Raw genomic sequence first — 72,089 nt, 5'->3', positions numbered from 1 at the left:
CCTAGTGACATCAGGGCTATAGCCTCCACAGGCACATCGTGGATGGTAGGATCGGACACTGAAAATACTGTTTCTAGCATCGGGGCGCCATAGATGTCCCTGGGTGAAAATCTTAAACTCGATGGTACCAAAGGATGGCTACAACGTCAAGACTGAGTGGATATATGAGCACACGAGGGCTGAATATCAGGAGGCCACGTCTCTTACTGTGTCGCGGTCGGTTGGAAAGGGGTGTGGCCTTACTCGCCCGAGGGTAGGGGCATTACTAGGCTGAGTTTAACCAGCTCATGAATGGGTCCGCTATCGACGTGCCGGATAGATATTGGCAGACTATTGGCCAGGCGGATAGTGAGGTTTCTTATGTTCATTTGGACTGCGTGCCTGGGAAAGGGGCAGTGTCATTTGGAGTGTACTAAACCCCAGTGATTATCCAGAGTGAGAACCATACTAATATTTGATGCTCTAGTGAGGAGTTGCATTGATATGTGGATGATGATTGGCATGTATGAGTTGCATTTCACATCGTATGGTCTTGATACGACCGATAGCATTCATATCTTGCACCGCATAGCCTTGGTACGGTTGATTGCATTCATGTACTCATCAGCATGATTCTGCATTACTCTGACATTGTATTCTGAGCACGCTCATATTGCACACACACTTCACCACCCTCTAAGCTTTCTATAAGCATATGCACGATTGATGCGTGTAGGTGACGTCATGACGCAGCTGTAGCCTCGCCGCAGTAGGAGCGTGCAGTCGGGCTTTAGGAGTTTCCATTATTATCTTGTATTTTCCTTCATACGCATTGTACTCAAAGTTTTTTATTATAGTGAATTTTGTGATGGTGTTCTTGTGGTTATTGTTCATGGGTTATGCTTATGGTTATGCTTATACTGAATCAAAATTATGTTTGAAATCCTCCTTGTAGGATCCCAAGATCGAAACTTGGTGTATGGGTGCCGAGAGCCAAGAATGGGGTATTATGTAAGCTATCAGTGCCGGATTCGGAGATCGGGAATTTTGTGAGTCCAGTTTCTGAGTTTGGGGTATGATAGAAGTTGCTATCAGAGCATAACTTGGGAATAACCGAGAACAACATCACATATCTAGTATGAGTTTAGGTCAATTAGGTTTCGAGTGCGTAACCTTCCGATTTAGTCCCCTAACGTGCCTTCAAGAGTTTTCAAGAATTGATAGGTGCCTTTGTTCTTTTCTATAGGACATGCCACCCAGGAGAGCGACCTGAGCGACTCCCGCTCCACCACCTGAGACTCCCGCTTTACCACCTACGACTCCCACTCCAACCCCAGAGATCCCTGCTCCCGAGCCTGAGGATGTCGTTCCTCCACTTGAGACCGATGCGGATCCGACCGTACCTGTGAGTGCCTCCCAGTTGCAGCAGATATTGTAGGTTGTGATGGTTGCGCTTTAAGGACAGGGCGGGCGCCCTATTGTTTCACCAGCCCAGGCAGAGCAGGAGCGCGTAAGTGCACTTCTTCGACAGTTCAGACAGCTCTATCCTCCACGTTTCTGGGGCAAGCCAGACCGACTGCAGCCGAGAGATGGCACTCCGATGTGGAGAAGATTTTTGATACTATGGCATGTATAACCCAGCAGCGAGTCCGATTGGCTGTATTTCTTCTCCAGGGTGAGGCCGAGCACCGGTGGACCTCTATTACCCGTGTTGCAGGGCCCGACTTCTTCTGGACATGGGATGATTTTATACACCGATTCGAGCAGCAGTATTTCCCCGACCACATTCGTCGTCAGAGAGCATTAGACTTCGAGACTCTGGTGTGGGGGGACATATCCGTGGCATAGTATGTGGCCCGTTTTGTGGCACTATTGAGATTCGTGCCATATTTGGTTGATAATGAGGGGCGAAAGGCCCGCTGTTCCGAGAACGGCTTACGTTACGGTCTTCGAGGCTGTGTTATTGGGCATGAGCTCCCAACCTTTCAGGCGGTAGTACGAAGGGCTCAGATTTATAAGACTGAGTGAGCCGATACATAGAGCGATCGAGATCAGAGGAGAGGTCAGAAGAGGTAGGCCCCCTCCAGTAACTCCCAGCAGCATTAACGACCATAGAGATACAGGATCCACCCATCCGCTAGAGCACCAGTAGTACCAGCAGCACCATCGACACCTCTAGGGCCACCCTGAAAAGGCCAAGCTATATGTCCTAGAGGGGGGGTGAATAGGACAATGCCAAATAAAAACTTATAACAGCGGAATAATAAAGAAAATGATAGCCAAATTAAATAATAATGAAGGAAAGAAAAACAACCTCAAAATTCAGATCTTGAGAGGTTGATACAAACGTTAATCTAAGGACAACCTTACACCAAAAACAGAGTTTATGGTAGGACAACCTTATTTCTAGAAAGGTCTTTGTATCAAGTCTCAAATCGAAGAGGAATACAAAAACAAATATGAACTGAATTGAAATAACTTGTAATTAAAGATGTATTGTTCTAGGGACAGCCATACACCATAAAAATGGCAGGGTAACCTTGCTGGAACAACTTTCAAAATGAAATTGAAAAACAAGCTTATAAAGGAATAGCAGAAAGTAAATTCTAAGCTATTACAACATTCTCACAAAGCTTGAAATAATTACAACATTCACCACCATACATACATCCCACAAAAAGAATAAAAACAATTAAAAGAATAAATCAATCAACCACAACTCAAAGGATTTATAGTGGTTCGCCTGTGTGTTCACCAACTGTTATCCAACAGCCACACAAAAAGCTACTCCACTCCTAATATCCTCACACAGGGGATATTAGTGTTCACTAAAGATAGGTTTTCCCAGGTTCACCCAAAACCCTTACAATTGTGTCTTTGTATGTGGGCTTACACAATTAAAAAACCCCCACTTCTGAGTTTTCCTGGCTTTCCTCAGATAACCAATATAACAAGATTTTTCTGGCAAATCTTGAAAGAAACCAAAATAATAGAAAGGAATTTACAATATGTAAAATACCTGAATATCTTCTTGTAGCAGCACGGTAGAACCAAATCAAAGTAGATGATTGAATGTCCAAGTTCAATGTCCAAGGACTCGATTACAATGGTTCTAGTTCTAATTGATTTTAAATTAAACCAAACAGGGCTTGCCTTAATTTATTTTGATTCCAAAGAAAGGGACTAACAATTCCTCTTTTCAAATCAGATTGAATAGCCGAAACAAAATCAATTAAAATAAAGCTAAGGAAAGAAGATATTAAATAAGCACACTTAGCTTAGATGGAGCACAAAATTATCTCTCGAAGTTCGACGAAGATTGGCTTGAATACTATAATTAAATCGATGATTTCTTCGAGATTCGTGCTCTATTTATAAGTGAAAAGATCGGGTCTTGACTGGTCTAAAGTGCTCTACGACTAGTCGAAGCTCTAATGATATTTGAAAAATCCGGCGGGATATGCTTTGACCGTTCTACGATCGTCGTAGCCCTCCTACGATCGTCGTAGGTCACCTACGATCGGTCGTAGGTTTCCTTCGACCGGTCGTAGGTCCTGAATATCTTCGGACTTCGAGTCGTAGATTCTACGACTAGTCGAAGATGCGGTCGACACTGTTCCTACGATCGGTCGAACGGATTCCAGGACTAGTCGAAGGCTAAGAGATTTATCCGTAATTTGTAACAAACTTACGATCGATCCAGGAATTTCTTAGATCGGTCGAAGCAAGTCTAGGACTAGTCGAAGCAGACCTAAGACTAGTCGAAGAACAGACCAATCACATGTAAAATAACATTCGGTTTATGTATCCAAAATGACCTACTTCTAAGGTCATCCTATGGTCAAACAAACCTCAATCATGAAGTATGGACATTGAAACAAGAGACCATGAAGAATGAGCCTTGAAGTCTTGATGTAGACTAAACCTTGAAGTAGCTCAATCATGAAAGTGGCTTGAGTTTCAGCTTGAGTCTTGAGTTCAGCTTGACTTTCAACTTGAGTCTTGAGTTCAGCTTGAGTCTTGCCTTGTACTTTCTTTTTCTTTTCAGCTTGAGTCTTGTGAGCAGTTCTTGTGATCAGTTCTTTCATTCAAGATCTTGAGTCTTGTACTTGAGAGCTTTGCTTGATGTGAGCTTAGCTTGTTCATGTATGTTGATCCTTGAGAGAGCTTCACTTAAGCAGGTTATATATAACATAACAGTGATTTTGGCATCACAAATTTGACAACAAACAGGGATATAAAGTATAGCACTTACACACCCCAGTAGCCATTTTTAGGGACCTGTTTTGGATGTGGTGGGACATGGCACCGCGTGTATGAGTGCCCCCTCCCTCATCTATAGCAGCTGAGAGGGCCACAGCAGCCTCCATTGCACTAGCAATGACCCTATCAGCAGTGACCGTAGAAGCAGCGACCCCATCAATAGTGACCACAACCACCTCACCCATCGAGGCCCCAAAGGGGACAGGCACCTCCCCAGCCAGCTCAAGCTAGGTTCTACGTGGCTCAACAGGACTCGCAGTCCTCTGGAGGAGTCATTGAGGGTATACTTCCAGTCTCTGCATGCATCACCTGATTATTATTTAATTTCGGTGCTTCACACTCATTCATGTTTGAGATTTTTACTAATCGTCTGGATTACCGACAGAGTCTGCTCGTGAGGGGTTGACCATATCGACGCCCTTGGGGAAGACTACGGTGTTGGGCCATTTCTGTTCACCTTGCCCTGTTCTAGTCAGTGATATCTTTTTGCCTGCTGATTTATTTATGCGGCCGATGTCGGATTTCGACATCATCCTAGGCATGGACTGGCTTGCCGAGTACCACACCGTGTTGGACTACTCCGTGAGGATCATCAGGTTCTGTATACCCGGCTTGCCTCAATTCCAATTCATTGCCGAGCCCAAAGGAGAGTCGTTGTCTTGTCTCATGTCTTGCACAGTTGAGGAGCCCGTTGCCTTGTGTATCGACCAGTTGCCGGTAGTTTATGATTTTCCCGATGTATTCCAGGAGATTATGGGATTTCCGTCGCGTCACTATATTGAGTTCTAGATTGATCTCGTGCCCCGGTACCACGGCTATTTCAAAGGCCCCGTATTGTATAGCACTGATGGAGTTGAGGGAGATATAGAGTCAGTTGGACAAGTTACGTGAGTTGAGATTTATTCGTCTGAGTAGTTTACCTTGGGGAGCGCTGATACTCTTCGTCAGGAAGAATAATGGCTCGTTAAGGCTCTGTGTGGATTATCGCGAGCTCAACCGGGTCACGATCAAGAACAAGTACTCGCTCCCGAGGATAAATAACTTATTTGATCAGCTACAGGGTGCGCAGTTCTTTTCGAAGATTGACCTGTGTTCCGGTTATCATCAGATTCGGGTCCGAGAGGAGGACATCCCAAAGACTGCCTTCAGGACCCGTTATGGTCATTTTGAGTTTCAGGTCATGTCCTTCGGACTGACCAGTGCACCCGCGATCTTCATGCAGTTGATGAACGAGGTCTTCCGTTCGTATCTTGATCAGTTTGTTGTAGTATTCATCGATGACATTCTAATATATTCGAGGACCCGTGAGGAGCATATGCAGCATCTAACGATCGCATTGTAGACCTTCCGTGCCCACCAGCTATATGCGAAGCTGGAGAAGTACGAGTTTTAGCAGGATGAGGTGAAGTTCCTCAGTCACGTGGTGACAAGGGAGGGTATCGCAATGGACCCCTCGAAGGTTGAGGCAGTGCGTCTGTGGGGCCAGCCCACGACTGCATCTGAGATCCATAGTTTCCTTAGTTTAGCGGGATACTATCGGCGTTTCATTGAGGGCTTCTCCTGTATTGCAGCCCCATTGACCAGGTTAACTCGGAAGGGCGCAGAGTTTGTTTGGAGTGACGCTTGTGAGCGAGCATTTATGGAGCAGAAGGACCGCCTCACGTCCGCTCCTGTCCTCACTCTTCCCTCTGGGAGTGATGGATTTGTTGTATTTACTAATGCCTTGCGTATTGGCTTGAGTGCTGTCCTGATGCATCACGGCAGGCCTGTAACCTTCGTGTCTCGTCAGCTCAAGGTCTATGAGCTGAACTACCCCACGCATGATTTGGAGCTGGCAGCAGTCGTCTTCGCACTGAAGGTGTGGAGACACTATCTCTATGGGATCAGGTTTGAGCTCTTCTCCGACCACAAGAGCTTGAAGTATCTATTCTCTCAGTCCGAGCTGAACATGAGGCAGAGACGCAAGATGGAGCTTCTAAAGGACCATGATTTTGACCTCCAGTACCACCCAGGTAAGGCAAACGTGGTGGTAGATGCCCTCAGCCATCAGCCACGAGGCCTGGTGGCACACATGATGATTCAAGAGTGGAGGATACTCGAGGATATAGTAAAGTATGACTTCGATTTTAGTCTGTAGTCTTCTGTCGTTCAGTTATCGAGCCTGTCGATTTAACCCTCTCTTATCACAAGGGTGATCGAGGCTCAGCAGACAGACGAGTTGTTACAGGATTACTGAACAGAGGTAGCATCTGAAAGTTAGATAGATTGGCAAATTGGATTTGATGGTGGACTTCGCTTCAGAGGTAGATTGTGTGTCCTAGATATTCCTGAGTTACGCAGAGATCTTATGACCGAGACAAATCGATCGTGGTTTTCTATCCACCCTGGCTCGACGAAGATGTATCGTGATATGAGGAGACAGTATTTTTAGGAGGGGATGAAGCGCCAGATCGCTAGTTTTGTGGTCGAGTGTGACACATGCCAGCATGTCAAGGCTGATCATCAGTGACCCCCTAGTTTATTGTAGTCGTTGAGCATCCCTACATGGAAGTGAGAGCACGTATCGACAAATTTTATTATGGGCTTGCCGAGGACTCAGCGCGGTCATGACACCATCTGGGTTGTCGTGGACCGTCTGACGAAGTCAGCACATTTTCTTGCGTTTCATGAGACTTGGCATGCGGACCGGCTCGCCAAGCTGTTTGTTGACCAGATCGTGAGACTGCGTGGTGTTCCTATCTCTATCGTTTCAGACCAAGACCCAAAGTTCACGTCTTAGTTTTGTGGAAGCTTTCAGAGAGCAATGGGTACTGATTTGCAGCTCAGCACCGCATATCATTCGCAGACCGATGGCCAAACTAAAAGGGTCAACCAGATCCTTGAGGATATGCTTCGGGCCTGCACGATTGACTTCTCGGGTAGCTGGGATGAGTATTTATGATTAGCTGAGTTCACATACAACAACAGCTATCAGACGACCATTGGCATGACTCCTTTTGAGGCATTGTATGATAGACCGTGCAAATCTCTAAGTTGTTGGACCAAGGTCGGAGAGTGGCATCTCCTAGGTCCCGAGCTTATGCAGCAGACGTCAGAGGCTATCGATATCATCAGGCAGAGGATGCGCACAGCTTAGAGCTGGCAGAAGACTTTTGCTGATCGACAGCATCGTCCCTTGGAGTTCGATGTTGGGGACAGAGTGTATCTCAAGGTCTTGCCCATGAAGGGCGTAGTTCGATTTGGAGCAAAGGGCAAGCTTGCCCCGAGATTTACATGACCTTTTGATATCACTAGGCACGTTGGTGCCGTGGCCTATCGGCTTACCTTGTCATCTCAGTTGTCTGGCGTCCACAACATTTTTCATGTCTCTATGCTGAAGAAGTGTGGGTCAGACATCGTTCTTGTTATTGATTGGCAGCGGTTGGAGGTTCATGAGGATGCTTCTTACATTGAGCAGCCAGTTCATATCCATGATCGGAAGGAGCAGGTCCTCCGGACCAAGGTCATTCCTTTGGTGAGGTTCGTGAGGTCACCATTCTGTTGATGAGGCATCTTGGGAGCGCGAGGCTGAGATTCGAGAGTGTTATCCTCATCTCATTGATGATTGATTATATGTTGTATCTTGTATGTTATCTCCGATTTTATATGACGATGCTTTATTTCCTCTTTCTTTACAAGTTATGTCTAGTTGCGATGATTGTGTAAATTTCGAGGATGAAATTTTTATTTAGAGGGGAGAGTTGTAAGGCCCATATCATAGTCCGTACTGTTCCGTAGGCTTTCGCAGTCCTTCCAGTCGAATTTCGGTAACCCTCGACCTGTATCTGATGTTTGTGCGCGATTCTAAGCCGAGTCTTGCATACCGAAGTCGGCTCGATCTGAAACTTATACCCTAGCGACCGCACCATCGCCGTGGTTCCAATGCCATGACTCGCGCACCGATCTGATACCCAAGCTAGAAGTTATGGGCCCGCGTTCATTTCGAGGAAAACGCCGTGCGTGCGAATTTCGAAAGAATCTCTATGACCTATCCCATCAATCAATCAATCAATCCCATCAATCAAGTACACATCATACCTCAAGTCAAGTACAAGCAACCCATACCCTACCCTTACCTCTCTCTTACACAAGCTACCCCAAAGTCAACCCTTACATCACTTCATCCATCACTCCACCCATCACCCATCACCCATCACTCCACCTCTTATCATCCCATCACTTCTCTCTCTCCCTCATTTCTCAAAAAAATCTCCCAAGCAACAAAAAAATTCCAACGTCCAAGCTCTCTCTCTCCCAAAGCCAAGTGTAGCCCACTTTCCCTCTCTCTCATCTCCCATCTCAACCATCCATTCATCATCTACCTCCATCAAAATTGAAGGCAAGGAGATCGGCATTTCATCGCACCAAGTAGACCAAACGGTGGGTGTTCTATAGGTCTAGATTTCATGTTTTGATTATAGGCCAAGTGGGGCCTACCGATTGATGGTATGGATCTCACTTTGGACCCTAGATGTGGTCGATGGCCCACCTTGATTATCATGAACATTCCATGATGGGGCCATTCTCCATAGACCCCATCATGATGTTTATTTTCCTTGCATGAAAAGAGGTCATCTAGACCTTCCATTTTGGTGGAGAAGGAATCTCCACTGTTGATTTTTGATTTGGTGGGCCCACATGTATTGGGACCCACTTGATGTATGATTGAAATGCATGAAAGGGAGGGCCCATAGTGTTAGGGTCCCTCCATCACACGTCTCTCTCTCTCTCTCTCTCTCTCTCTCTCTCTCTCTCTCTCACTCCCTCTCATTTTTTCATTTTTAGGATGATGTGGCTGTGTGGCCCACTCGGATGGACCCCACCTTGATGTATGTCTTATCCACACCATCCACCATTTGGTGGCCCACCTAGGCAGCACGCCTGTAGGTGGGGCCCACCTTAGATATGTGTTATATGCAAATCATCCAGCGTCTAGGGACGCTAGACATGGGTTCACAGAGAAGTGTGAACGGACAGTGTGGTGTATTGACGCTTAACCTCCTTGGATGCACGTTGGAGGTTGGGATGAAAACAAAAATATCAGTTTGATTTGAAACTTTGGGTAGACCGCTCATGCAGGCCCCACCTTGATGTATGGATTTAATCCACGCCGTCCATTCCATTCCCCAGCTCATTTTAGATGTTGAGCCAAAATATGAGCCAATCCGATTTTTCTGGCAGGCCATAGCATAGAAAACAGTGATTTCTACCATTTACAGCCATTAGGGCCCACTTTAATGTTTCTATACACCAAAACACATCGCATATTGGGCTCATTTGGTCGATCTTGAGCCGTAGAATCCAATGGCTGGAGTGGATTCTCCTGATGCGGGCCCCACCTACAAAAAACCTTGAGAAAACCATTTTTCAAAAAAAAATCTAAGCAGCAGACGCTACTGCTGCTGGCGTCCAGAGGACGCTGTAGCAATGTCCTGCTGCAGTTGACGTTGGAGGTAGGGGGTCCCAACCATGGACCCCACTGTGATGTGTGAGAACATCAACACCGTGCATTTGGTGTCCCCCCATTTAGTTGTGGGCCACCCCAAAAATCAGCCGTATGCTCAGCTCAGGTGGCCCATACGGCAGGGAACAGTGGGATTGAGCGTCTGCCATTGAAACTCCTGTGGTCCAGGAGTTTTGGATCAATATGAAATTTGTTTTTTCCTCTTCATTCAGGTCCCTGTGACCTTATTAATAGATTAGACAGTAGGTAAACGTTATGGTGGGACCCACTGATGTATGTATTGTAATTCACACCTTCCATTTGTGTGGACCCCCCCATGAGGTATGTACTTTATCTATGCCGTCCATCCCTATGGGACCCACCATGATGCACGTGTTGCATCCAAACCGTCCAACCACTTTGAAAGATAATTTTAAGGCTTGAGACAAAAATAAGACAAATCTATTTATCAAGTGGACCACACTGCACAGTGAGGATTGAACGTCTACCATTGAAATCCTTTGGGAATGCAGAAGTTTTGGATTAGTAGGAAATTTGTTTTTCCTCTTAATTCAGGTCTGTGTGACCTTATGATCAAATTGGATGGGAAATAAATGTTATGGTGGGCCTTGGGGATTTTACTGGTGGAAATCATTATCACCACTTATATTTGGGTGTGGCCCATTTGATATACATGGGGCTCATTGGTGTAGCCCATTTGATGTACATATGGCCCATGTGATGTGGCCCACTTGCCATATGAGGGCCCATTGTGATGTATTCAAGGCCCATGGGTTATGGCCCATTGCAATGTACATAAGGCCCATTGGTGCGGCCCATTGATGCGGCCCACTTGATGAATATAAGGCCCATGTGATGCGGCCCATTTGGTGTATTTAGGGCCCAATGGGATGTATTTAGGTCCATTGTAATGTTTGATTTCACCGTGGTGTATATAATGATGTTTATAACGGGCCGTGCCCTGGGAGCAATGATGGTTTGACGTCCACATTGAAAGGATAATGTTGGTTAAATGTCCGCATTATGACTCTCCCTAGGGCCCATTGATAGGCCCATACTGGTAGTGTGTAGGTTGTCTAGGCCCATCTTCATTATGAACAGAGTCCATCACCTATAACATGTTTAGTATAGTTCCATGATTCATGCTCATACACATCATATGTATGCTTGATATGAGGAGTGACTGATCATAGTATATGCCTTCGGGTAGATTGTTTATGGGCTCCCTGATAGGCGGAGTTGCCCTACATGAGCGCGCAGTACGCGCAGGATTGCTGCATGACTGGTAGTTTGATTCATGCACTTCGCATTTGTATGATATAATTACTACACGCCCTAGCGACATCTAGGTTGTGGCCTCCACAGGCACATCGTGGATAGCAAAATCGGACACTGAAAATACTGTTTCTAGCATCGGGGCCCATAGATATCCCTGTGTGAAAATTTATAAACCCGATGGTACCAGAGGATGACTCCAACATCGAGACTGAGTGAATATATGAGTGCACGAGGGCCGAATACCAAGAGGCCGCATCTCTCACTGTGTCGTGGTCGGTTAGAAAGGGGTGTGGCCTTACTCACCCGAGGGTAGGGGACATTACTAGGATGAGTTTGACCAGCTCGTGAATGGGTCCGCTATCGACATGCCGGATAGGTTTTGACAGACTATTAGTCAGGCGGATAGTGAGATTTCTTACACTCACTTGGACTGTGCGCCTGAGAAAGGGGCAGTGCCATTTAGAGTGTACTAAACCCCGGTGATTATCTACAGTGAGAACCATACTGATATTTAATGATCTAGTGAGGAGCTGCATTGATATGTGGATGATGATTGGCATGCATGAGTTGCATTTCGCATCGTATGGTCTTGATACAGCCTGTAGCATTCATATCTTGCACCACTTAGCCTTGGTACGGCTGATTGCATCCATGTACTCATCAGCATGCTTCCACATTACTCTGACATTGTATTCTGAGCACGCTCATATTGCGCACACACTTACACCACCTTCTAAGCTTTCTATAAGCTTATGCACGATTGATGCGTGCAGGTGACGTCAGGACACAGTCGTAGCCTCGCCGCAATAGGATTGTGCAGTCGAGCTTCAAGAGTTTCCGTTATTATCTTGTATTTCCCTTCATAAGCATTGTACTCAAACTTTTTTATCATAGTAGATTTTGTGATGGTGTTCTTGTGGTTATTGTTCGTGGGTTATGCTTATGATTATGCTTATACTGAATTAAAATCATGTTTGAAATCCTCCTTGTAGGATCATAGGATCGGAACCTTGTACACGGGTGCTGGGAGCCGAGAATGGGGTACTATGGAGGCTGTCAGCGCCAGATTCGGTGATCGAGAATTTTGTGCGCCCGGTTTCTGAGTTTGAGGTGTGACATTTGCTTTCTGCTGTTTAGGATAGTTTATTTTCTGTTGTTTTAGGATTGTTTTCTTATCGTCTGTTTGAGTCTTTTGTGCTAACCCAATTTTCACACTAAGATCATTGGAAATGTCTCAAAATTCCTTCTTTAGGTATTATTTCTCCATCACTTCCCTTTTCCTTTTATTGCCTCTTTTGCATTACATGCTTATTTCTTTTACATTGAGGACAATTTAAATTTTAGGTTGGGGACAGGAGATTAGGCAGGCAAATCAGTTGTTTTCTTAGTCTTTGAGCAAAAATTGCGAAAAATTGAAAGAAAAAAATGTGAAGTATAAGATGCTTAATGTTGATGATATATGTCTCTTGGATTCAGTTACTTGGATATTTCAAAGTAAGTTCGAATTATTAATTCATGATTAGGAGTTTTAAACATTGATCGAGTCATGATGTCATATGTCACATCTAGCTTTCATATTAAAGCTTCAGTCAATATTGAATTGCTAACTTAGTGATTATTTAGCATGAAAGGAACCAACCTAGGGAATTTTTCCATTATGTTCAAAATAATAATAATAATAATAATAATAATACCCATCTAAAAAAAAACAGTTGTCTTCAAAAAGGCCACCTATTAAAGATCTTTTAAAATGTTGACATAGTGTGAAAGCCATCGATGGAAAAATCAAGAGCTAGAGTAAAAGAAAGAATTTAAAGATGAACTGTAAGGCAAGTTTTAGTTTAGGTTTTGGTTGTCATGAATGCTCTTTGGATTATCAATGTTATCATGAAAATGAAGAATTGAACCTTTGACTGTGATAAGTCTAGACTTTATTATACTCCCATGGACTTCAATGTTTGGAATTGTTCTAATTGGTAGATTAATGCTTTGAACTTAATTATGAAGTTACCAAGTGCTAGAATTGTGGGGACGAAGTAATGTTCAACATTGTTGTATTTTAGAATTCTATTATCTGGATTATTTTAAAACCACTTGAGCTTATAGAAATTATCGTGTGGTTCTCGAAATATTTTTCGAATATTATGCTCGGGACTAGCAAAATGCTGGTTGAGGATTTTGTTAAGGGTCAAATATTGCATATTATCCCCCATTTATATCTTGGTTTTATGAACATGATAATGCTTAATGTCCTATTTTACTTATGTTTGTGTTGCAAGGTGAATTTAAGAGCTTGGATTGAAAAAGGTACTAAAAGCATGAATTTGATGCTCAAAGATTACCAAGGTAAAGGATGGATCTTAGGAGATCGAGATTGAGAATTTACATGCCAAAAATCCAAGGAAACCAAGTGATGAAGGAAGAGAATCGAAGACTTGAAGTGAAGAAAAGAAATCCTGAAAATTGTCTTGAAAACAGATTTCAGGACTAGAAAAGTCTAATTCTGGAAAACTGCCAGAATAAACTTCGATTCCATCAATGACTGTTAGATAGTATCGAAGAACATATCGAAGACACTTCGATAGAATCGAGAATTTCAGGATTTCAGGCCAAACTCGTTAACAGTTCTTAACTGATCTTCGATTCAATCGAAGACTACTCAATAGAATCAAAGGACATATCGAAGACACTTCGATAGAATCGAAACTGCATAAATTTAAGGTGGTTTTTAGATTTTTCCAAGTTAGTGGGAAAGGAAGTGTTGCACAACTATAAATAAGAGTCCCCATGGCATCCCTGGGCATCATCTAGGGTTTGGAGGAGCAAAGAACAAGGGTGGAGAGCCGTCGCCAAGCTTTTTCCTTCTCTTTCTCTTTAGTTTTTCATGTTTTCTTTTAGTATTTTAGATTCAATCATGTCTATGGTTGGCTAAACCTCTTAGCTAGGGCTAAGAGATGACGCTTGTAACATGATGGGTTATTCTATTACTTTGATTCATGTTTATGATGAACCTTCATGGATTCTAATTTGATATTTAAGGAATACTTTCAGTTTTTAATGGTTTATTGTGACTCAAATTACAGTAGATCTGCAATAGCTTTGAGTATCTTCTTTTCATGATTTTGAGATTGTGAGATTGGTAAATCCTGTTGTTGGTCATCGTCCCATGGGCATGGTTTGGTGATGAAATCCCTTCCAATTATCATAATTCTCCTTCATTGAGAATTAGGTAAAGGAAAGTTCAAAATTAATCTTAATTGTATATCTTCCAATTGGATAGGATATGACTCCAATTCCAATTGTGTGACTTGAATCAAGTAAGAGGGCTCCCTGATTGCTACAAGTGGATCCTTGGAAACCGTAGTTCTCACCTTTGAATTTCTTAAGTTTCTAATTAAATCTCTCACAATTACTTCCTTTTATTTCAGATTTAGATTCACATATTTTTTTAGTTCTACTTCTATTTACTTTTAGAATACTCATGATATTAGTCCTTGTGGATTCGACCTCAATCTCACCGAGATTATTACTACATCGTGACCCTACACTTGGGGTTGTGAACATAGGACGTGTGACAAGATCGACCATATTTTATCATCAATAGTTTGGCGCCATCTGTGGGAACAACATCAAAGTCGTTTCCATCTCACTAACGTTTTGCAATAGCGAAAGGAAGAAGGAAGACCTTGGTGGCCATCGTCGTGACAACTCCCACACTAGTCGCTCACATCATAGTTGAGCAATCTGCGTATCTCCAAGGTCTGCCTTCACAACACGATGTTGACTCTGCTTTTCCAGCATCTGTTCCTCGATCCTGAAATCGAGGTGGCTAATTGGTCTCTCTGAAGAACCAGATCAAAGCCTTAACCAACAATATGAACTAGTTAATCTAGATACTAGAAAGGCAGAACCCGGCCCCCCAACCATGGACTAGAGGCAGGCGCACCTACCGAGCAATCTTGACCTTTACAGGCTCCTCATAACTCGCATGAGGTCAAGCAATATCCAGAGCAACTAATCCCCACATCAGACGAGCAGCCTGAGGAATCGCCTTTGGAACATCATACCAACCCCATTCCGGTGGTGGCCTCGAGTAGGCCTCGCAACAAAGCTAGTCGACTCATCTCCCTAAAGAATCAAGTTGAGGCCTTAACCGGCAACGCAGATTAAATAATGCGCATATTAGAACGACAACACCCCCTCCTTGACCATGGCGTGACATCAGAAGCAACTTCCGCCCAGTCTCAACCTCTACAATCGCCTCACGACTTGTATGTGGTGAGGGATCGACCGACATGAAACAAGTGCATCCCTGCACAAAACATGAAAGCAACTGAGCTCGCCGAGTCCGATTTGTGCCACACCATGGAGAAGAAGAGACGAGGAAAGGCTCCCAAGGCCATAACAGAAAGTGAAGTCTCGTGGAAAGCGAGTTCAAAGAAATCCAAGGACAGCTCAACGACATTCAACAGACATGTCGAGCCCGGGGTCTGACCTCTATGGAGGTCATGTTGAGGAGGATGAACCAACGTTCATCGACGACATCATAGGGGCTCAACTCCCATCCAAGTTTCAGATGCCCTAGATCGCTCCCTACTCTGGATCCAGAGACTTGGCCGAGCACCTCAAGCACTTTAGAGCATGAATGGAGCTTCATGGCATCTCAGACCCCATGTTGTGCCGAGCATTCTCCTTAACCTTATCGGGAACGGCGCGGAAGTAGTACAGACACCTGAAGCTGAAATCCATCAGTTCTTTCACTCAACTCAGTAAGGCTTCCATCACTTAGTTTATCGGTGGGAAAGACATGAGAAATACATCAACCTACCTCCTTACGATCACTCAGAGGGAGGACGAGATGCTAAAAGACTACACCATTCGTTTCAATGTTGAAGCTATCCGGGTTGATGGTTATTCCGACCATATAGCTCTAGCCATCATGGTGGCCGACCTTTAACAAGGAGAGTTCCTCTTTTCTATTGGTAAGACCCCCCCGACTACCATCACTAACCTACTTAACCGAGCTCAAAAATATTCTAATGTCGATGAGCTCTTTAGTTCACGAAGAGCTACTCAAGAAGGAAACAACTCGGTTAAGGATATGAAGTGAAGGAAAGAAGAGGAACCCTCTGCCGCTAACGCCAAAAGAAAGAAATAGGACGACCAAGATGAAGGCTACAAACCGATATCCGGAAAATCACTTCCATTGGTACACTCGCTTGAACACCAAGCCGAAGCAGGTACTTGAGGAAGCTGAGTTGAGCAAGGAAACTTGACGACTGAGTTGAACCAATCAATCAAGCTTGGCAATAAGGTTCATCAGCCAACCCCGACCTACTCGTCAACCCTAACCTACTCGATGAAAGCGACCTCCCTTCTCAAAGGGAAAAAAATGTTCGGGACACTACTGTTATTTTACTATCTACTATGCTCATGCATTCTACAATAAAAGAACTTCCCTAGGTTGGGGAAAGAGAATTTCTTTTAAATGATTTCTTGACTATCCGAACTACACGATCGACTACAAGGATTTCTCTCAATGAAATTGAAGAAAGTCCTCCGCTGAGTTCTACAATGAAAGAACCTCCTCGGGTCAGGGGATGAGAATTTCTTTCAAAATTCAACTATCTAACATATGTGATCGACTATGAGGTGATTCCCTTAGTGTAAGAGAAGAAAGTCATCCACTATGAATTCTACTATGAAATAACCTCCCCAGGTTAGGGGAGGAGAATTTCTTTTAATTTATGTGATCGACTATGAGGACTATGAGCTCTCAATTTAATGGAAGAAAGTCCTTAATGCTCGGCCTACTACAACGTCTACTATTTGACGATCGACCTATTGATTCTACCGTGCATGATCTATAAATACACGCTTGACTATCGTATCTACTAAGTCATCATACACGGCCACCACACATAAAGGCAACAAAATCGAGGAACATACATGGAACGGGTTGGCCTTCTCATACATTAATTTAAAAGTTACTTCTCGAGCTTATAAAGTATAAAGCTCAGAAGTAGGGGGCTACTGTTATGGGTAAAATGAGGTTAAAACAAATGTATGAGCCGAGTAGCCAGACTCGATGACTATGAATTGCTTAAGGGCTAAAAAATAGCCCTGACCTTTTGTGTCGATCGATGACTTTGGAGGTCAGTCTTGTTCGCCGACCTCAAGAGATGACCTCGACCGTATCGACCTTAGGTACGACCTCGACCTCGAAGGTCAGCCTCTGATATCGACCTCGGCCTCAGGTACCAACTTCAACCTCAGATACTGACCTCAGCTTTAGGTACCAACCTCGACCTCGGATATTGACTACTAGCTCAGACTATAAATACACTTATCTTCTGAGATCTTCACCGAGGATCATGTCGATCGAGGATATTCTTGAAGTTAGAATCTGACTCCAATATGGGCCCCTCAAATTAACTCAGATACACACACCGCCTAGAAAACTTATAAATACACCCCCGCCATGGGTAAAGGTACCTAACAAATATCCCAATTCTACTACGCCTACTGTAAGTTTATACGTCTGACTTAGGCTTTGGAGGGTCCTCGGCCTTAACCGATGCCCCTAGTGTGTTCTCTTGTTTTCCATTAAATTGCAGGTACTCCGGCTAATATGAAGTGAGGCGGGATTAACTAGATTTCAGCATCAACATTAACTATGCCTGTAAGTTTCCAAAGAAGGTGCTAATGGAGTGTATCTAGTTAGGCCCTTAGTAACATGCTATGTAAAAGGTGATTAACACTTTAAAATGGCTTATACACTGAAGAAAATATTGCTTCTTGATTATAACAAATGGAAAGACCTCCGGCGTTGCAACAAGGTCTGTCCTTCCTTCATAATCTCCCTCTCATCCTTCTTATTCTCCGCCTATATTTCCACCCTTCTTTGTTTTATGGTTTTTCCATTTTCATTGATGGTTTTGATCAAAGAATGTGAATGATTTAATGGTTACTATTACAACAACGGGAGGCCTTTTAATAGTGGAATAGGAGGAAGAAAATCTAAAATTGAAATAATGAGTTTGAACAATATATATATATATATATATATATATACACACATACATACATACATACATATATATATATATATATATATATATACACACATACATACATACATACATACATACGTACATACATACTTTTTTTCATTCTAGGTTGGAGTTTTTTAATAGTGAGTGAGATTTTTCTCAAAAGGTTTTTTCTTTTCTATTTTTGTGCTTTTCGGTTGCTAAATATGTCGTTTATCAAACATACTTATTCACTGAATCAATAGAAAATTAGATCAATTATCAGAGGCATATAAATGACTTGTGATCCAAATATGGCCTTAGTTTGTGGAGCTAAAATCGTTTGATCTTTTTCATTTTAATTCTCCAAAAAATGTCCACTAATTTAATAGTTAGATAATCAAATAAGCTTAAGTTTTGGTTCATGATACATCTAAACTGGTACATATAATTTTGGATGGTTTAAATTAGATTATTTGTATGTCATGCATGCAATATTTTTCTACATAATTTCGCCTTCCGATCATCCATCACACTTTGCCAAAGTATCAAAGTTTTTCTCTTTGGAATCTTTTATGGGCATGGTCCATCCATGATGTGTCTATCCTGTAAATGGCTTGGAAAGACCAACCACAGGGCTCACCACAGGGCTCACATGTACAAACTCAAAAGTGGCCACTAAACAAACAAGCCTTGTTATTATATTCCTATGAAGGGTGGGTGTATTTTAATCTACAAAAATGACCAGCTCACGTTAGCAACGCCATGTTAGTCCACTTTCATCTTGTTTTGGGGGAAACCCAAACAACACAAGGAAAAATAAAAAGGGGTTTTTAGTACTTTTTGGCTGGTTAGTACTTAGCATGATATTTATCAAATATACTTGTCCACTGAATCAATAAAATGAGATCAACTAAAGGCATGAGTAACCAAAGCAGAACCATTTGCAATCCAAATGCGGCCTTTAGCTTGTGGAGGTAAAATCGTTGAATATTTTTATTTTTAATTGTATAATAAATCTCCACTAATCTGACAGTCAGATGTCATATAAGCTTAAGTTTTGGTGGTACACAATTTTGGATGATTAGATTATTTGTATTCCATGCATGCAATTTTTAAGTGCTTGCATGTCATCCGTACCACTTTGCCACGGTATTAAAGTTTTTCTCCTAGGGTCCATCCATGATGTGCCATCCTATCAATGGCTTGGAAAGACCAACCACGGCCCATATGTACAAACTCAAAAATGGCTACTAAAGAGGCCTTATTATGTATTGTTATTAAGGAATTTTACAAATTACTACTCATTTATTAGGTATTTACATTCTGGTATCTTTTCATCAGGTTACCCCAACAATTCAAGTAACCGTCATCCAAGTTTTCTTTTTTTTTTTTTTTTAAATGGAGGTGGGTTCCACCACGCGAGTAAAGGTTGATGGCTAGGTAGGGGTCCCATCTAAATGGTTATATGAAATCCACTCTAACCATCATGTGTTTCACCTCGTTTTAGGCTTAGAATAAAAAAATCAGCCACATCCATGATTTAGGTGGACCACGCAACTTAAAATAGTGTACAAGGCAACACTCACCCTCCACATTATTTCCCTTGATGTAGTCCACCTGAATCACGGATAGATCTGATTTTTAAGTCCTGGGCCTAAATTTTAGTTTGGAATCTAATAATTAGAGTGGATTTCATATAATCATCATGGTGGGCCCTATAAAAACAAGGGTAGATCTCTCTCCCAACAAATTCCTTTGGCGTAGGCCACCTGAATCACATGTCAGGCTTTTTTTTACTAGAATTAATGTGGGATTACACATCTACATGTTAGAGTGGATCTCTCATATACATCTTGGTGGGCCCCATAAAAAATCAAGGGTGGGCATGGGTAAAGTTTTTTTTTTTTTTTTTTTCTTAAAGAGATGTGGGAAGCAAACCATTTGGACCATGAGTTATGGTCCACCCCGTGGATAACTTTTAACTTATTGATCGAATCAACATCACTCACTACCAATAAGTTGGCTCAACAATAAAGATCACCTTAGAGCTGGGCATCGGATCGAGTTAGATCGGATTGGGTCCAACTCGATTCGGTCCGAAATCTACATGGGCTGACCCGAACTCAATTTGATCCAGGACCGAGTTCAAGACATTTGACTTGAACTGATTCGATGCACGGTTGGCCTGACCCGAACCGAGTCGGATCAGGTTGGGTACGGTTCAGATCGGATTGGGTCTGTGGGTCAAACTATGAGGTATGTGTTATATCCAAACCATCCATCCATTTGGAGAGTTCGTCTTAAGGCTTGAGCCGAAAAATAAGACAAATCTAAAGATCAGTTGAACCACACTACGAAAAACAGTGGGGGATTAAACGTTTACCATTGAAACCCTTTTGGAGATCACGGAAGTTTCGGATTATTATGAAATTTGTTTTTCCTCTTCATTCATGTATTTTTAACCTTATTAATCGATTAGATTGAAAATAAATGTTATGGTGGGCCCTACAAATTTTTTAATAGTGAAAATCATTATCCTCACTGCTGTTTTCGGTGTGGTCCATTTGAGCTTTAGATATGATTCAATTTTTTTCAAATGCTCTAAAATGATCACGAAAAATGGATAAATAGTATGGATATAATAAATACATCATTGTGGGGCCAATGTAATTTTGATCTCATTTGAGCCGTTCGTACAAATTGGAGCTCAAGGTGCGTCTCCACCCGTCTTTGCACGACACATAACTACACCAGCTGTAAGCTGTTGTGTTGACACGTCATGCATGAAATTGAAATCGGATTGCGTACTGATTACTCAGTATGCTCTTATCGTACTGAGTAAACTCAGTTGGGACCACCGTGAATGTATGTAGTCTATCCACGCTGTCCATCCGTTTTTATACCTCGTTTAAGGGGTTGGGCCCAAAATAGAAGCATATAAAAGGCTCAAGTGTATCGTACCACAAGAAATAGTGAGAGTAATGATTTCCACTGTTGAAACCCTGCTTACGCTCCACAAAGATATTTATTTGTCATCTAATTTGTTCATAAGATCATATTGACATGGATGAAGGGAAAATAAAAATATAAGCTTGATCCAAAACTTCTGTGGCCCCCAAGATTTTTTCAATGGTAGATTTTTAATTCACACTGTTTCCCACAGTGTGGTTCATTTGAGATTTGGATATGCTTCATTTTTGGAATTAAGCCCTAAAATTATCTTATAAAATGGATGGAAGGAGTGGATAAAATATATAAATCATGGTGGACTCCACACAGTTTACTTAGTGCACTTAGCGTAGTGAGTTACTCAGTACGCAACCCGCTTCCCACGAAATTGCATTGCGAGCTCTTATTGTACTGAGTAAACTCTGTTGGGGCCCACCGTGAATGCATGTGGTTTATCCATGCCATCCATTTGTTTTTCCAGATCATTTTAGTGGTTGAACCCAAAATTGATGCATATCCAAAGCTCAAGTGGACCATACCATAGGAAAATGTAGAAATATTGATTTCTACCATTGAAAAATTTATAAGGCCCCAATGATGTTTATTTGTCATCCAACATGTTCATAAGATAAATATATGTGATAAATATCCATAAGAATCACTCCGGATTGGATCGGATCGGTCCGGATTGGATCTATTCGGTTCGGATCGGTCTAGATTGACCACGATCTGAACTCGACCCGATGAGCGGTCGGATCTGACTGATCTAACTCGAACTGCACCGATCTAGGCCTTCGGTTCGGTTCGGATCAAGTCGGATCCATCGGATTAGGTCGATTTGTGCCCAGCTCTAGATCACCTAATGAATATCAACCCCATCTAATTATCTAGTTAGCTTGACCAAAGAAAATAACTTTAACCATTGATAAATTGTATAATACCAGTGAGGTTCAATGAATGAGTAAAAGTGATCAATCTTTGCACGAAGAAATCATCATGGTGATTCTAACCATTGGATAGGATTGGATGCTGCATGCATATGAAAAAGATTGGAATGCATCTTTTGAATGGACTAAAATTTGTGGTCCAACTAAGCAACCTTCTCTTTTTCCAATATACCAATGGAAATTTATTAACGGTTGAGAGATGGTCTATTGCTAATGATTTTTTAAGAGGCCCACCATATTATATATATGAAATCTATTCTAAACATTAGATTTGTAATCCCACTTTTGACCTTGGATAAGAAAAAAATTAGGCTAACCTATGATTTCAGGTGGGCCACACCAACATAAACAGTGAAGAGATAGACATCCAACCTTGGTTTTTTACTTGGTCCATTATGATGATTATATAAAATCCATTCCAACCATTAGATTCTAGACCAAAATTTAAGCATATGGCCCTAAAATTAGACCCATTCGTGATTCAGTGGGCTACACCAAGAGAAATACTGTGAGTGTTGTCCCATATACTGTTTCCAATAATCCACTAGAATCATGGATGGAGCTGATTTTTGGGCCCTAAACCTAGCATTGGGTAACACACATTGTGGGAAGGGTATTTTCATTTTTTTTTTTTTTTTTAAAGACATAGTGGGGCCCACCCAAGCTACGACCCCTCGCTCACAACGCGGTATCCCAACTTGGTTAAAGAAAACAGAAGCTACCAGAATTGAGTAACTTATAAAAAACTTTTTAGAAAAAAATACCAGAATATAAATCCCTAATTAATTAGATAGTAATTTATAAAATTCCCTTGTTATTAGTATAATATATAGGTTAGACCAATATGACCTTGGATGAAGGGTCAATGTACTTTAATCTACAACAATGACCAACTCACGTTAGTAATACCATGTTGGTCCACTTTGATCCTGTTTTGGAAAGCCTAAACAACACTAGAAAAATAAATAAATATGCGAAAGGTTTTTTTTTTTATATATTAGTATACTGTTTCTAAAAGGAGATTATTATTATTATTATTTTTTTTGGTAATTTTGGGCTGGTAATTATGCTGTACATCAAATATATTTATCCACTGAATCAGTAGAAATGAAATTAAGTACTAAAGGCATAAATAGCCAAAGCAAAACAACTTTGCAATCCAAATGCAGCCTTAGCTTGTGGAACTAAAATTGTTGATTATTTTTATTTTTAATTATCTAATAAATCTCCACTAATCCGATAGTTAGATAACCAGATACGATTAAGTTTTGATTCTCAAAACATCTAAACTAGTACATATAATTTTGAACGGTCTAAATTAGATTATTTGTATGCCACTCGGCCAAAGTATTAAATTTTTTTTCTTTGAAATATTTTACGGTCCTATCTATGTCTTGGAAAGACCGGCCATGGGCACCGCATGCATAGAAGACTGCAACCAAACAGGCCATGCTATTCATTTTTATTATGTTCCGATATATAGGTTAGATGAGTTAGACTTTGACAAATCAGGAGGTATGACCATAGGTGTATTTTAATCTACAAGGACGACCGGCTCACGCTAGCAACGCCACGTGAGTCCGCACCGATGAAAAAGAAAAATAAATAAATACAAATATACGATAATAAAAGGTCAAGATTTCAACGTTTCAAAATGGAAGAATCGGAGTTAATTATCAGAAAGGTTAGAATTCAAAGCATATGAGGCTCTCACCCCCACAAGGAAATTTTCAATACGCCAATGCAGAATAGTAAATAGAGCAAATCCAAAGGGTCGGTTCGAATTTCCGTCGTTACTATTGCAGTAACATTTTCATCGTTCCCTCTCTCTCTCTCTCTCTCTCTCTCTATATCTGAACTGTTCGTTTTCGTTTAAAAACGACTCCAAGCCCCACCACATGCGTTACCGACAGTTCCCCATTTCCCCCTTTTTTATGAGAAAGGATTGCTGAATAAATGCTCTTGATGATGGGCCCACCGATAAAGGCGATTTAAATCGATCTGAGTGGAAGAAGGTTTTCTTTTCTTGGAATTTTGTATCTGTGTTTTTTCTTTCCTTTCAAGAAGAGTTGGGATTTGGGAGCGGACTTTGAGATGGGTTGTCGGCGTCCAAAGGCATTTTGAATCTTTCCAGGAATAGAAGAAGGGCTTTGGCATTGTTTGCGATTTTGGAACTGGGTTTTCTATTTTGATGCCGGGGGAGTTGGTGTTTGGATGTTTTTTGCAAGAGGAATTGGTGGTGAAAGACGCTTTGGATTGATATGGGAAGAGAAGGGTCTTGGCTTATTGTGATTTTATATTTGGGGTTTCGATCTTGATGCAAGAAGTGTTGAGATTTGGGTGATTTTGGGAGAGGATTTGAGATGGGTATTTTGAGTGCTTTGTTTGGTTTTTGTGGATTTGGGGTCGGGATCTCTGTTGGACTTATTGCTGGGTATTTTCTCTTCATCTACTTTCAACCCAATGATGTTAAGGTGAGTCTCTCTCTCTCACTTAATTTTTTGCATTTTATTTCAGTATTGTTTTCAGTTGCCTTTTCTTTTTAGATAATCATGTGGATGCTTCTTCAATTGATTTACTTTTCTTTGGTTTAACGGGTTAATTCTCTGAGATTTGGGGCTTGTGTATTCTTTTGTCTTTTGGCGGCTTCTTAATAAAATTTCAGTTACTTCTCAAAAAAAAAAATAAATAAATAAAAAATCTCTGAGATTTGTGATTTCCGAAGATTTGGTTTTAATTTTTTGTGTTCAATTTTAGTTTTTGGGTAATTAGAATACTGCAGAGATAAAATTGAAGATAAAAAATAATCCCTGTTGGGAATAAAGAATTTCAAGTAAGCATTTGGAATTTTCTTGGAGGAAACTCATGTCAGGGTAGTTTGTTGTTTTTACATTCTTAGGATGATTTTTGATGTACCCTGAAATGCAAGTGGAATAGGTATTTTGGCTGAACAAATGGTCATCCATGCATTTTGGGTGGAATGGGAAAGGGAAACTGAATAATGCAAGATAACTTCGCCACCCTTTCCACCCCAAATCAGCATCCTGAACCTTTTGGGACCGACCGGAAATGCTCTTGAATATTATTTTAGTCACATTCAACAGTCTGTGAAGGCATCCATATATGCCCTCATTTGATTTAATGTAATGTACTTTAAAAATAAATAACATGTTATTAGTAACACCTTGATTTGAATTTCTAGAGGATGTTGAAGATTTCTCAGCCAATTTCTTTCCTTCGTTTTTTCCTTTGTGGGATTTTTTTGCTTCTTTATGTTCTTTTCTTTTGGACTGTACAGAAATTGGGTTTTTAGAATGACATTATATGCAAAATGTCAAACAAGGTAGCCTTGGATTTATTGCAGATGCATCAAAACTTTCCATATAATATGTGAGCGGTCATGCTAAATTGTGATCCTTTGGTTTCATTAGTGTTGCCAGATCAATCATTGGATCAAACACCTGGTCGAGTTGTTTGTATTTTGAAGGTGGTAGGGAGTTAAAGAGAATATATTTCAGGTTGACAATTGGGTTTCCAAAGTAATCTCAAGACAGACAACTTGATTGTCTAAACTTAGGGGTCGTTTGGCACCGTGGATTGGAGGGGATTTGAGTGGGTTTCAAATCCCCTGGTTGTTTGGCAGCATAAAGTAACTAGGGGTTTCAAATCCCCTGGTTGTTTGGCAGCATAAAGTAACTGGGGGTTTCAAATCCAAGGGGTGTCCAATCCCCTCTTTGAGGGGGTTTGTAATCCACGGTGAGAGCTTGGATTACACCTAAAATCATTTCAATAGTTGCGGATGTAACATGTGTGTCACTATTCAGTATCATTCTATTGGGCACATGGCCCACTAATGATGATCAGCACCGTCCAAACATGGCCCATGTAAATCAGCACCGTCCAAACATTGTCCATGTAAATCAACAATTAAAAATCGTTGGTTAGTCACTCAAACATGATCTTGTGCTTGTGGCCCATTCGAGACTTGGAATTTCATCATTTTCGGGAAAAACATATATTTCAGTGGGCTTATCACAACCATTGTGTCAAAAATTACATATCTCACTAATTAGAGATATTAAAGTTGATTTAGTAATTAAATTCAAACCCCTATAAATATACCATGGATAGGTACTTTTGGATTAAAGTTGATTCACACTCCAGGGTGCCAAACACACTGGGAGGATTACAAATCCAGGGGGTTTCTAATCCTGGGTGTTCCGAATCCAGGGGGTTCCAAATCCACGGTCCCAAACAGGTCCTTAGGATTTAGTTGTTGAGAGTCTTTGTTGAGGTGGGTGGGATGTAAGAAGAAAGGTATGAGTGGACAGAATAGAGTTTGCGTGGCAATTAAAATTCCAAAGTTGAGTGATTTATAAGGAGCCGTCTGTGTGCACACACGCATGTGGGAGAGAGAGAGAGAGAGAGAGAGAGAGAGAGAGAGAGAGAGAGAGAGAGAGTTGGCCAGGTTATGTTCTCAGTGGCCACACTTGATGAGTGGCTAGGATCTCACACACATGTGGTAAGTTGGGCATGTATGCCACAAATCAACCCTTCAATATCCTTAACTAAACACGTGACAAATCTGTAAGACGACTCTTTTTCTCATGCTTATGCAGCCCACCAAGTACTTGACCCATTTGCAGTCCACTAATAGCCTTTTTAACATCCTACATTAATTGTATGAGTGGGCCTTGCTATATCTTAACAATTTAATGTAGCTTAATGATCCATGTGCGACGACCCCAAAATAGTTGGGATAAGGCTCAGATGATGCCGATGACGTGCATGCCATGTTTGCAATTGCTGGGTGCATGCGTATGGAGAATTTTATGGTGCAGGAACATTATTGATAAAAAAGGCATCCGCAAAAATATTACAGTTTTTCTCTTTGCATTTTTATTTATTTATTTATTTGATTTAAATGATGATAGGGTGTCCCCGCCCCCTTTTGAGGTGAGACTAATCTTTGCGGATGCATGCAATCACCCACAAACCACGTGCGTTGAGTAAAGAACAAGGAAGGGAATTGAATCCGTGTCTTTGCATATTTTATATTGCTTAAATGTCAAATACCTTGAAAATGAACTCTATTTTACATTTTCTCCTTTCCCTTTTTTATTTCTTATCTATGCCAAAGTGTATCTTGTGTGCACACTTCTTCTTGGATGTCGACAAAATGGCAACATTTGCTAATAAGATCATAATGCATGTCATTGTAGCATTACTCATCTTCAGTAATGGAACATGCCTTCTTATCTCTTATCTCTGCCTCAATGCAAGTCTTTTTATGTCTTCCTCTTATCCTCTTTTCAGGTCCTTCAACCTTAATCAATGTTCCCCCTCTTACCTGGAGACATCTCCAAACTTCATTACTCATGACCATTTGTTGTTTATTGTTATTCTCAATCTTATCTCGTACTGGGACTATTTTTAGATTCCCTTGGATGATCTAATTGTTAATTTCCTTTTCCCTATTTGTGTATTTCTTAAATATGCCTAAGTGCAAACTTTTGCACTTTTCTCGGATAGGATCAAGTAGCTATGTGTCACTAAAGAGCGTAGATCACCCCTAAGTGCAAGCGTGAATCCAAAGTGCGTTCAAAGCTAGAGTGGTGCCTAGGTGGATAAGGCTTAGATGACATTGATGACGTGTATGCCATGTTTGCAATTGCTAGGTGAATATTTATGGAGAATCATACAGTGCGAGAACATTATTCATAAAAAAAGCCTTTACAAAAATATTACAGTTTTTCTTTGTGTATTTTATACTTCTTAAATGTCAAATACCTTGAGAATGAACTCTATTTTACATTCTCTCATTGCCCTTTTTTATTTCTTAACTATGCCAAAGTGTATCCTGGGTGCACTTCTTCTTGGATGTGGACAAAATGGCGACATTTGCCAATAAGAGCACAATGTACGTTGTTATAGAATCGCCCATCCTCAGTAATGGAACATGCCTTCATATCTCTTCTCTCCACCTTAAATCTCAATGCTAGTCTAATACGAGGGCATTTTCACACCGGGCTCGAGTTGGGTGGCTTGTGGGATGTAGGGACACACTCGGGGTGGGCGGCCCGCGGAACCCATCGATTTGGGGCCCGTGTGAGGCGAAACCCATGGATTTTGTGGCCCACGAGGAGGGTTCGACCGAGGACCTAACCCATGGATTTGGGGCCTGTACTATGAAATAAAGGGATTAATTCGCCATGCTCTATCAGTTCGAGCTTTTAGAGCAAGTGGTTAATTGTCCTGCATCAAATTGTATTAATGTGTAACGCCCTGAAATTCGGGGGTCGAGCATAACTCAGCTCCCGAGTTCCAAAACATCACTTATGCAACATATTTAATGATGGATGTATGTTGACTGTATTAGTGCATAAAACATGGAATAGATTAAGCCAAAACACAGATATGATTCAGGGATAAGTGAATAAAGCAAGCGGAAGACTTATAGTAAAATATGTGTACAAGTGTAAACCCCTGAATTACATATACAAGCCAGATCGTATGAATGTGTTATTTAACAAAATTATAAGTATCAATTACATCATTTCAGTTCCCAAAAAGAATAATCCTAAAATCCCGCACATCAGACCGAGGCTCGCTAGAACCCGTCTGAAAACTGCATATAAGAGAAGGCAGCCTCATCATCATCCAGCTCCCGCTCTGCCTCAGAAGTCGCATCCACATCTGCAACATCAGAGCCTAAGACAGAGTCTGGTGGATGTTTAACACCGCCCCAGAACGTGGGAGTGAGTGATCAACTCAGTGGAACAATAAGGCACTGGTTAACATGTTATCAGTTTAATCAAACAGTAATGATAAAGTAGGATAATTAAATAAATCCTAAGTACTCTTGTTAATGCAAGGATGTATGCAATATGATGCGTGCCCTCACGCGTACACCCTCAGCGTCTTCATCTTACGTTACGCATGACATCGCCTCAAAGTGCGCCACATCTACAAAGCACATGCAAATGCGGTGCATGGATATGATTACCAAGTTGTTATTAGTCCAATTCATACAGCATGATTGGGAAGCTAAGATACCTTCCTCATATCACCATCCAACAGTGATCCATACTAGGGTCGTCAATCCTAGACATCTCATACGATCATGCGTTTGAGGTCGTAGCAAAGGGCTCGTCACCAATCAATGCATGCCTTTCATGCCCTTACTACCACAATTCGGCTCGTCACCTCCTTGCGGTATCCAGGTATGCTCGAGGTCACTACAAAGGGCTCGTCACCAATCAATGTAGGCCGACAGCACGAATATAGTGTCCCATACCACCATAATCGGCTCACGAGTTTAGTTGCTCACTGGTCACTACGGGGAGGCTCGTCACCCCAGCGTAGGCCGACAGCTCGACCACGGTGTCCCATACCACCATGTCCGGCTCATGAGTCTTAGCGGATCAAGTACCATAGTTAATAGGATTTTACTGGTAAGTTCGGTACCCTAGATTCAAGCAGTAGCGTCCATACATGGTGAACATACATCGGACAATCGGGTTACTTGACGAACTCGACTAGCACGAGCGCACGTTGAATTGAACGACATAGAGTGCGCAAACACTCCGCGTGGCCAAACCACTGCCGACAACTCTAATACGGCTCGGGTTCGTCTAATACGTCCTACGTGGCGAAAGCAATCTCAACCACAAATATAGGGTCAATTACCGATTTCCTGGACTAAGGCATAGTCCCAAACACATTATACTACAACAGATATTCATATAAAATGTAAAACAGTAATGGAACAACAACTTGAATCATGGTACATAAGCGCTAGAGGAAAATCAACTTAACATAAATGTAAGCATAGGAGATGCTTGAATTTAAATAACTTGGAATGTAACTTGCATAAAGGAAATCATGCGCATCAATAGGAGTGTTGAGAATCACTTCTCAATGCCCGCAATAAGTGTAATAAATTACACTTCAGATCATTCATGCATTTCTACAAACACTTAGCATACATGGGACAACTTACATGACGTATGTTGAAATACATGCATTTAGACAATTCCTTTTACCAAGGAGTCGTCATACATGCATTTAGCATACATACATGACAAATAATCATGGCAAACACAGGTGCATATTTTATACGTATACGGTACTTTATAAATACACATAGAATACACAAATCTCAATATAGCACATGCATATCAGGAAAGCAACGTAAACGCAACATTTGGCATGTGAAATCTCATCCATAACAAGAATAAATCATTAACTGGCATTGAAAGCCTTGAAAACTATAACCTATACACTTAAAGTCCGCACCTTAAGCCAGAAAAGAAACACCGACTGATTTAGACGAGTTGTCTTCGTCAACGGCGATAGAATACCCTAAAACAAGGATAGAAGTGAGATACAAGAACTCCAAAACTAATCTAAGCTCTAACACAGATTAGGGTTAGGTTAACTTACCTCAAAAGAACTCAGAACCGTCAGAAGAACGATTCAAAGTGAAGGTTCAAAGATAAAGAAGAACAAGGAAGAATCCAAGATGATTCACCAACTTATCTCTCTCACTTTCTCTCTCTTTTCCACTCTCTTTCCAAGCTAGGGTTAGAGAAAATCGTATGGAAAAGAGAGCTAGGGTTTAAGGACTATAAATAGGCCTATATTTGATGAAAATAACCCCAGGGTCAAGGTATACTTAGGTTATAACCAAAGCACGCCTTTCTCGATCCAACGAAGCACTTCTGGTGGGCCTATAACCACGAAAGGTCGGACTTAAGCTCCTTGACCATGGATCTAGGTCAAGCTGAGATTTCATACCGACCGGCTCTTCAGATCAGCCGTGGCGGACCACACTCAATTCAACGGTCACGGAATCTCGATCAGGTCCACAAGCACTAGGATATGCCTGGGCCAATTATCCTGATCAGAGGGTGAAATTGGGTCAGAATCCAACGGTCAGATAGCTTAAAATCGTCGCGCAAGCGACACGACTCAGATTTCATAAAAAGCTTAATAAATTCCAACCGTTCTCACACTCTTCACTCCAAGCTCAAGCAAATCGACCCAGAACATCACATGAAGTTGATTTTCGAGGTGATAGTCAAGCCCAACTTGGTGACCGCAACAGCCTAAGATCATCGCCATCGGACTTTCGACGCGCGGTCCAGGTCCGATCCAGATCTTCCAAAAATTCCCCAGAACAACTGGATTTAGCGATGGATCCCAGGTTTCAGAGTAACGTAGCGCTCACTAATCTACACGTTTAGAGCCATGCAGATACAATTTAAAGTGATTGATGCGAATTTCACAAGCAATCGAGTAAAGCGCTAATTACCCCAAAAACAACTACTTAAGGAAAGATTAGCACAGAAAATTCCAAGGTCGTTACATAATGCAAGGGCATTTTCACACCAGGCTTGAGTGGGGTGGCCAGTGGGATGTAGGGGCACACTCGGGGTGAGCGGCCCATGCGAGGCGGGTGGCTCGTGTGAGGCAGGCCCAACCCGAGTGAAGCGGGTGGCTCATGTGAAGCAGAACCCATGTGAAGTGGGGCCCACGAGGGGGTTCGGCCGAGGTCCTAACCCATGGGATGTGGGGTCTGGGCTATGAGATAAAGGGATTGATTTGCCATGCTCTCTATCAGTTCAAGCTTTTAAAGCAAGTGGTTAATTGTCTTGCATCAAAGTGGGAGGTCTCGTGTTCGAGACTCCTCACTGGGAGTGATGAATGTAGGGGCATTTTCACACCGGGCTCAAGTGGGGTGGCATGTGGGATGCAGGTGCACACTCGGGGTGGGCGGCCCATGTGAGGCTGGTGGCTCGTGTGAAGCGGAACCCATGTGAAGTGGGGCCCACGAGGGGGGTTTGGCCGAGGTCCTCACCCATGGGATGTGGGGCTTGGTGACGCAGGACAGCCCTAATTATGATGCATGCTCATGGAGATAATTAAACAGCGGAAATAAAATGAATAAATGATCTAAAATTTTAACAGTAATCATCATAACTGAGAAAATCATAAAGGAAACATGCAATGGAGCGGGCCATCACTACAACCATGAATTATGGAATTCAATTACTACTTAGGTTGGATCCGGCGAGGGATGAGACCTCCCGATCTTGCATGGTCACACCCAATCGATCAATGAAGATCACTAGTCCGAAGAACCAAGAAGTTTCTCGGATTAGGGATTTGAGAATTTGGGGATTTAGGGTTTAGATCGGTTCTTAAGATTTTGATCGAAGAAGGATTAGCCAAAACTGGAAAATAGAAGGAAGAAAAGTATTACCTTGAAGAAGTTGGAGGGGCACAAGAAGAAATTAGAAGAAGAAGATCAAGGGGAGAGAAGAAGTACCATTAGAGAGAAGAGAGGAAGGAGGCAACCAAAGGGTTTGCTTTTCATTAATCAATAGTTGAAATTCGAGTTTAGGGCTTTACCCCACTTAAATAAGCAAATAAAGACATAAAATTACTAAAATACCCCTAGGATAAGCAAATAAAGATATAAGATTACTAAAAGACTCCTAACTAAGTCAAAAAACGCGCAAATAACATAAGTATGGGAAAGTTTGGGCGCTCGGTCTTCTTTCTCCAATCTTCCTTCACATGTGTCTTCCCTAAGTGGGGTCTTCTATATGTCCAATCACATGTGAAAGGTCTTCAGCTCCTCAATATTCGCCTATCCACAAGGACGGCACTTGTGGTTGGCGCTTTCTTCGTTGGTATACCTTGAATGCACCTGTGTCCGCATCACTTAGGCTATGAGATGAAGGGATTGATTCACCATGCTCTATTAGTTCGAGCTTTTAGAGCAAGTGGTTAATTGTCTTGCATCATAGTTTTTTTAGGTCTTCCCCTCATCCTCATTTTGGGTCCTTCAACCTTAATCAATTGTTCCCCTTCACCTGTATTTACTTGTCCCAACACATCCTTATGCTTTGTCTCTTAATTGAACACTGTCATACATTGCTTGTCTCTATTGCTATCAGGGCACAACCTTGCACTTATATTATTTCATTTGCATGATGGTTACTTTGTACCAGTTGATTTTGAGAGGAAGTTACACATGAGCTTCCCATTGCTTGACTGAGTGATCACTTGACTTTCAAGTATTCTTAAAGCCTTGTGCTCTTTGCTAAGGCGGTGAGCACTTGTTAATTAGTTGGATGGAACATGATGCTAAGGCTGCTGATTCTTTGGTAACATAAAACTAGTTTGATCCATTAACACACGTTAGTTCCATCCTGCTTGGTATAAATATTACAACTCTCTTGTATTATTTCTTTAGAATCAAGGGTACTTCAACTGTAATGTAATTAAGGGTTGTGCCAAACCACAACGTGGATTGTAATTAGATCCCGAATTAATAAGAACAACCTTTTAATGTAGCATGCCATCATTCTTATGTGGATTCGACAATATCTACGAATGTACTACAAATGTCTAAAAATTATCAAATATTAATATTGATAAAATCACACAAACAAAGAGGCAACTCCATTGGGGACCGAACCTAGAATCTCTATTTCTATTTCTCCAAGTAGTGCCAAAGGTTCTCTTTAAGTTCCTCTTTATAGACATTTTTAGACGATGCCAATGTGCTTAGAGCTCACTATCTTTAAAGGCCTTTCGGCGTTGCTCGTAGTGCCGAAGAGGTGACTTCTGACGAGGACATTCCTCCCTTCATCCCTAAGGAATAATTCAAGATAGTCCACAGGCGCATATCACCTCTATAATCTATCCCTCAAACATAATGTTGGCTTTTGTCCTCCAGGTGTTTGTACGGGACATCAATTTAACTCATTACAATCACACGCCATTTGCAACAACCTTCTGCTTCTTTTTTACCACAGGTGGGTTCGCCATCGCCTACCTCCCAAAGGCGATAATGCCATTTGTCCGTAGGTCCTTGCCTATATTGCCATGACCACAAAGGCGGCAATTGTCGAGCATAGCGCCAAGGTTGGCCCCAAAACCAAGGCTCCCCGCTTTATTAAAACTGCCTCAACAACAAGACAATGAGGTCTGAACTCCCTATATCCTTATAGGCTTCCTGACTTAAGGTCCCTTCCTAGACTGAAACATTTGTTGGGGTTGTTTTTGCCTTGTTCATAGTACGTCCAACTAACTCACAAGGGCTAATGTCACGTAATGCTTCGGGCGCATTGTACCAGGGGACTCGAATCTTCGCAAGTCATTATCCCTCCTGGCAAGAAAACATACATGACAAGCTTGGCTCTCTCCATTGTTGAAGGCACTATCACTCTGAGTGCGGCATGCCGCAACCCCGAAGTAGCACCCTGCCTAATACAACAAAAGTTGGCTGCTTTGACTCAATCGCGCTCAACTCCCATGGTGGATGAGTTCCCGATGCTCCAATCACGAAGCCATTCAACATCCTCTCTTGCAAGTAATTCCTTGAGCATGTGGGTTCTGACACCCAGGTTGAGCAATACTTTGTCTCGGCTACGTTGCGAATGCTAGTCCAGACTCGTCTATCCCACTATACACCCAATAGCTCCTTTATATGCCTGCTCACAATTGCGGTGTGTATGGCGGGGATGAGCTAGTCTGACCAAGGTATCCCGAATCAGTTACGTATCGGCCGTTATGCGATACAGGGCCGAAACGTGTTACCGTTATGATATGGACCGTAATGGCCGTTACGGGCCTAAAGAAAAAAAAAAAAAAAAATCCTTTTTTCCTTTCTTTCCTTCTTCTTCTCGGGTTGCAGCCCTGCTATAGCTGTAGCTCTCATTTTCTCCTTATCTCTCGTTTTCTCTTTCTTTCCCTCTCGTTTTCTTCCTCTCTCTCATTTTCCCTTTCTTTCCCTCTCATTTTTTCTTTTTCCCTCTCATTTCTCTCTCCCTTTCTCAGTCTGGAAAAAATGAATGGGTGCGTGGCTATAAAACAGCCACGCACCTTATTTGTTTAAGTGGTCTGCGACCCACGCCGCTTAGTGCACTTGCACTGTTTTAGTGCATGCGCCCCCCCTTGATTTATGTATTGTATTATATATCCATGCCACCCATCAGTTTTTCCTAATCATTTCAAGGTATGGTCCCTGAAATGAAGCAAATCCAGATCTCAAGTGGACCGCATAGTAGGATTGGATGCCCACTGTGCACTTGCACTGTTTTAGTGCATGTGGCCCACCTTGATTTATGTGTTGTATTATATATCCATGCCACCCATTAGTTTTTCCTAATCATTTCAAGGCATGGTCCCTAAAATGAAGTAGATCCAGATCTCAAGTGGATTGCACAATAGGATTGAATGCCCATTGTGCACTCGCATTGTTTTAGTGCATGCGGCCCACCTTGATCTATGTGTTGTATTAGGTATCCATGCTACCCATCAGTTTTTCCTGATCATTTCAAGGCATGGTCCCTAAAATGATGCAGATCCAGATCTCAAGTGGACCGCACAGTAGGATTGAATGGCCACTGTTAAAAACTTATTATGGCCCACTGTAATGTTTATTTACCATCAAAACTACTGATAAGGTTGCATGGACTTGGATCAAGGAAAACAAAAGTCGCAGCTTAAAAATAAAATAATAATAATAATAATAATAATAATAAAAGTTTTAATTGTGGGAATTCAATCCCTACTGTGTGGTCCACCAAAGATTTGGATTTGCCTCATTTTTTGGACCATGCCCTAAAATGAGTTGGCAAAAAGGATGGACAACATGGATATACAACAAATGCATCAAGGATTCAAGGTGGGTCCTATGTTCAGGGCGTCATTCACTAACGGTCCACCTAAGGTTTAAATCTGCCTGTTTTTTTTTTTTTTTTGGATCATGCTTTAAAGTGAGCTAGCAAAATATATTGACGACACGGATATACAAATACATTAAGGTGGACCCCAATTTCAAGGCCTCACCCACTAGTGGTCCACCTTAGATATGGATCTACCTCATTTTTGGACCATGCCTTAAAATGATTTGATAAAACAGATGGATGTCATTGATATACAATACATACATCGTGGTGGGCCCTATGTACATGGCCGTAAAAATTGTCCATGAGGCATACATTAACTTGAAATTAATAAATTAAATTATGGCACTATTGTTGCCATGTCACAATTCCAAAATTAAATTATTTAAATGATTTTCACCGTTAATTTGCAAAAGCTTGTTTTTCTGAAATAGGATCATTTGATATTTTTCATTTATCACTGTTCAATAAATATCCACCAATCCATTAGTGAGATAAGTGCCAATAGATTGCATGAATTTAACGTTGATTTGGGGCATCAAATGGTCCACCAAATCAGCTCTAAATCGACAACACTATCTACTTGAATATAATTTCAAAATTTTTCTTAAGATTTATTGGGAAAAATTATATTAATTTGTTTGATATATGAATTATATAATTGGACATAAAAGTCCCTAGATTGTATGTTGAAATAAAATGTGCACAAGTTACAAGGTATGTAATACACCAATACCTACAAATATGAGATATTTTGGTATTAGATTCATTCTAATTAATTCATATTGATATTATATAGTTAGATAATTAAATATAAAATATCTATAGCCAATACCAGGTTGTCTGGTTCATAAATTCATCAGACAGTCCGATACAGCTTCTCACCAAAGAGTGGACCGTTACACCACCATAAACATGTTTCAATTTATAAATGAATGCATATTTGGAATGCTTAGAATATTCTGGATTTAATCCATATTTTTTCATATTTTTTTGGCAAAAATAAAAAATAAAAATTGCATTGTTTCGGGCCGTTACGCACCCGTATCGCCGATACACCCCCGTTTCCGTATCAGTATTGGTGGGCACCATTACGCCAACAGATACCGATACGGGATACCTTGAGTCTGACCCATCCCCGTCCGAAGACCCTTTAGCCAAAGTCCTACATGTTTAGGCCAACATGTTAGAGGAATTTAAAGCTTTTCGGGATATACTGCCTTTACTTGGATCATGACTCAACTAATGGATCCTCCTGTGAATAAGGATGCGGTGCTTGCCCATTAGCATGAGGGGATGATGGATGTGACTCACACTTCCCACCAGGACATGCTGCTGTTACAACTGCACAAGACCGATTACCACGGTTCCGCCCAACCTTGGTTCACAAGATAATGCACAGTGATCTAAGACAAATTGTTGGAGACATGTTTCGTCGAGAATGAGAGGGAAGTTCGCTTAACGGATTCCATACCTTGCGAGGTTGAAGGACCAAATTTTCAACTACAAGTGCCTAGATTTTCAAAAGTTTGATAGGATTAGTTCTCTAGAAGAACATTTGATTCATTTTCTCACGGCAATGGGGAACTTCTCGTCCATGCCTCAATATTGTTTGCCATTGTTCTGTTTGTCCATCACTGGGAAGGCCTTTCGATGGTACTTGAGTACATGACTCAAGCAACGGGCTCCATTTAGTCTTGGGAGTAGATGCAGAATGCATTCCTTGCCAGAGTTTCTTCTTGTTTTAGCGAGATGTTAGGTCGGCTGACTTGGCTCTTACTTGACAAAGGCGGAATGAAACGACATACTAGTTCATAGCTCTATGGAGGTCGCTGGGACTCGCTTGTCGCTAGGTCCATTTAGAAGAGGCATAGGTGCAACCATGCCTCACTAGCAGGCACATCAAAGTAGCCTTTGGGTTGGACGATGCCACTATCACAATGTTTTGAGGGCTTGCTGTGAAAACACACATCATTGAGCAAGTGTCATTTAGAGGTGTCCCACCATGCCTAGATGGACAGTGTTGTGATGCAACCAAGACGACTATGTCCAATGATGTAGACAAAGCAAAGAGGGCGGTTAAGGCTGAAGTTAAGGCCGACCCTCGTGGCAATAGAAGTTCTAATACGCCAATCCTTGACAAGATACAGAGGAGAGACAAACCTCAAAGAGTACAAATCCCCCATGGAGGACTTGATCCCCATGATGGAGCAGTTAGTCGTTGAAGGAACTATTGTGCCAATAGAGCTTCATTTGCCTGCTAAGGTCAATAAAACCAATGATCCCAAATATTGTCGTTATCATCGAATTATTGGGCACAAGATAGGATTGTTATATCCTTAAAAACTTAATCTAGAAAGTGGTGGACGATGGAGACATTGTTGTTGACAAAGAAAAAGATAAAAGGAAAAAAGGCTGCCACCAACCCTATATCTTCCAAGCCAGCTTGTGGTGTAGCTATTCCCCCATCCACATCCTTTGTCAAAACCCAGGCGACAAGGCAAGGCCAGCTTGTGATATAGTCGTTTCCCCATCCACAGCCTCTGTCAAAACCCAGGCGACTAGGCAAGGCTCGATGGCATGCGCTTGTGAAGTCAACCAAGTGTTAGTAGCTTCTCAGCCAATTGACAAATTGGGCGTGGATGTTGAAGTGTTTAAGCAAAGTGTAGTGCTCGCACAAACTAAAGATGGTGGCAACCAATGGTTGATGAATTATGAAGTGAATCTCGGTTCTCAGGAAGAATTGTGGTCACATAACTGAGAACCAATATCCCTTCAGTTGAGGTCGATAAGCTTGTCGAACTCTTGAAGGAGTTCAAAAGTACATTGGCCTGGACGTATTTTGAGATGACTGGCTAGGACCCTGTAATAGCGATGCACAAAATGGGCATCTTCAAAGAGAAAGAGCCTGTTAAGCAAGCGTAGAGATGCTTTCATCTGGAGTTGGCCCCGTAGATTGAAGAGGAGGTCAATAAGCTTATTAAGGTTAGATTTGTACGGGAAGTCAAGTACCTCCAAGATCTCCAATATGTGCCTGTGAAGAAGAAAAATGGACAAATACAGGTTTGTGTCAATTTTCGTGACCTTGGTGCATATGCATTTTCATTTTTAGGAATGCTAAGTCGAATTGTGGCAATTAAGTGTTGCATGTTTGTGATTAAGGTCACACGTCTGGTAGTCTAGGCTACACAAATACTTATGAATGGCTTCGTGCCTATTTCTATGGCTAAGGCCTATTGCTATGTCTCTGTGCATATTTTTACGGCTCCGCACCTATCTCTACGGCTAAGGCCTACGTTTGTCGTGACTAAGTGTCTCTATTAATGGTAAAGTGAAGGACCACAAAACTAAGACCTGCCAGCATTGTGGCTAGGTGTCGTGTGGTATGCTCAAACATCCCATGATTAAGTGTCACATTTTACGGCCAAGCACCATTAGACTAACATTTATCCTACTTATGGCCATGCACCATGTCCAATGGGTTAAGAGTGATTAATTTGATGAGGCTAAAAGCATGGCCAAGCGTCATCTATGGCTCGGTCACTATCTTTATTGCTGATGCCCACATTTGTTGTCACTAAGAAATTGCTATTAATGGTCAAGTGATGGACTACAAAACTAAGACCTACCTACACCGTGGCTAGGTGTTGTATGACATGCTCAAACGCCCCATTAAGCGTCACATTTTATGGCCAAGTGCCATTATACTAAGGTCTACCTTGGTACATAGACTAAAATTTATCCCACTCACGGCTAGGCACCCATAACTAGTGTTCGAAGTATCGGTATCGCTACAAGTTTCGCTGGCCAGGGATACAGAAACAATATCGATATCGTCGATAATATCGTTGATAACCGGAAACGCGGGGAAACATGGCAAAAACGGTGGAATTTTCAGCGAAACTTTAGGAGATGTTAAAATGGACATATTTGCATATTTAGAAATTAAAAAAAAAAAAAAATTGTAAAAAGAATGCATATATAACAAGTTTCCATATAATGAGGCCTTAAAAGTATGTGCTATTGTAAGAAATCAGTCCAACCATCCCATCCGGCCTATTTAACCGTCCAACCATCCCATCCGGCCTATTTAACCATCCAACCTTCCATTGGTATTGCAAAATATCAACAAATGGTATTTCACCAAGAAATCATCAACAATTGGAAAGGAAACGAAAGATTGTGGTCTCAATATCGCGCGTATTGCGATATCGATAATATCAAGATATTATCAATGACAAATTGAACACTACATACATCCATGTGCCCATGAAAAAAAAAATTGAAATAAAAATTTACTATTAAAATATCGTCGATACACTTATGATACAAGCATTACCTAGAATTTTCATAGTAAAAAATCTTGGCGATACATCGGCAATATTGATGCATTGGCAATACAAGCGACACCTAGAATTTTCATAGTTGAAAATTTTGGTGATACATTGGCGATATTGATGCATTGGCAATACAAGCGACACCTAGAATTTACATAGTTGAAAATATTGGCGAATACATTAGTGATATTCATACGTTGGCGATGCTTAGCAATACATTGCTAATACCTAGATTTTCTGATACTACTAGCGTTATCGGTATCGCTGAGCTGGAGATAAAGATAATATCAGAGATAATTCGAACACTGCCCATAACTAAGATTATCCCACTCATGGCCAAGCACCGTGTCCAATTGGTGAAGTGCGATTAATTTGATGAGGCTGAAAGCATGACCAAGTGTCATCTCTGCCGTGGAATTTCCCGAGCAGGGTAAAGGTCCGTCTCGATTAGCTAAAATTGCTATGGCTAAGGGCACACACAACAGCCAAGCATTGCCTAGCTAAGGCCTGTTAGTTCACCTAATGCATTATTTGATTAAAGCCTGTCTATTACAATAAAGTAATGGTCAAGTACTGCATATTGTAATGGTATAAGACACCAAAGTATAAAAAAATAAAAAAAAATCATGCCACACATCATGCCATGCATTATGTCATGCATCATGTTGTGCATTATCATCTCATTCATACACAGCACTGGTTACGAAACATACCATTTTATTCCACCCCGTTTCAGTAAAAATGCAGTATAACATATGATTTCTTGACAAATGAAATAGATAAGTCCAACATGGGGGAAGATGAGAGCTGACTTGAGACCTATTTGGACATTCTCCACAATACTTGAGTGAGCTGTCCTTTTAGATCAGCCACTTCTGCTTCACAGAACACCAAGGTTTGAGAGTTATCAGCGATGGCTTCTAAACTGGCCTTAGGTTGACCAATTTTAGCGTTTATCTTGGTGACCTTTTATTGTTCTTGAAGGTTGATATCTTGAGCATCTCTCGCCACATTCTGTGCTGAGTTGGCCTCGACTGTGGCAACCTTCTCTTCAGCTTTGTTGGCTTCTAGCATTTGCTCAAGGTCTTGTACTTTGCGACGGGCAGCAGCATGCAGTTTTGCCTGATCCACGGCATTCCACTTGGAGGGCGATGGTGTACTTGTTGACAGGAAAAGATCCCATGGTGTATGTGGTTTGCTAATGACATAATTTTGATTGACAAGATGAGGGAGGGCATAGACACAACTAGACTTATGGAGGGGTGCTTTAGGATCTAAAGGATTTAAAATTAGTTGGACTAAAACATAGTATATGGAGTGCAATTTTAGTAACAAAAGGAGTGAAAATGAGGAATTAGTTAAGATTGCTGACGAAGAAGTTTCTCAAAATGACCATTTTTGATACCTTCAGTATATAATCCATGAGTGGAGAGATTGAGAAGGATGTTGCCCATAGATCTCAAGCTAGGAGGAAAAAATAGAGACGTGCCTCTTGAGTTTTACATGATTGTTGTGTACCACTCGAACTGAAAAGGGAATTTTATAGGATGGCTATAAGACCAGCCATGCTTTATGGGACAAAATGTTGGGTAGTTAAGAAACAGCATGTTCATAGGATGAGTGTAGCTGAAAGGAGGATGTTGGGGTGGATGAGTGGCAAGATGAGGAAGGATAGAATTGGAAATGAATGCATTCGAGGGAACTTAGGAGTAGCACCAATAGGTAATAAAATGAGGGAAAGTAGACTTTAGATGGTTTGGTCATGTGCAACGGAGACCAAGAACCACGCCGGTCAGAAGTGAGTTGGTACAAGACGAAGAGCTCTAAAAGGGCAAGGGTAAGACCCAAAAGGACGTGTATGGAGGTAGTAAGCAAAGACTTAATGACCTATGATCTAACTGAAGGTACCCTTGATAGAGTGGAATGGCGGAATAGGATCCATGTAGCTAGCCAACTTAATTGGGATAAGGCTTTGATGATGATGGTGGTTGTTTTGTGTACATTTCCGTCGTCTTCTGCATGGTTTTTGTCATCTTATCTCTGGTTTTACCCTCCATTTGGGGACTAGGAAGTACCGTTTCTCATGTGCATGCAATTCCCAAAACATTAGATGTGACACAGATTGTTTCTACAATGGATCTGAACGTAGATCTGGTGTTCAAGATGCCCCAGTGCTAGATCTATTTCATTGATTTGGCACATGGAACGTATCTAACAACAAATCTTACCACAGAACAATTTCGCCAGCAAATCTAAAATGTGGATCGACAGATCTAAATGCGGATCTGGAACACCAAAACATATCAGCAGCAAACCGATCCCAATATTATCTCAGAATGCTTTCGACAATAGACCCAAACGCATCTAAGATACAATACGCTTCAGTAGTAGATAAAAAACACATGTTGTCTCTAACAGTAGATACCCATGAAATCTGGAACACAAAACTCTTCCAATAGCAGATCTGAAGTGTAGTACTTCTTTAGCAACAGATTTGCATATACAGTTCTTGAGTGATGTCTCCTATCAACAAATCTGAAAAACAGATCTGGAATACAAATGTGTCCAATCAACGGATCTCTACACAAAAAATGTTTCTAGGCATTGATGTGAAGGAAGATGCACAAATTTAGAACTCAAGGGCTGAATGGCTGAGCTCTGAAGGCTGGTTTGGTTGCTGGTGAAGATGTAAAGGCTTTCAGTGTGTTTGGTTGAGATTTGTGAGGGTTGGATGGGCTGGATTTTTATGTTGGAAGGTGGACGTAAAAGTTTTCGGGTTACAGTCAAGATTTTGGGCTAGATCTAAAATTTTTGAGTAGGGATTAGGGTTTTTACGATCTGAGTCTAATGATCATACAGTTGATAATATGTGCTTCGAGCCTAGTATGATTTTCTATTTTATTTTATTTTATCTAGGGTTCTAGATCTAGTTGTTTGGGTATGTATGCTGAGGATCTTAGGGCTAGACAAAAGTAGACTTGGGTTTTGTGTAGAAAAGGTGGCAGCTAGGGTTTCTGAGATTGAAGGGGTTGGCCAGTCTTGGGTTGTGTCAAAAAGGTGGCAGCTAGTGTTTATAATAAAGAAAGAGATTTACACTCCAAAAGAGAGGTTATGGTGTGTTGCTTATAATAAAGAAGCCATAATGTAATCTGAGAGAGTCCAAATTACGCTTGAATACTCTTCTCTAGCAACCCTCAAGTGGGGAATTTTGACTTTCCTTTTATTTTAAAACATTTAAAAAAACAACTTCACACTTAATTTCACACTTATTTCTCCCACATGTTTGGCCATGTGGGGCTACACAAGTCATTATGTAGCTCACACATGTGATCAAGTTTGATACACATTTGTGATTGGAGATCTACTTGCTTCAGTCGGCACCGCAAAATTACAGGAAGTATTAAGTTTCCCTGTGAGACTGGCGCTCACACATCTTTATACATGTGTGCAAGTTGAATCAACCACCGTCTTATGCATTCTGCATTCTTGTCATTTGGAATCCGTTTGGAGACACCCTCAAAAAGGGGCATTTGATGCCCAAATGCCGTTTTGTGTCAGGCTCCTTTTTGTGGTGTGATGCGAGGCACTTTTCGCAAACCCTGCTTGGCCCTCCACTCGTCAAAACAGGTGCTAAAAAGCCCACTTGCCTCAGATTAGTTTTCAGAAAATCACCTTGACAAAATTCTGACTTGCCTCAGATTCATTTTCGGAAAATTGACCAACAAAGTTGAAACAGATTTGCTTTTGCAGGAAAACACGTCTTGTGGAAGTTGCCTCCAAATGGACCCTTGAATTGACTGATGCTAGTTTCAAGAACAATTCAATTATGCATGTTAAGGTTTTGTCTACTCTAATCAGATTTTCACTGTTGACTTGATTAGGATCCTACGATTCGGCCACTTGTTGAACTAGACTCCCAAACTTTGCAGCGCATGATGCTTGAAATACCATTATGGGTGAAAAATCCAGACTTTGATCGAGTATGTCTTTTAGTTTTAGTGCTTCTTTGTCTAGTTCATTTTTATTATGCTTTTCATTTGAGAAATTCCATGTTTATATCTGTCTCATACTGTAGTTTCAAATAATCACATCCTTTGTTTTGCTTCTTGAAGATTGATTGGCTAAACAAATTTATTGAAACTATGTGGCCTTATCTGGACAAGGTATGTGGGTTTGGTCCTGTTCTTCCAATTTATTTAAATATGTTCAAATCAGCACTAGCTGTCAACATGGTTTTCATTAATTCTAATGTTTTTCTTATTTAGGCAATCTGCAATACTGCAAAGGAAATTGCCAAGCCAATTGTTGCTGAGAATGTTGCCAAGTATAAACTTGAATCAGTTGAATTTGAAGCCCTAACATTGGGAACCCTGCCGCCAACTTTTCAAGGTTTGTTCGTCTATTTTTTTAAAAAAAATCTTTTTCCCAAGTTTTCTGCTCACTGTTCTTGGATTTAGAAGTTTATTCCAACACAAGTCGATGCTAGTTTCATAATTGAAATGAAAAAGCTCTAATATCAGGCATCATTGTTAAGCCTCTGACATGTAAGCTATTTTTAAAGGAAATAGCAATCTCCAGGCATTAATACTTATTAACCTTTTCCTACCATTTTATGGGTGATAAAGCAAGCAAAGGAGAAGTTTAAGATAGAGTGGGTGTAACTTCTTCTTATGATGATTTTGAAAGGGAATAGTTTTTTTAATTGATTTCTTCTCTATCTTTATATATTTTGTGGGCGTCTTTGACTCGTTTTACATTATCCCTCTCTAGCTGATGTTTATTTTCTGGCTTTCATTGGTGGACTGGCGTCTTCTCCTTAGAGAGTTTTTCAATACATGTTTCATGATAGTTAATACTAATCTTCATTTTGTAGTTGCTGTTGTGCAGTTTATTTTAGATATCTTTCTGGTGATTACTGCATACACATTTTAGTTTCATTTGCTTGACAAAATCCTAGTTTCTATGTTTTAAATGTTCAACCTTGATTGCTTGTGTTGTGTCTGTTTCTCTTTTCTTTATTGCTTTGGTTTTTCACATGTTCACTGAGACTATGCACACTCATCTATTTGATTTAATTCTGTCCAGGGATGAAAGTTTACACCACCGATGAGAAAGAGCTAATCCTGGAGCCATCTTTAAAATGGGCTGCAAATCCAAATGTCATTGTTGCAGTTAAAGCATTTGGACTGAAAGCAACTGTTCAGGTTATTGATTTATTTGATGTCTCATGGAGATCAATTCAATATTTAATCTTTATCATAGCAGATGTTTGGTATTCCTTGATACTAATTGTAATGGCCTAAACTCGCCAACTTGAAGGTTTAGCTGTAGCTGTACATTCTCTTTTGAAGAAGAATATTGCTATGCATTATTATTAGCATTTTAATTACTTGTTGCTAGTAAATTTCAGGTTATTGATTTGCAAGTCTTTGCTGTTCCACGTATTACCCTGAAACCATTGGTCCCAAGCTTTCCTTGCTTTGCAAAAATACTGGTGTCTCTTATGGATAAGGTGTGTGAAAATTGGTAAATCAATTTGATGCTTTTGATATTTAATGTTTAATTCTTGCTGGACCTTTTTATTTTTATTTTTATTTTCAATTTAGCTTTTCCTTTTGATTTGTTGCCTTTGTTGACAGCCACATGTTGATTTTGGACTGAAACTTCTGGGGGCAGATGTTATGGCAATTCCGGGTCTGTACAGCTTTGTTCAGGCATGTTCCTTTCTATTGTTATGTGTCGTGGTATTTCTGTACTGTAATTGCTGGCCTTACAATTCTCTTGCTTCATAGGTACTGATTGTGTATGGAATTTGTTATATGCAATCTTAATCAAATTGTCTAAATTAGATGTTATCGCTTATATCACTTCAAAACGCTGTTGGTTCAGATTTATTTTTCTTAGAGCACGTTTGGTTCCTTTGCTGTTTATTTACCTCTTTAAGACAGTTTGGATGTCCAATTGATAGATTTTGAGGACTAGCAAACAAATAAGGATTTCAAAAGTTCAGTTAGTCCCACTTTTATTTAGAGTAGAATGTAGCTCTCAGACTATCTAGGACATGAGGTGAGGCTAACAATGTTAATTTGTACTGGTTGATGCATCGAATAATCAAGTGTTCTGTTTATACACCATATTTGGATTCTGGCAATTGTGTATAAAATAGAATGTATTCTGTTGCAATGAAAAAGACAGTAAGAGGAGAAGGAGGAAAATATTAGACATCAATAAAGAAAAATAGAAAGAAAGTGGGAAGAAAAAATTATTAGATACTCGGGAAATCCCCTAGGATACAACATTCCATTAGTTGTAGGAGATTCACCTACCTCCTAAAACCTTGGTAACTTCAAAAGAGCACTGATGCAGGACATGAAATTCAAGTATGATGTGCAAGATGTTCAGGCTTTAGAACACACTAGTTTAGAAACAATTACACAACATTCCACATCCCACACAAAAAGTTCAAACACTCAATCAAGGGGAATCGTATGCGGATCCAGGCCTACACTTGCTAGGGCCGGATCAATCAAAATTATAGACCAAACAAGAATCAAAGGAGGGTAAATTCATCTACACATGCATAGAAATAATTCCTTCGATCCAAGGGATTTAGAAATTTCAATTCGGGGAATCCTAAGGTTGAAGAAAATGCATAAAATTGGGGATTAGAGTAATTTAGGGTTAGGATTTTGGGTGAAAGAGGAGTGAAAGATAGGAGAGACGAACCAGAGAAGTATTGCACGTGTGGACAGCAGCAATGGCTCAGACACACGTGTGTGTGATCCCAGCCGCACGTGTGTGGGGCCCACTATTCAAAAAAAGGTCACCTTGGCCCTGGTCGGCCAGGGATGGACTCCAAATTACCAAAATCTCAGTTCGATTTGATGCACAGTTTGTACGTGGTACTCCGCCGAAGTTTCAGCCCTCCTGCAGGGCCAGATTCTGGAAATCTACTGTAGATGGAGAAACGCCTGCAAATATTGATGGATTTGCAGATGGAATGCTTGTACGAGAAGAGAAATATGGATGGAAGAAGTGGGGGCGAATCGGGATAGGTGTGGCTTCACGCCACGGTAGTCAGCCCTTCGAGGAAAGGAGGGTTTCACACCCAATTGAATCTCTACAACTCAGAAATTTAGAGGAGCAGAAAAACAGAACAATTTTATTAATCTTCATTCAATGAAAAAGACTAAAGTGGGTGCCTATTTATAATAAAATCCTATACCCCAAAACTCGTTCCATGTTCGCAACCTATTACTTGGCGACGAAGTAATAAAAAAATAACAACTAATCAAAGCAATATAAACCGTCCATGATATTCGTAATAACAATAATAAGCAAAACCCAAAGTACTAGATTAGAATAGTGGGTCACGATCATGAGAATCCATGGTGGGATTCACATGATTATCGGGTCCACTCCAACTAACCAAAACGCAGCCCCCTAACTAGGAGGCCCTCCTTGGACGTCGTCATCGATCCAGATCGATGGCAGGGCCCTCCTTGCATACGTGTGGATGTGTGGGGGGGGGGGCGGGGGTGGGGAGATGTCCCCATAAATTCTCCCCGGCTGCGAAGGTTTCGCCACTAGCGAAACAAAACTCCTGGACCGCTTCGAGTTGTAAGGATCAAGTCTCTGAAGCTCCTCAGCGAGTCACGTACTGTCTGAAGCTGGGCATGACTTCCACTTGACCAAGAACTTCTGAAACCTGCCGTCTGACGTGGATATTATCTGATGGTCCAGAATATCCTCTATCTCTTCTTTGGGTGTGGGAATGGTAGGTATGAGAGGTAGAGGCTGAGAAGATGGGTCGGGAGAGGGCCATGAATTAAGGAAAAAGTTTGGGGAATCAGGATGGTTAGGTGACAGGCTGGACAATGTATCAGTGGTTCCTTGAAATACAACTAGATCCTCCACATTGAATGTGGAACTAATTCTCATGGAAAGTGGAAGATCTACCACATGCATTGAGACCGTTTCGTTTTATAATTTTGAATGGTCCAGCGCTACGCGCGTGTAATTTACGAATGGCTCCCTAAGGGTACCGCTTTGGCTTGATGCGGACCATCACAGTCCCTTACATTGAAATCCTTGAAACGTTTATGTTGGTCTCCAGAAAGTGTGTAATGTTCATTACTAGTCATGATCTTTTGCCTGATTTCTTGATGCCAAGAATGAATGTGATGCGCAAAAGACTCTGTAGACTCTGACGGCCTATGGGACAGTGACATAGGGACAAGATCAATAGGTTTCCTAGGTTTATAACCAGTAATGACTTCAAAAGGACTTAGACCTATGGACTTATTTTCAAAACTATTAACCGCAAACTCGACTATAGGTAGTATGGTGTCCTACGTCTTGGTGTGCTGTATATCCCTCATATGGGGAAACTCATCTGGTAGGTCATCAGGAAAGATCACGAAACTCATCCACTACCGGAATGGCCTCAGTGGGTAACTCTACATTAGCCTCTGGTGCACTCTCTCTAGCAACAAGGCTGTACATGTCGTACCACTCAAAAAAGTGGTCCATGTTTGCCAACCAATCTTGAAAAACTTTAATGTCCAACTGGTCATCAAACGTGGGGGCATATACTCTAACTCCTTTGAGACGTTGCGCATCGGGGTCATAGTGGTCTTGATGTCCCTCACGGGGTGGGTGCACGGATGCGCGCCCATAGCCGATTCCTTGGCTACCTCTATTCCTTGGTCTATCCTTCTGACTACTTGCCTGAGATTGGGCATCTTCCTCGATGGTGGGGTTTGCTTTGGCGGAGATCTCTAGTTGGGTAATGCCCACATCAAGCTGTTCAAAGCGTTGGTCCATACGGTGTTCCAAGCGCCTACCCAAAGACTCAAACCACTGGGTCAGCTTGTTCATTGACTCTTGCAATTGCTCCATGTTTAGTGTAGGGTGCAAGCCAAAACCACGACCTGTACGTGTGGACATACAACTACTAACTCAATCTAAGGACCTTCTACTACGACTATATGTGCCTAGATAGGACTAAATGCTCATATAGGACTCTATATGGAGAAAACGACACAATACTAAATTTCTAGCAACCTATTTGCCTAAAAAAATCTGTCAACAGAAAATCTAGCAAAGAGATATGCAGATTTTCTGATAGCAGAAAATTCAGCAGCCTATATCAGAAATTATGGACCTCTAAACAACTCTATATGATGATACTTGATGTATAATGTACACAAATAAACTAAACCCTAAAAATGCAATGCATTCCCCTATGAAAAAACTTGGCTCTGATACCAAATTTGATGCAGGACATGAAATTCAAGTATGATGTGCAAAATGTTCAGGCTTTAGAACACACTAGTTTAGAAACAATTACACAAAATTCCACATCCCACACAAAAAGTTCAAACACTCAATCAAGGGGAATCTTATGCGGATCCAGGCCTACACATGTTAGGGCCGGATCAATCAAAATTATAGACCAAACAAGAATCAAAAGAGGGTAAATTCATCCACACATGCACAGAAATAATTCCTTCGATCCAAGGGATTCAGAAATTTCAATTCGGAGAACCCTAAGGTTGAAGAAAAGGCATAAAATTGGAGATTAGAGTAATTTAGGGTTAGGTTTAGGGATTTTGGGTGAAAGAGGAGTGAAAGATAGGAGAGACGAACCAGAGAAGTACCGCACGTATGGACAACAGCAATGGCTCAGACGCACGTGCGTGTGATTCCGGCCGCACGTGTGTGGGGCCCATTATTAAAAAAAGGCCACCTTGGCCCTGGTCAGCCAGGGATGGACTCCAAAACCTCCAAATCTTAGCTTGATCCGATGCGCGGTTTGTGCTTGGTGCTCCGCCGAAGTTTTAGCCCTCTTGCAGGGCCAAATTCTAGAAATCTGTTGTAGATGGATAAACGCCTGCAAATATTGATGGATTTGCAAATGGAATGCTTGTAGGACGAGAAATATAGATGGAAGAAGGTGGGGGTGAATCGGGGTAGGTGTGGCTTCGCACCACGGTAGTCAGCCCTTCGAAGAAGGGAGGGTTTCGCACTCAATTGAATCTCCATAACTCAGAGATTTAGAGGAGTAGAAAAATGCAGCAATTTTATTAATCTTCATTTAATGAAAAAGACTACAAGGAGTGCCTATTTATAATAAAACCATATACCCCAAAACTCGTTCCATGTTCGCAACCTATTACTTGGCGACGAAGTAATAAAAAATAACCACTAATCAAAGCAATCTAAACCGTCCATGATATTCCTAATAATAATAATAAGCAAAACCCAAAGTACTAGATAATTAGAATAGTGGGTCACGATCATGAGAATCCATTGTGGGATTCATATGACTATCGGGTCCACTCCAACGAACCAAAATGCAGCCCCCTAACTAGGAGGTCCTCCTTGGACGTCGTCATCAATCCAGATCGATGGTGGGACCCTCCTCCTTGCATACATGCGTAGGTGGGGCGTGCATGTGTGCGAGATGTCCTCATCAAGCACTACATGCAAGGTGTTTGATCTTGGAACTAAAGCCTTGGCAAAGCATTGACATCATGATCGGGGGAGCAAAAGGGGAGCTGCTTGAAGCATGGGTGAGCATCAATCAAGCAACTGTAGACAACGCATCAACGGGGCTCAATTTGACAAATTAGTGTCATTGAGTGTGTCCATGCACACTTATTCCTTGTGTAGGATTGAGTGTAAGAGTTTGATTGCCAAACTTGATTAAGTTCTTGTGTAGGACCTAAATCAAAGTCCTTATGTAGGCCACCGGACATGGGTGTGTACATGTTAATCCTCGAGGGAGCCTCTGGCGGGAGTAAACATAAGTCCTTGGATTAGGACTAAAATTCGTGGTTAGCCTATAGAAAACTACGCTAGTCTCTGAGGGAGTTGATCCTTATATAGGATTGTAAAGGTTAGAAGTGAACCTTATTTAAAACCTCCGATAGTGAAATACAGTACACTCATGGATTAAGTGTGTCCGCCGGGAGTGGAGTAGGGAAACCAAATCACTATACATGCTTGTATTTGGGATTGTCTTTGACTACTTTTTTAATTATGCTTATGTGATTGTTTAGATGAATTATATGTATGCATTATTAGATGAATGATAGGTGTTGATAGTGAGCACATTGCACATGCACATGTACACACTATCTTATACACACTAGTTGTTTCATAGGAATATGATTTGTAGTCTATGTGATCGGACCCACTAATGGCTTGGAAGCCTTAGTGTTAAATTACTTAGCTTTAATTGAAAATTAGTTTAAGTAGGCAATTGGATTTAATTTGCATAAATTTTATTTGGTTCTAATCACCCCTTCCTTCTTCTCTTGGACATAGCCCTAATTCCATAAATCTTTTATGCTTCTGCACGTATAGTCGTGGCATCCTATTACATGAAATTTCAATTGGTATCAGAGTGGGTTCCTCTTGAAAGGCTTAATCGTTCGGAGTGAGATTCGAAGGAGCCCTGAAATGATGTTTTCCTATAAGGGGAAAGCTAAGGTTACCAAATAACATTAACTTATTTGTAAATCTAGAATGGGCTTTTGGGGACAATAGAGGATTTGATCTTGAGAGTCATATCTTTGCCTATACCCATTCGGTAATCCAAAAAGAACTGTCTACTTTTGGAAGTAGACAAAAAACTTCTCGTGTGCCATGCTTGTGGAGATGTTGGGCACCTTAAATTTGAATACGTTATTTTAAAAAGGGCCCAATCCACCTCAATCTCAAAGCATAGTGGTACATTTTTTATGATTGAGAAATTGGCACACCAATGGAGAAGCATCCCTAAAGGATTGTCGAAAAAGAGAGAGTTTCCAACCCTTCCTAAAATGACCGATCGGATGAAGGTGTTGCTATAACTCTAATTGCTTAGCTTAATGAAAAGGCCAAGTCAATGCTAATCAAGGGCAATGATAATCAGGGTAGGACTAACATAGATAAATCACCCACCGAACATAGATCTCCAATTAAGAAATCATCTAAGGGAGAAAAAACTAGGAAAATCATTCTCCCTCCCGAACATCTTCCGGGTCCTAGGAAATTCACACTCAAGTGGGTTGTGAAGAGGAATAGGTGAGCTTAGAAGGTCTATGAGAGCTTAATTGTTAAATAAGATGATTAGGCCTCATATGTGAGCGTACAGATAAAACTGAGGATTTCAACCTCATTTATGAGCTTATAGTTAAATTTGAGGATTTCGGCCTCATGGTGAGCATGTAGGAAAATCTGATGATTCTAGCCTTATCTTGTGCTTAATAGTTAAACTCAAGTAGCCTCATTATAAAATAAATAAATAAATAAATAAATAAATTTTTTTTTTTTATAGTTTAAGCTTTTAAATTTAATGGATTTTGATATCATATGTTTTTTTAGCTTAAACTATCGTTGGGCATTCCTAATTTGTTTGGTATATCTTTTGAATGACCATAATAAGCATGCTCCATGTTTTAATGTTTATATGCACCCTTCGTTTCCCTGTTAGTATTTGTCTTATAAGAGTTGTTCTTGATCATGTTTTTATTGGAATATCTATGGAACTTACTCTTTGTCAAATACTGCAAAAAGGAGGAGAAAGATCAAGTCCCACCAAAACAATAAATTTTGTTTTACAGGATTTGTTTATTTATGCAAATATTGATGAAGATAGGGGGAGCAATTATGGGGGAGCATTGCTAATGTTACATGTCTCAATTTCTGTATTAAATTTGTAAATCTTTGTAATCTTGGATTTAATATCTTGTATTGTTTTGGTATGTCATTGGTGTGGACCATGACATTGTCTAGGTTAGGTTTTTGTCAGATAATTGACAAAGGGGGAGATTGTTAGTGCACTGATTTGTTCACCTTATTTGTAAATCACGTGAGTCTGTGTGTCATGTAGTTGGTTGAGCTATTGGAAGCTGAAGACCGAAGACACAAGTGGACATAAGCATTAAGGAGTAAAGAACAAGTATACGAGGTGCCTTGGTGACCCCAACCTTGATCCAAAATAACTCTTGAACCTCTAGATCATCCCAACCTTAATAGGTATGCCTTGTTGATCATCCCTTAGCTTTAGGAGCCTAATTGGAACATGATTAGTATGGCTATGCGGGGTACAAAGCTGCTTTGAACTTGTATGCTCAAAACAACTATTTTTGAGTGGTCTTGATCCCATCGACAGACTATAAATATAACTCGATCCAATTGAAAGTCCACTTGACATGATTGAATAATGAGTCTAACAACTAACAAAGATATATCTGGAATTTCTTGATGGGATCGACAAAGGGTTCGATCCCATCAAATGCCATTTCGATCATATCGATAGAACCGTTAACTAGCTGTTGCAAATCGGTTTCTTATAATAACGCATTTGGTTCTTGGGTATTTTAATGAGTTTTGGTGCAATAGAAGCGTAGGCGCTTACATGTTCATATCCCCCATCCTAAGCCTCTAAACTAATAAGTTCTAAGTCATCTTCCTTGAGATTAACACTTGAATGAGAATTCCAACTTCCACCTTGAAGATGAGCTTGAACTCCACCATTTTTTTAGAGTTTTAGACCCAATCATATTGGTATACCCTTTGTCTAAATCCTCTAGAATACTCATATAAGGGAATCCCCTAGGATTACAACATTCCATTAGTTGTAGGAGATTCACCTACTTCCCATTACCTTGGTCATTTTAAAGGAGCACTACATGCAAGGTGTTTGATCTTGGAGCTGTAGCCTTGACAAAGCGTCGTCATCATGATTGGGGGAGCAAAAGGGGAGCTACTTGAAGCATGGGAGAACATCGATCAAGCAACCCAAGACGGCGCATCAACAGGGCTCAATTCGACAAGTTAGGTGTCATTGAGTGAGTCCATTCACACTCCTTCCTTGTGTAAGATTGAGTGTAAGAGTTTGATTGCCAAACTTGATTAGGTTCTTATAATTGTTGTCAAATGTGATCGCATATGCGCATATTGTGGATTGAATCGCATATGCCATGATGGCATATGCGATCTTGGTAAGTATGCCATGGCATACTTTTATATGCGACCAGTATGCAATCGCATGTGCGAGTATGCGATCGCATACTGCATATGTGATGGCATATTTCCCAAGAGCCATAGTGGAAGCATTTTTTTATTTTTTATTTTTTTCAATTTGGAGAACTTTTACCTATAAATAGGCACTCTTATCACCTCCATTATCATTATTCTTTACTCTAAAGCTCTCTCTCTCTCTCTCTCTCTCTCTCTCTCTCTCTTACACCTTTTTCTCTCTTACTCTAATCTCTCTAAAATTATTTCAAGTATGTTTATTTTTCGTATTTTGTGAGTTGTGCTTACTTTTTGTAAATTAAGTTGTAACTTATAAGTTGTTTCAAGTTATCCATTTATCAGTAAAATTTCTTTCTTCGAAGTTTTTAATAATTAATTATCTTTTAATTTAGCTTGTTGATTGTTTTGTTAAAATTTATATAATATAAATAATTAAATATATAACTTAATAAAACACTCAAACTATAATAAAATAATTAAAATAAACCAATCCGATCATGTGTTCTGATTAGACAAGTTTACCTATTTTTTAAGAATTTTTTAATATTTTATTATTAAAAAAAAATTATATGCTATGGCATATGCAATTGTGCGATCGCATATGCGAACAATATATGCTAATCGCATGCAATCACATATGCAATTTGACAACATTGGTTCTTGTATAGGACCTAAATCAAAGTCCTTGTGTAGGCCATTAGACACGGGTGTGTACTTGTTAGTCTTTGAGGGAGCCTCCGGTGGGAGTAAACGTAGGTCCTTGGATTAGGACTGAGGTTTGTGGCGACCCTATAGAAAACCACATAAGTCTCCGAGGGAGCCGGTCCTTGTTTAAGATTGTAAAGGTTAGAGGTGAACCTGATTTACAACATTTGATAGTGAAATCCGGTACACTCATGGGTTGAGTGTGTCTGTCGGGAGTGGAGTAGGGAAACTGAACCACTATACATGGCTATGCTTGGGATTGTCTTTGAGCACTTGTTTAATTATGCTTATGTGATTGTTTAGATGAATTATATGTATGCATTATTAGATGAATGATAGGTGTTGATAGTTAGTACATCACACACACGTACATATAGACTAGCTGCTTCATAGGAATATGATTTATAGTCTATCTGATTGAACCTACTATTGTCTTGGAGGTCTTAGTGTTAAATTGTTTTATTTAACTTTAATTGGAAAATAGTTTTAGTAGGTAATTGGATTTAATTGGCATAAATTTTATTTGATCCTAATCACCTCCACTCCCTCTAGGACATAGCCTTCATTCCTTAGCTACGTCAAGCTTCCGCGCGTAGCCGTGGTATCCTACACCACGAGCCAATGGCCCATGTATTTAATTGTTGTTTTGTGGACACTTGTTTTTTGAAATAAGACCATTGAATGTTTTTCATTCTTCCACTATCCAATAAATATCCTCCGATCTAATAGTCCGATGATGAAATGAGCACAATTTTTTGCCAATAACATTAGTGGGATGAATGCCGATAGATTATAGAAATTCAAGGTCGATTTTTGGCATCAAATGGTCCCCCAAATATAGGAAATATACTAGAGAAGTTTTGTAGCCAATTCAAACCTGTTAGGTTCATAAAATCAACAAACATGTTGAGGCAGAATTCTTACTAAAGAGTGGACTGTTACACTGTCATAAACATGTACAAAACTAGAAAAGAATACATATTTCCAATCCTCTTATTAAATGGGATTTTCCCATACTTTTCTGAAATTTTCCTGAAAAAAGAAAACGTTACGAGGGGTGGTAACGGCTGTTACGCCCCTATAATGGCCGTTACCTGCATGGTATGCCAAATCGGTTACGTATCGGCCGTATCGGCCGATACGTAACGGTAACGGTGCGAACCGTTACCCGTTTCGGGGCCGAAACGGCCGATTCGATTTTTTGTACCCGTATCGGCCGATACGGGACCGATACGGGCGTAACGGCCCGAAACGGGCCGTTACGGGCCAGAAACGGTAACTTTTTTTTTTTTTTTTTTTTTTAAGCTCTGTTTTTGCTGTTTTTTTGAAACCTCTTGCTTCCAAACTGTTTCTAACTCTTTCTACTACTAATTTCGACCAACCTTAGCTAGGTATTTGATAGAAAAACACATTATATTATAGATTTTTTTGAATCAAAGCTCGGTGGGCCATTTTTCAGAAATTCGTTAAAAATAGGTATTTATACTTTTTTTAATATATTTTGCTGTTTTAATCATGTCATATGATGTGTTAATCATAGTAGAACATGTTAATGTGCATTTTACAGATTTAGGGTGCCATTTAATAATTTTTTAATATTTTTTTCTATTTACGCATGAATTTTGGCCCCTTTTTTTAAAATTCGAAAAATCAGTTTTTAATGGTTGTTTTGCTGTTTTAATCATGCCATTTGATGTATTAATCATAGTAGAACATGTTAATGTGCATTTTACAGATTTGGGGTGCCATTTTATATTTTTTTAATATTTTTTTCTATTTACGCATTTATTTTGGCCCTTTTTTTGAAAATTCGAAAAACCATTTTTAAATGATTCTTTTGCTGTTTTAATGATGTCATATGATGTGTTAATCATAGTAGAACATGTTAATGTGCATTTTACAGATTTGGGGTTCCATTTTATATATTTTTTATATTTTTTTCTATTTACGCATTTATTTTGGCCCTTTTTTTGAAAATTCGAAAAATCATGTTTTAATGATTCTTTTGCTGTTTTAATGATGCCATATGATGTGTTAATCATAGTAGAACATGTTAATATGCATTTTACAGATTTGGGGTGCCATTTTATATTTTTTATATATTTTTTTCTATTTACGCATTTATTTCGGCCCTTTTTTTGAAAATTCGAAAAATCATTTTTTAATGATTCTTTTGCTGTTTTAATGATGCCATATGATGTGTTAATCATAGTAGAACATGTTAATGTGCATTTTACATATTTGGGGTGCCATTTTATATTTTTTTTCTATTTACGCAGGAATTTTGGCCCTCAAAAATAATCGCAAACACCTAAATGTAAGATATTTTCATATTACATTCATTCTAATATATCTATCATTGAAAGTAGATAGTTAGAAAATTAAATATATGAATTTTGTAGTTAAATTCAGGTTATCTGGTTCATAAATTCATCAGACAGTCCGATACAACTTCTCACTAAAGAGTGGACCGTTACACCACCATAAACATGTTCCAATTTATAAATGAATGCATATTTGGAATGCTTAGAATATTCTGGATTTAATCCATATTTTTTCATATTTTTTTGGCAAAAAAAAAAAATTTTGCGCCGCTACGGGCCGTTACGCCCCCGTATCTGTATCGGTTTTGGAGGTCACCGTTACGCCAACCGATACCGATACGGGACACCTTGGTTACCTGTAACAGAAACAACGGGCACTGTTACACCCATCCATTACAAAATACCTTGGTTGGAAGTCCAACCCTAGTATGTTTTTTCTCTCTCAAATTCTTTTCTCTGACACAAACAAAAGATGCTTTGTTTATGCTCCATATTTTGATTTGGCAATTGGATCAATCAAATGTTGTTTGATACGATGAAAAAAAAATTGTTAGAGGATAATATGGAAAATATGCGAGATCGATAGAGAAAAATGGAGAAAATTTGTTAGATACTAGAATCAATTTTAATTCAATCTTGACTTGTGCGATTACGTTTCATTTTGTGTTGGACTTTTAGACAATAACATCAATAGAACTAACATTTGAAAATGGAAATACCGCAATCATTCACTTCCAACTTTGTTGTACGTATTATTGCAATCAAGTTATTTCTACATCCAAACACACTAAGGACCTACTGGTTGAAAAAATCAGCCCCTTTTGCATGTCCGTGTGGTCATTTGCATACTGGTGATGCCAGTATTTAAAATTTTGTAGCTTGATGTGATCCAATGTTGCCTAAAGACCAAGTTATGAACAAAGTATTTGGTGCGATTGAAGTGGATTCTTTCTGGCACACATTTTGGCTATCTTACCTTGATAGTTTTGAGTCTGCTTCCTCGGCGGACTCTCTTCTCCTCCTTTTTGTATTTCTTTCTCTTTTAATATATATATATATATATATATATATATATATATATATATATATATATATATATATATATATATATATATAGTGAATTCTCAAAAAAAAAAAAAAAAGAAAAAAAAAAAAAAAACTTAATAGGAACTTTCTTTATGAAACTTATTGTTAATGGTGCTTTTTTCCCTACTACCATTTTGATGCCATTTCTAATCAAATAACCACCCTTTGATTTTATATTGTTAACTTAGTTTATTGAGGACCTTTGTAAAAATTTTGAACTTGCATCTTCTCATCTCCATTCAGCAAAAAAGGGAATATCTTGAAACCTTCTGGTAAATTTTTATTCTAGAAGAGTGACATGTCACTCAGGTAGTGTATGGCACTTGATTTGCAGGCAGTTAGAAATTGTACTACATCAACTCTAGTTAAACCAACCAAATTGTGGGACCCATCTCCAAGTCCAGTCCTGACCAAATTGTGGAACCCACTGTTGCCAAGTCACAGTCCCAAAAACAGATTAGTTGGACGTTTGTTTATTGAAATTGGACCAATAACTGTTGACCAATCTGACAGATAATTAACCAAGCATAATTTTTGGTTCATGGTACATCTAAACTGGGAACCATAATTTGGACAGTGTAATTTTGAGTACTTGCATGCCACATGCAATTTCTAAGTAATTTATAATTTTTTTTAAAGAAAAACGTGCATGTATATCATCCATCTCATTCTGCCAGAGTATCAAAGTTTCTTTCAAAGTTTTAATGTTTAAAAACTTAAGTTAGGCTCCTTTTTATTATCTTTGAAGGGGAAACTTAAAATTTCCCCCCGCTCCTCTCTCTCCACACACACACACACACACACACACACACACACACATGTATGTATGTATGTAGCTTATGTGGTAATATTTGTTGGGTATTTGGAAGATACCACTGCGATATTTCGGTGGAGCCAATCATACCCAAAATTCATTCTAATTTGGCTGATTTCGCCTGTACCGATCGATACTGGCTGATAAACAAATGTTGGGGGATCCTACATAAGGTTCAGATCAATCTTCCCTTTCCCAAAATCTCCTCACCCCATTCATTATCTCTTCCTTAGTTTTCGTTTCACTTTCATTTTTTTTTTTTGTAATAATTTGTTTTTCAATCAGTGAAAAGCATGATGAAAAGGTCACACATATAATGTACGCAGTATTCAATAATTACTTTTCTTTCATGCTCTTGAACATATGTAGTGGGTTTCAATCAAAGTTGGTTCCCTTGGACATCCTTTTCCTGCAGGAACTTATCAAAGATCAGGTTGCAAACATGTATCTATGGCCGAAGACATTAGAAGTACAAGTCCTCGATCCCACGAAGTAAAAGTCTTGCACTTAGTTTCTAATTTCATGAATTTTCTTTCCTGATACGGCTATTGCCAATTGCTAATCTTCCATATGAGTTTGCAGGGCCGCTAGGAAGCCTGTTGGAATTCTCCATGTTAAGGTTGTTAGGGCATCAAAACTTAAAAAGAAAGATCTTATGGGGAAATCAGATCCCTATGTGAAACTAAGGGTCTCAGACGACAAGCTTTCGAAGAAGACGACAGTGAAGCACAGTAATCTCAATCCTGAATGGAATGAGGACTTCAATTTTGTTGTAAAGGACCCTGAATCTCAAGCCTTGGAAATCAATGTTTATGACTGGGAGCAGGTGCATTTTCTTTTCCATTTTCCCTTAATTTTTTAATGTCTTTCATGATTAGAAATTCAAAATTTTCTTTTTTAGGTTATACAGTGCCAGTTTTAAAAAATACCAAAATATTATCTTATTTTATCATGAATATATTATGGTACATTTTCCTGGCAGTATAAACCAATGTTTGAAGTATAGGTATCACTACAAGTTTCGCTAGCTAGGAATACGGAAATAATATTGATATCGCCGATAATATTGCTGATAACCGGAAATGTGAGGAAACATGGGGAAAACGGTGGAATTTTCAACGAAACTTCAAGAGATGTTAAAATGTACATATTTGGATATATAGAAATTAAAAAAATAATAATAAAATAAAATTGCAAAAAGAATGCATGCATAACAAGTTTCCATTTAATGGGGCCTTAAAAGCATATGTTGTTGTAAGAAATCAGACCAACCATCCCATCCGTCCTATTTAACCATCCAACCTTCCATCCAAACATCCATTGATATTGTAAAATATCAACAACACATGATATTTCACCAAGAAATCATCAACAATTGGAAAGGAAATGAAAGATTGTGGTCTCAATATCGCGCATGTTGTAATATCGATAATATCGAGATATTATCAATATTATCAATGACCAATTGAACATTACATACAACCATGTGCCCATGAAAAAAATTGAATTTTTTTCTAATAAAAAAATTGAATTTTTTTCTAATAATTTTTTTTTTTGATGATATCAATACGTTGGCGATAGTATTGAAATATCGTCGATACACTTATGATGCAGGCATTACGTAGAATTTACATAGTCGAAAATATTGGTGAAACATTGGCGATATTGATGCATTGGCAATACAAGCGACACAGAGAATTTACATGGTTGAAAATATTGGAGATTACAATAGCGATATTGATACATTGGCGATACTTAGCGATATATTGCTAATACCTAGAATCTCTGATACTACCAGTGTTATCGGTATTGCTACCAGTGTTCTTGGTATCTCTGAGTTGGAGATAAAGATAATATCGGAGATAATTCGAACACTGGTATGAACAAAGTATCAAATCTGTCAAAAGTATATGGACATTTGTTCACCATTTTGTAGTCATTCAATCAATCACCTTTTAAAAATGCATTATTTCTATGAATTCTATGTTTTATTGAGTAATATAATCTGAGGGTCTATTTCTATAAAGGAAAAAAACAATGCACATCTTTCAATATAAAGGCTGATAAAATATGCATAAATGATGTTATGAACACTCTTTTCTGCTTTGTGGTGATGTGATTTTAGCCATATTTCCCTTTCTATAGGTTGGCAAACACGACAAAATGGGCATGAATGTGGTTCCTTTGAAAGAACTTACCCCTGAAGTGCCAAAAACTTTGACACTCGACCTGCTTAAAAATATGGACCCCAACGATCCTCAAAATGAGAAGTCACGTGGGCAGCTTGTGCTTGAAGTTTTATACAAACCTTTTAAGGAGGAGGATTTGACGAAAGATTTCAGTGAAGACACCAACGAAGTGCAAAAGGCTCCTGAAAATACTCCTTCAGGTGGTGGTCTGCTTGTTGTTATTGTTCATGAAGCTCAGGATCTTGAGGGAAAGCACCACACAAATCCATATGTAAGGATCCTTTTCAGAGGAGAGGAGAGGAAAACTAAGGTATGGTCAGCTTTGTCATAGTGTATTAAGCCTGAGCTCATTGTCTAAACTATAGAAAGGGTTAGCATACAATGCTCAATTGAAAGAAATGATGCCTCTTTTGGTCGACCCAGCAATGGTGCAGGTGGGGTTCAGCATTTGTTAACCTAAGCTATTCATCTAATGATTACTGGTTCATATTATCGGGAGATTTTTGGGGTGTCTTCCATCCACAATGGCAACATCATATGAGTGATTTGGATCACATAAAGGGGGGCCTCAAGTGTACAATTTAATGCACTGAGCAAATGCTTGATTGAACATTGTATATTTCCTCATTCTTGGTTGCTGCATGACTTTGGTGGCTTACAATAGATCTTGATTTTCATGGTTACAGTACATGAAGAAAAACAGAGACCCGAGATGGGAAGAGGAGTTTCAGTTTATGCTGGATGAACCACCTGTTAATGATAGAATGCACATAGAAGTCATGAGTAGACCACCAAGTATTGGCATTCATTCAAAGGTAATCACTGAATCACTCTTCTTTGCAACATGTAGAATGCATACAGTCCTATATTGAAAAGCAGGACATGAAAGTGTATCCATTTATTTACCTTTTCAATTTGTTTTTCTTATTTGCATGAATTTAATGACCTTAGTTGTCTTCCGCCATAATAATATGAGTATGCTTAATATATGAGAGAAATGATCCAGTGCTCCTAGTTGCATAGGGACACATGCACAGTCAATTAATTGATCCGGACTGTCTGTTACTCTATTCCACACTTCATCGGCCAATGTGTAAAAAGAAAGTCTATTAGATGATCCTACCATCAGGAAGTTGGCCTCATTTAAGTCAATTAATTGATCCAGACTCTGTTAGTCTATCCCACACTTCATTGGCCAACATGTAAAAAAATGTCCATCAGATGATCCTACCATCAGAAAGTTGGCCTCATTTATTATAGCCATCCAGTTTCAATTCATGGATAAGATGGGAATACATTATTGTTTAGAGCGAACCCCATCAAGTGGGTGGCTGGTTGGACTTATTTTCTCTGTGATCTTGGCTGTCCATTTTATGGGTTATTTATCAGATCCTTAGAAATGCCTGATCCCTCTTTAAGTTCTGTTGGGTGGCCAAGTGGAGTATCTTGTAAATGCTGTTATGGGGAGATTATGGACTGGAATGGGGTGGCTCAAGTTGGGATTGTCTAATTGGGATGGTTTTTTTTTTTTTTTTTTTTTTTTGTTTATAAAATATTTTATAATGCATATATCTTCTTCTTCTTTGTAAAAGAGCTAATTAGGAGTTGTTATTTGTATGTTTTCTTGTTATTGTTTGCCTTTGCTTCAATCCTCATAAGGGCTATCAGGAATACTCTAGAATCCTTTTAGACAATTATACATTACATTAGCTACATGAACCCACTAGAGAACTCTAAAACATTCCAGAGATCGCTACACAACTCTTTAACTATTTCTAGCCCACTCTAGTTGTCTTTCAAAATTCGTACATGCCTCTTACATACAAGAGGAGCCAATAATGTCCAAGTCCATGGACATGGAGTATCTTCCTTGAAATGTTTGGTCCATGATCTTTCTCAACAATTGTGTCGATGCCCTTTTCGACCCTTCATCGATTAATCCCTCTTCCCTGAACCTCATATTGCTGCAGTGTGTCAATTTGCTACCTACTATGTTTGGAGTGGTCGTTGCCCAGTCCTCAAGCAGTGCACCATGACCGACCTAATTGATTTGTGTGGCCTTGAGAGCAAATCAAACATCTATGCTATTTTTTTTTTTAGTGAAATACTCTTTATTCAAGGACAAATGGAACTTATTCTTGTTCAAGTATAATTATCATATGGATTGTATTTTCCATTACAATGTATTTCTTGATCCATATTGTCCATTGTTTGACATATTTGCAACCTTATGTTCATTGGTTTTGAGACACTGACATTGGGCGATTTGGGTTTGCCAGTCCTTGTCCTAGTTCCCAACCAGAGATGAATGTGGACAATCATCTGTAAGGTCGTCATGATACTAGATGATTTCTTGTAGTGTGGTGGTCTCCACAGTGATGGGAGAGTACCCACATCAGTACATGAGTGTGCATATTGGAGTACAAAGCACATTAAAAAAGGTGTGAAGGATTGCCCTTAGGGCTTCAATCTAGGAGCATACACTTTCTCCACTCGGTTTGTTGGTCCCCTGACCTAAGTTATGATGTGGAGCCTTAAACTATCTCTTACATTACTTTGATTCACCGAATATTTGTTTAAAAGAGGTGAAACTTCAGTGTTTTCCGTCTACCAAATGGAAGCATAGTGTGCCTATGTATATCTGAGAGGGATCGATAAGAAAGTATCCTTTACTGGAAAACTGACCGGAGGAGGAGATCAACACATTCAATTGGGCCATCAAAGTCATGTGGCATGCAATCCTTCGATCAAAGGAATTTATTTTTTTCTGTTCAAAATAATTGTTTTAACTGGTCCGAGTTGTTTTTGTTTTCACAAAATATATGTTAAAGTGGCCAATTACAATGGATGAATTGGATCTTCAACTTCCCCTGACCGGGGCCCACTTGTGAAGTTGTGATGCATTGGCCCACATGCTAGAAGGTAGTGGATGCTTAGCTGCAGGATCCTTCTAACTAGCTGTCGCTCCCACTTCGGGCTCCCACTCCCACTCCCACTTCCTACCTATTTATATTTGTTTACATTTTGTAGGAGAATCTTCCCCACTCCACCCTAATTTGTTGACACTTCACTTCACTCTTGGTGCAACTATAAGTGGAAATGTTGAGTGCATAGAAATATGGGTAATGGAATTACTGGAAAAGACCCCTTTCTTTTGTTATATGTGGAGGTCCTACGTGAGGGGAACCTTGATAATAACCAAAATTTTCTAGTCCATATAAACCCCATATAGATCCCACCTCCAACCGCAGCTCTCTCTCTCTCTCTCTCTCCAACCACCACGTGCTTATCACACATTAGCCCCCTCTTCTTTGACTATCCTTGGTGGATCTTGGCTTGGAAGTGTCACATCTTGTGAAGTAGATCAATTGTTTTGTTGCCACCATGGCCATTGCAAGGTCCTGCACACTCCATTGTTGCAATTCCTGTTGGGCCTCACATCGTAGACCATCCATGAAGTTTCAGAGCAGTCCGTTTTTGGGCATACTAGGAATTTGTAGCATGGGCAATGGGAATTCATTAACTGCACCATGACCTTCTGATCCTCCACACCATTGTGGTCCTCAAAGTATTACTCTAATTGCCACAAAAAGTTGTCTAGCTCCCTAGCATCACTTGACCCATTGAAGGTCCTCGGTTTGGGTGTTTGCATTTGTTAGGTTTCCTTCGTGTCCATGTTCCCATTGGCATGACCCTTTTCCATAAGGGCCCAATCAGCCGTAATTTTCTCACCTGCAACATGGTGAGTGTCTCCAGTACCATAGTCTGGAAGGCATTCATCTATCAACACTAGGTACCAACCAACTTGTGCTGGGCATCCAACATCTTCTGCTTGAGTTGCTTGATGAGGTCTTCGATGCTGCTGCTAATTGACTCAAAACTGTTCCTCTCCATTGTCCATGGTAAGCTCTAACCATATGAGTCAGGCATCAATTGTGGCCACCATGTCATGTCACTTCTCCCTCCACTAGTTGGACCAACTCGCTCGTCCCCACATACATGCGTGTCGTTGCTCACTTTTGAAGACATTATGCCTCTTTTAGCTCACAACCGTTAAGAATCCCTTTGCAACCTCTCTTTGCTGCTCCTTGTCTCGGCTTGGATGCTTCCCCAAGAGTAGATTGTGTGGGACTCTTTCTCACAAACCCTTGTGGATGAGTCAACCAAGCACCCATGTGCTAGCCTAGCTAATTTGGAAGGAAAGAGAGCACACAAGAGGGCTGGAGAAGAAGACTTGTATTATTTATGAGCTCAATTACTTGCAACTTTCTAAGGTTGTCTCTGAAATGAGGACCCCTCTTGTAGGCATGGGAACATTTGATGCAGGACCGATGCATGAACTAAGTAACATGTGAGATCAGATAACCGAATTAAGATATTTAACCAAAAAACACAAACGTCACTATATCCATCACAAATATCATGAAAATTAAAAGAAAAACATGCGCAATTGATGCAAGACATGAAAATTAAATATTATATGCAAGATTTCAGGCTTAAGATCACGTTAGTTCAGGAACAATTACACAAATTCCATATCCCACATGAAAGTCCAAACATTCAATTAAGGGGAATCTATGCGGGTCCAAGCCTACACATGATAGGGTTGGATCAATAAAAATTATGAACCAAACGATATTCAAAGATAAGAAATAATTATCCACACATGCATAATAATCAGTCCCTAATCCAAGGGATTCACCAATTTCAAATCAAGGAACCCTAGGGTAAGAAAAGGGGCATAAAATTGGAGATTTGAGTAATTTAGGGTTAGGTTTAGGGATTTTAGGTGAAAGCGGAGTGAGAGAAGAGAGAGACGAACCAGAGAAGTGCTGCACACGTGGACAACAACGATGGCCCAGACGCATATGCATGTGATATCGGCCGCACATGTGTGAGGCCCACTATTCAGAAAAAGGCCACCTTGGCCCTGGTCGGCTAGGGATGGACTCCAAAACCTCCAAATCTCAGCTCGATCCAATGTACGGTTTGTGCGTGGTGCTCCGCCTAAGTTTCAGCCCTCCTGTAGGGCCAGATTCTAAAATTCTGCTATGGGGAGGAGAATTGCTGCAATAGATGATTGATTTGAAGTGTAGATGATGGGGTGAGATGAGAAGAAGGGATGGTAGAAGATGGGTGGTAGAGATGGCGATGGAAGGGGGTGAATTGGGATAGATGTGGCTTCGCACCACGGTAGTTAACCCTTATATGATGGGAGGGCTTCGCACCCAATTAGGCTTCACAACTCAGAGAGTAGGAAAACACAGAATTTTTATTAATCTACAATCAATGAAAAAAGCTACAAGGGTTGCCTATTTATAAGAAAACCCTATACCCCAAAACTTGCGCCATGTGCGCAACCTATTACTTGGCGATGAAGTAAACTAAAATAAAAATCAAACAAAGAAATCTAAAGCGTTCACGATGTTCTAAATAATAACAATAAGCAAAACCTAAAATATGAAATCAATCCGACGAGTGGGCCACGATCATGAGATCCCATGATGGGCTTTTCTTGATTAACGGACCCACTCCCCACTCCTTTGAATTAAAACTTCGTCTTTTAGGTAAGAGGCCCTCCCTGGACGTCGTCATCGATCCAGATCGACGGTGGGGCCCTCCTTCTGGCGTACGTGCGTAGGGGGGCGGCGTGAGTGCGCGTGTACGTGATGTCCCTATCAGCAATCCTGGCCTAAGCTACGAACATCGTAACATAAGATCATTAAATAAAACGAAACTAGGATCTAATGGATGTAGGGAATCCAATTAGCATAGGATATAGTCTATTTCAAAATAGGGAACCTAATACAACCTATGGAGAAAAATTAGGGTTTTGGTAATTTTGGAAAGTAGGAAATTTAGGTTTAGGGTTAGGGTTTCGGTGATGGAAAAAAGCATTTTGATATAATGATGGTGGGAGACCAAAAGGGGTAGGTGGGTTTCACACGTGTGGCCGTACGGTCACACGTGTGGCATGGGAGGATGGGTTTAGGTCGGTTAGGGTTTGGATTGTGGATGGGTATGGAAATGTTGGGTTTGGGAGATGACGAATATTCGGGAGGAGAGAATTAATAATCTGAAGAAAATTTCTGGATGAGGAAGGAAAGAGAAGATGGTGTGGGGATAGATAGAGACTTCGCACCTTCGTTGATGATGATTAGCCTTGCACCAATCTCCCTTCCAAATTGTATGGAAGTATCTTCAAATCGAATAAAGATGGAAAAAGAAAGCAAGAGCTTTTCTCTTTTTTTATCACGAAATTCAATGAGGGAGAGGTCACACGCCCTCCTCTTTTTATAGATCCAAGAAGTTTCAAAAATTACAAAAATCCCCGTCTTGTGAGCTTTAACAAAAATAACCCTAGTCTAAATAAAATCAACTAAAACACGCATAATACATCCAAATATAAAATAATAAAAAACTAAATCCTCAAATATGATAAAGTCTAAAACTGATGTAGACGATCAACGATCAATGGCCCGATCGTCGCGTCCCTTTGATCCAACGGTCTGGATCACTCCATAAAGCAACCCATGTGCATCTTCCCAGTGTGGGGTCTTCCAGATTCTCGCACATGCACATGGGGTCTTCGGCACGATCATGGGTACTTGCCTAGCCACAGGGAAAGTGGGTGCGGCCCACCGCCTCCTCAGATACGTACGTAAGGGTGTACGTGATGTGATGTCCTCATCAACATTCCATGTATTTTACATCAATGGGTACGATGAAGCCATGTGGTATTTTTTTAATGGGTTGGAATACTATACAATCCTTCTAGATTATTCGTAACTCTTGCTGCATGAACCCAATAGAGACCTCTAGAACATTCTAGAGATTTCTACAAAACTTGCTTCTAGTTGTATTTACTCTTTCAAAGTCTCTACACAATATGTACTAGGGGTGCAACTTGGGCGGGTCGAGTCAAGTTGAGGGTCAACCTGATCGCAACCAGACCTTAAGAGGCCCATCCTGCAACCAAACTTGACCTACGAAGTCCTCTATACTAGACCCAACCTGACCCATCCCGAATTCAAATGAGGTTGGCATTTTCCAAGGCAAGCCCAACCCGAGGACCTTGACAACCCAACCAACCTCAAGTTGGGTCAATTAGGCTTGGGATGACTTGAACCCAAGTTGCAGCCCTACTATGTACTCTTCACTCACTATGTATGTGCCTCTTATGCACAAGAAGATAATGCAGGGGCATTTTCACACCGAGCTCGAGTGGGGTGGCTTGTGTGAGGCGAGACCTATGTGATGTAGGCCCCATGAGGGGGGTTTCGCCGAGGGCTTGACCCATTTGAAGTGGGGCCTGGGCTATGAGATAAAGGGATTGATTCGTCACGCTTTATCAGTTCAAGCTTTTAGAGCAAGTAGTTAGTAGTCTTGCATCAAAGTGGTATCAGAGCGGGAGTTCTCATGTTTGAGACTCCTCACCGGGGTTATTAATGCAAGGGCATTTTCACATCGGGGTGGCCTATGTGAGGTGGGGGCACACTCGGGGTGGGTGGCCCATGTGAGGCGGGTGACACGTGTGATGTGGGCCCATGTGAAGTGGGGCCCACGATGGGGGTTTGGCCGAGGGCTTGACATATGTGAAGTGGGGCTTGGGCTATGAGATAAATGGATTGATTCGTCATGCTTTATCAGTTCGAGCTTTTAGAGTAAGTGGTTGGTTAGTTGTCTTGAATCAAAAGAGCCAAAAATGGTGAAGTCCATGGAATAGCCTCTTTGAAATGACTGGTCCCTAACAATGTGGTGGGGTGTTTTTGATAGCCTAAAACTGCATAAACATTTTCATTTTTTTTTTCCTTTTCCTTTTCATTCCAATGTTAATATTTGTTGAACACATAAATGCTCATGGAATTTTAATGTTATCTTCTTCACTTAAGCACAAAGAGAGTGATGCTTGCAGCTTCTGTGGCTGTTTATATGCATGCTTGTTTTTTGGCTCTTGACTAAATTTTCACTAGTACCATTCTCATTTCGAAACATTGAAATGCTGGCATGCACATGGCTATTTACATAATAATAGCTGTATAATGTTAAGGGTCAGTACTCCTGAAACTTGCCAAAAGTTTCCAGAAGAGGCACTGAAACCATGGGGAATGATTTTTATTAATTGTCTGTGTACTAGTATATCTTTTGCTTTAGTTATTATATGCCAAGCAATATCAATTGATCATGATAAAGTGTTAACATTTTCTGCACATGCGTTAGAGACCCGTTGAAGATATGTACTAGATTTGGACCACTTGTTTGGAGGGGCAAGTGCTCACATTATCTTTTGCTTTATTATAAGTGGAGCATCTTTTTCTTTTTTTTTTTTTTGGGGGGGGGGGGGAATGTGTGTGTGTGTGTGTGTGTGTGTGTGTGTGTTAATGTATGATTTTCTAATTCAACCTCCCATTTCGTATATACTTGCATACATGGTATTTATTCATGCCATCTGAATTGAGTTTTCTTATTCAATCAGGAAGCTCTGGGCTATGTTGATGTCAGCCTCGCTGATGTTATCAGCAACAAACGCATCAATGAGAAGTACCATCTCATTGATTCAAAGAACGGAAGGCTTCAAATCGAGTTACAGTGGAGAACATCATGAAAGCATATTTGGACTCAATCGGGACTAGTTTTTGTTGTTTGGGCAAAAACTCAACTGGCTGGCTGGACAAAACATATTCCATCGTTTTTATGATTCCAACTTTAAATTGCTTTTAGTGCATGGTATAATAATTGGAAAAGAATCCCTGTAAATACATGCCACTTATTTGTTTGAACCTTCAAATCCTTCTTTTTTCTTTTTTATTTTTTAATTTTATTTTTATATCCCACTGATTTGCTTACCAATGTTTTTTGCGCTGCCACGTCAGGAAACCATTTTCTACCCTCTGTTGGTGGTTGTTGAGAATCCTATGTGCACTCAGAATTTGATTACTGCTGAATTTTTCAAAATGCAGGTGAGAAATGTGCATTAGAATTCGTGCTCAATGTTCCAACATTGCAATGTTAGGGATAGTCGATGTGAGATATTAGGGCTCTGCAGTGTAGGAATGTGATGTGGTGTGTTGAATCCAGTCATTTGAATGGTGCAGCACAAGATTTGTAGGCATTCTGGTTGGCAACAACCATGTTCTTGAGATTTCTCCAGTGGGCTGGCGAGGTACGCTTAGTACCCTGAGGATTTGGAAGTCGATGTTGAATGGAAAAGGGATGTTTGCATTGTCCAGTTGGTGCAAGTTTAAGGTTATGGCCCATCAAGTGGACCCCAAGGGAAACGCTCTGTTGCTGTTATTAATATATTTATCTGAGGAATCTGCAAATATGTTTGGCTGCTACTGCTGTAAACATGTTTGTCTAGGTTGCAACTAAAACATTAATCTCTGCAGCCTGTGCTTATCATCTCACACTTGAATCTTGAGGAAATTCATCTGGAATTGTTTGTTATCAATTTGAAGGTTGTGTTGACCAATTGAGAGGATCTTCTGGGAATGGTTTATCCATTATAGGGTCCATCAAATTAATGGCTTTGATAGAGCAACCATGGGCCCCGCATCAACAAACTGGGTTTGGAACAGGGCATGGATAAATAGGGAAGTCGGATTCACTGCAACCAGATTTACAATGGAGAATCAAGAATTGTGAGGTCCATGTGATATGTCTCACATCTAACCTGTCTAATAGATGCAAACCAGCATAATTATTAGACTAACCGAAAATATGGCAGATCCAATCATAAGGTGGGCCAATCTATAAAAAATATGCACCATTTAAAATATCCCAATTGGCCTAATGATTTGTCTGTGTTATCACCGTAGTGTGGTGCATATGTTGTCGGAGGGTTTGGATGTTATACACATACCAGTAATAGGCTATACAGGTTTTGACTTTCATATAATAAAAGAAAAAAAAGAAAAAAAAAAACTATTGTGGTGCATATGTTGTCAGAGGGTTTGGATGTTATACACATACCACTTAATAGGCTATACCAGTTTTGACTTTCATATAATAAAAGAAAAAAAATATACTAGGCATTTTCATAATTTCATCTCTCTAAGAACATTTCCACGAAATTTCAAATCATCCAGGAAAAATCCCTTGTGTCTGTGTGGAGAGAGAGAGAGAGAACTGGTTCTCATCGTGAGAACCCTTTTGAGAGCTAATCCCACGTGATGTGTAAACACAATCCAGGCCATACAGCTCTTCATCTGGCTTAGATGAAGGTTGGGCCAAAAATCACTTTGTTTACAATTCAGGAGTGCCCCGATGAAAATTAAGGGTGGGCATCCCCTCCCACTTGTGGTTTACTTGATTTTTTTTGAGAAATTTCCGACTGTACGACCCATTTATGGCCCATTCCCGAGACGAAGCCCACCTCATTTTACTTTCCAAGAATAAGCTCCAGATGTACGGACGCCTTCCAGAAGGTCGAAAATGCCCCTGGTTTTTCCTTCAAGCGGATCGGCTGGTGCTCGAGGACGAGCGCTAACGCTCCTCGACTCCAAGTTGTACGAACGGCTCAAAGGAGATCAACGTTACATGGGCCCAACAGTTATGTATTTATTATATCCACAACGTTCATCAATATTTTGAGATCATTTCGGAGCATTATCCAAAAAAAAAAAAAAAAATCATATCCAAAGATCAACTGGACCACACCACAAAGAGCAGCAGAAAATTGATTTTCACCGTTGAAACTTTTGTAGGGCCCACCATAACATTTATTTTCCATCCAATCTATTCATAAGGTCACAGAGACCTGGATGAAGAGGAAAAACAAATTTTGTAATGATCCAAAACTTCCGTGACCCCTAAAAGGGTTTCAACGGTATACGTTCAATTCCCCACTGCCTTTTACAGTGTGGTCCACTTGATAGTTAGATCTATCTTATTTTTCGTCTCAAGCCTTAATATGAGCTCGCCAAATAGATGGACGGTTTG

The 72,089-nt window shown here is 40.3% G+C and overlaps 1 protein-coding gene across 1 annotated transcript; it reads left to right on the top strand.

The window, feature by feature from the left end:
• The first annotated feature begins 23,642 nt into the window (after positions 1-23,642).
• Positions 23,643-69,947, top strand: LOC131237259 (synaptotagmin-2-like). The gene is made up of 12 exons (XM_058234947.1): positions 23,643-24,427; positions 43,878-43,976; positions 44,109-44,159; positions 44,262-44,385; positions 45,082-45,200; positions 45,407-45,508; positions 45,636-45,710; positions 59,375-59,451; positions 59,542-59,785; positions 61,105-61,458; positions 61,835-61,963; positions 69,625-69,947. The coding sequence occupies exons 1-12, from the start codon at positions 24,317-24,319 to the stop codon at positions 69,751-69,753; spliced, it is 1,614 nt and encodes a 537-aa protein (XP_058090930.1). The 5' UTR covers positions 23,643-24,316; the 3' UTR covers positions 69,754-69,947.
• The last annotated feature ends 2,142 nt before the right edge of the window (positions 69,948-72,089 follow it).

Source organism: Magnolia sinica, chromosome 2, assembly GCF_029962835.1.
Source record: "Magnolia sinica isolate HGM2019 chromosome 2, MsV1, whole genome shotgun sequence".
In the NCBI taxonomy this organism is placed as follows: domain Eukaryota; kingdom Viridiplantae; phylum Streptophyta; class Magnoliopsida; order Magnoliales; family Magnoliaceae; genus Magnolia; species Magnolia sinica.
Note: the sequence above shows the minus strand (reverse complement) of the source record. Positions and strands in the feature narration are given on the sequence as shown.

What these genes read in the sequence shown, in the direction of transcription:
- LOC131237259 (XM_058234947.1), top strand. Translation starts at nt 24,317, where the DNA reads ATGGGTATTTTGAGTGCTTTGTTTGGTTTTTGTGGATTTGGGGTCGGG. An exon ending in GTCTGTACAGCTTTGTTCAG is followed by an intron (nt 45,711 to 59,374) that starts GCATGTTCCTTT and finishes CTTTTCCTGCAG; the next exon opens with GAACTTATCAAAGATCAGGT. An exon ending in GAGAGGAGAGGAAAACTAAG is followed by an intron (nt 61,459 to 61,834) that starts GTATGGTCAGCT and finishes TCATGGTTACAG; the next exon opens with TACATGAAGAAAAACAGAGA.